General features: G+C 39.1%; 4 protein-coding genes across 8 annotated transcripts in view; 2 read left to right on the forward strand and 2 right to left on the reverse strand.

Annotated features, from left to right (window-relative positions):
* Positions 1-19,149: 19,149 nt before the first annotated feature.
* On the reverse strand, positions 19,150-22,086 carry uncx (UNC homeobox). The gene is made up of 3 exons (XM_026359446.1): positions 21,828-22,086; positions 21,037-21,212; positions 19,150-20,202 (listed from the first exon to the last, which is right to left on the reverse strand). The coding sequence occupies exons 1-3, from the start codon at positions 22,084-22,086 to the stop codon at positions 19,150-19,152; spliced, it is 1,488 nt and encodes a 495-aa protein (XP_026215231.1).
* Positions 22,087-30,390: 8,304 nt separating this feature from the next.
* On the forward strand, positions 30,391-33,987 carry zfand2a (zinc finger, AN1-type domain 2A). The gene is made up of 10 exons (XM_026359432.1): positions 30,391-30,577; positions 31,328-31,408; positions 31,502-31,596; positions 31,998-32,129; positions 32,234-32,385; positions 32,581-32,709; positions 32,797-32,872; positions 32,966-33,039; positions 33,574-33,658; positions 33,847-33,987. The coding sequence occupies exons 2-10, from the start codon at positions 31,354-31,356 to the stop codon at positions 33,883-33,885; spliced, it is 837 nt and encodes a 278-aa protein (XP_026215217.1). The 5' UTR covers positions 30,391-30,577; positions 31,328-31,353; the 3' UTR covers positions 33,886-33,987.
* galr2b (galanin receptor 2b) lies at positions 33,927-53,466 on the forward strand. 3 transcript variants are annotated; one of them, XM_026359411.1, is made up of 4 exons: positions 33,927-33,998; positions 37,728-37,823; positions 46,820-47,202; positions 51,288-53,466. In XM_026359411.1, the coding sequence occupies exons 2-4, from the start codon at positions 37,800-37,802 to the stop codon at positions 52,045-52,047; spliced, it is 1,167 nt and encodes a 388-aa protein (XP_026215196.1). In that variant the 5' UTR covers positions 33,927-33,998; positions 37,728-37,799; the 3' UTR covers positions 52,048-53,466. The 3 variants fall into 3 exon arrangements, with proteins under 3 accessions (XP_026215196.1, XP_026215187.1, XP_026215205.1); XM_026359402.1 differs by lacking the exon at positions 33,927-33,998 and adding an exon at positions 35,606-36,839; XM_026359420.1 differs by lacking the exons at positions 33,927-33,998; positions 37,728-37,823 and adding an exon at positions 43,723-43,833.
* Positions 53,467-58,413: 4,947 nt separating this feature from the next.
* The window catches only part of axin1 (axin 1), a 21,438-nt gene continuing 7,762 nt past the window's right edge, over positions 58,414-72,089 (reverse strand). For 2 of the 3 annotated variants that reach the window (XM_026361023.1, XM_026360980.1), the window contains exons 3-11: positions 70,830-70,970; positions 69,851-69,947; positions 68,710-68,847; positions 63,990-64,534; positions 63,738-63,902; positions 63,335-63,559; positions 63,110-63,217; positions 62,153-62,302; positions 58,414-61,575 (exon numbers count right to left, since the gene is read on the reverse strand). In XM_026361023.1, the coding sequence (XP_026216808.1) occupies positions 61,449-61,575; positions 62,153-62,302; positions 63,110-63,217; positions 63,335-63,559; positions 63,738-63,902; positions 63,990-64,534; positions 68,710-68,847; positions 69,851-69,947; positions 70,830-70,970 (1,696 nt within the window). In that variant the 3' untranslated portion in view covers positions 58,414-61,448. The remainder of the gene's footprint in view (positions 61,576-62,152; positions 62,303-63,109; positions 63,218-63,334; positions 63,560-63,737; positions 63,903-63,989; positions 64,535-68,709; positions 68,848-69,850; positions 69,948-70,829; positions 70,971-72,089) is intronic. The other variant, XM_026361096.1, reaches the window with a different exon arrangement.

The following is a 72,089-nucleotide window of genomic DNA, read 5'->3' on the forward strand; positions in this document are numbered from 1 at the left end:
GTAGACTGTGGCTCCGTCCTTTCAATGCTAAAAAGGGGGGAATACATGCATTAGGGGGCTTGTTAGCTGAGGTGTTCCAGAGGATGGAGTTGCATGTTACTGACTCATACTTCCTGCTAAATATTGCACCACTAGGATAGAAATCTATTCAGATTTAAAATTTTATATCTGCTAATCGTCTTGGAAAAATGATCTTCCATCAAGTGACATATTTGAACAAACTCTGGTGCAACTCAAGGTGATTTATCTTTGAATCCTTGTTGACAGTGTATTATTTAGTCGAAGTTTTCCTTGTTGTATTTCACTGACTTTTATTTATAGGACTGTTACTGCCGGAAACGTATTGAGATTGCTGCTACAGAAATCACGGTTTCCCTATGCAATCTGTTTTGATAAAAAGGACAGACAGATAACTCGTGATTGTACCAAACCTGAGTGTGATATGGGATTTGAGGATATTTTGCTGTCTTTTCTGTTTTTCTTCAATGAAAAAACAACTGAAGCTCTGTTTATTTCAGCAGGAACAAACATAAACAAGCAGATAGATTTGTGTTGAAGCCCCATGGAAAAGAGAAGTTAGAGATGCTATTTTACAGGTTCGCACTGACTATTTTATTTTTCTCCCCTGTCCATCCCCTAGGTGTTTGACTGTGAGACATTTAATCGAGGGACTAGCAGTTTCATATCAGTAACAAAAATCAAATAATGCAAGATGATTTACTCCCCCTAGCAACTAGGGAGCGTACTCTTAGCAACCAGCCAAGCCCCAGGCTTCGGTGTAATCAGCTTGAAAATATTTCAATTATTGTGTTGATTTTAGTGGATTTGAGAGGCGGCTGGTGTGCGCCTTAGTACATTCAGCCCATGACCTGCAGAGGAAGGCATTGATTTAAACAGGTGTCAGAAAGGAAACGTAGAAGCAATTTAAATGGGAATAGGATAGCAAAGTCATTGAGCATTGTTCAGTGCATGTGTGACATCCACCCGATGCTGCCAAATCAATGCAGCTCAGCTGAACTAAAAAAATCTACCTGGAGGAATCATCTATCTGCCACAAACCACTGGAGCAAAAGGATTGCTTTTCTTTTTTCGTATAACCTTGTCTCTTCTATTGTTTGTTAAAAGTAAAATGAGACTCTTTAGTGCATTAAACTGATCAACTAATTGATTGTGTCACCGAAACAGTGCCAATGGCACTGAGGCTGACCTCAGTTGTTTCAGTGTAAAGTATTTTTGATGGTAAAAGTACCATGTAGAGTTAGAATTTATTATGTAGGAAAGCAAATGTTGCAAATCGTACCTTGGAATAAATAATTAAAAGTATTATTAAATAAGATTACCGTTAGGCTATATGATAAAACCAACCAATCAGTTAAATGTGTTTCATGACAGTACAGCATTTATTATTATGTGACATATGATTTCCATTGTGCTGCTGAGGTGATGACTACACTGGAGGGAACGAATGCATTTGAAATTTGAAAAGTTTCACCACTTTGGCAGAGACTAAATACAACAGTTGTCAGCCAGATTTCCTGTTACTACCAGGGAGGGTGAGGCTAATAATGTGTTTCAAAAAGTGATTTTTCTCATATTGCCAAGTGAAGAATTGCCTGTTTTGTATTTATTTCAAGTGTCAAAGTTGAACTTCATAAACTACTATTATATCAAGAACTTCATGTCCCTTTTGTTCTCTGCTGCCGTTATATTTTCATCTTTGAGGGGGCTTTATTTAGATGACAGAAATTGTTCTGGTTTCTTATAGTGACACCATACCATACCGCAATTAAATGTGTTGCACTTGTTTTGCGCTGCCACTGAATTACTTGGATTTACTGCTTAAATCATGTCTCATGTTCATAACAAAGCACCCACTGTTGTAATGTGGGCATAATGTGTAGGTGTTATGTGTTATGTGAGCGTGTGTGCTTTTGTGTGTTCTTAAGTGCTGAAATGTGATTTCTGCTCATTTGGAAACTTATTTACTACTGGATTACTATTACAACTCAAAGTTTATCTTTTGGATTACTATTGGAACAACCTATCGTTAGTAGGGTAAAACTAACATGTCTCACGGCGGTCTAACTATTAGTTTGTGAACAATTCGACACTTGGTGAATCATGCTTCACAATGAAAATGCTGCTTAATGATAATTAAGCATACTTGATTATATATTTAAAATCATTTCTTGCTGACTCAGATTGTTGCTTACTTTGGATAAAAGCAGCTGACTGGTGACTAAATGTAAATGAATGAATAAAATAAAAACTTTGCTTCAGTACTATTTAAACTTATATATGCATTCAATTGTCTGGTCTTTAGTTTTCTTGAAGGTAAAAGGACAAACACATAGTAAATGTTTAAATGTATCTGCAATGTTTGAAACCATTTAAGAATAAAAGGAAATTAATACATTTTGCCACATGGAGTTTGGTTTGACTACAGCTTCAAGACCTTGTAGGTGATGACTTGATTGACATCTTCTTCATACCTGAAGTGTCCTAGAGCAGGTTAACGTACAACTTTATCACTACATCTTTCCCCTAGATGGAGGATGGTAGGAAGATGTGACAGAGCATTCTCTGCCAAAGGTCGCAACTCTGGGGAGGAAATCCAACGCATCAAATTTTATCTTTCTGCTAAAAACACACTCGTTCAAGTATTTTGAGTGTTACTTTGAAAGTGTTAAGAATATACAACAGCTGTCAGGTTCAATCCTTATATAGACATTGTGCCTGCATCATGACTATTGTCTGTTATTTGTCTTTGTTATTTAATTTAACCAGTTGATTATTTCTCTGTAATGAAAGGACTTGGTAACTACTATACTGAAAAAAATATATAAAGGTTTATATATATCATTATTATTGTTGTTGTTGTGGTTGTTGTTATTATTTAAGTAGTTTCCTAATGCTAGTGTCTTTGCTAATTTCTAGTTGTAGCACTGCATCTCCAACTTCTCAAACACCTGCCATGCTGTGTAGTTCACCTTATACACCTAATATCGTACACCTAATGTGATTTTATGACTAAGTTACAGACATTAACATCTTGGCAAGATGAAAACAAATAAAAACATGAAAATAGGCCTAGAAATTTTCAGCTGAACTTCAACTGGCACCTAACAAGGCTCAGCAGGTGTAGCCAACTGGCAATCTATTAGCAAGTGCAATGTCGTTACTTATTATATATTGGATTGGTTACACATTAAATATCTACATGGTATATACATGGTCACAACTCCCCTCCTTCAGCGCCTTCAACCTCTCGGCGGGGAGGTGCTGCTCTATGCAGCTATTTTCATTGGTGTTGAAAGTCTCTTAATTTGGGGCACTGGTAGCATGTCTCAGGAAAATGTGCTTAATAGAACACCAAGGTGGGGGTTGCAATCGAGGTGATACTGTTCTATAACAGGGTGGGGGTGTCCGGGGTGACATCTTGTCAAAGGAGGCAGAAATTCTACCAACACCTCTGTTTGTAAAACCTCGTAAGCTTCTTCGACTGCACCTATAAGTAAAAAATAATTACCAGCCAAAGCATGTTGCCTTTATTTTACTAACCAAAGCATGTGGCCTTTGGCTGGTAAGAAAAAAAAAAGAAAGAAAAACAATACAGCGATTTATTGTGTGCACCGTAATAAAAGAATTTTGATCCATTAGACAAATATTAAATATATATATATATATATTTTTTTTTTTTGGGGTGTTTTTGTCTCACCAAAAAATCTTTACATATTCAATTTAAAAGACCCCTTCTTTTGATCTCTGTGGTGTCGTAAACATCTTGTGCTAACCATAAAGCTAGTTTACATTATGATTTCAAACTGCTTTTGCAGCTTTACTTCCTACATGCTGGGATATTTCCTCTGAAAAAGACCAGCCAAACTTAAATAGTAAAAACAGAGAGTTTGAAACTGACAAAAGCATCAAAACACTGCACAATGTGAAATTCTCAAATTAAATTATTTTCATTTGAAAATGTTATTCCAGCAATTCAAAATCGTTCTCGTGGAAAGCTTTTCTGTAAGAGCTACTTTTAGTTGGTCTGAAAACACAGTGGGTGCACAGCGGAAACAGAAAGACAAGGTTGTTTCTGCCTGTCAGCAATTGGCTACCTGCTGAGGGTATACTCTTGTACTGAGACAACGACTTAATAGATGGAGACATATCAACACAGTGTAGGTTTTAGCCATTTTTAAGCTTCAACTATGCACAGTTTCTATAGAGATCTGTGCTGAGGTCTTTCAGAAGAGCAGGGAGAAAAAAAAAAGCATCAAAAAATGTCAAGTTAGAAAGGTGCTAATGTGTGTGATCACATTAATCGTCTGACAAGATCTCACTTTCAGCGGTTAGTCCATTATGATTCACACTGATGTGAGGTCTAGGTGTCAGGTGTCATAATTTAATTGTGTTGTTTTCTATTTCTCAGGGATAGTTGAGGAACCACGAAGCACAGTAATGCAGCTGAGTCTGTCTCGGCTCGCTCCCATTCCCTCTCTTTTTTCTTTCCCTCTCTCTTCTTAATTGGAGACACTGGGGGTTCACATCACTTTTCACTTTAATCTTGACCTTAGAAGATAAACCACTGATAAAGATGAGAATCATTATCTGCCCAGAGAATTCAAGGAATAATTTCCTCAGCCGCTGCTCTATTCATTAATGGGAAAGCACTTTTGTAGGGGAGGATATCTTGGATTTGCAGACATGCTATAATATTGATGACAGATTGGGTTTTTTGTCACAAACTGTGTGTTGTCTAGTCAATTATTTTAAAAAGACAGCTTTTAACCATATCTGGAAATTACATTTACCAAGTGATTCAACTTCTAAATACTGAGAATGGGCTCAGCAGGTAGGATCTCTAGACTAACACATTATCGAAAGTCTGGCGATAGCTTCAAACATACAAGACCCTTCTGAGAAGTCAATCTGCTGAATCTCTGAGAAACACTTCCATTAATTACTCAACAGAATAAAAATGATTATTTCCCAGAAAGTGTACAAAGAGCCTGACTGACTTCTCAACATTTCATAACTCTAGCTAGGTCAAGCATGCAGTTTCATAACTATCCCAGTAGATTTTATCACCTGCACCCAGCTAGCTTATTAAAAAATAATGCACTCGATGGCTAAATAGGGATATTGTGCTAAAAGATGATAATTCATGTCTAAACTAATTACTTTCTATTAATGCTACTGTATTTTTAAAGGTTGTGACAAGAGCTGTGTTTGGAAAATGTAGCACCCTGATGAATATTGGTAGCTGGTACTGTTGAAGTATGACGTTTCACTAACAGGTCACAGACTACTTGTGCATGCCCTGAAAAGGTAGCAGGACAATAAAGTGGATGCGATAGTGGTGAACTGAGCTTGTTTAATGTAAACTGTCGAGTCAAACCTACTTATGCAGGTAGCTGAGTCATGGCAACTGGACTTGTGAATCTTGTTAACAGGAAGAAAGACGTCCAATTGTCACTTTCAGATGACCTCACCTGGATGAGTGAGAATCAAGAAATGGTAAGAAAATATACAGATTATCACTCTAACTGCAGCTCCATCACCTCCAATGTTTGACAGACTGCGTGTTAGACTGTTGATAACCTATGATTGGACAATTACTACTCACGGTCAGAGTTGAACTAATGGTCCATAAATGTGGTTTTCCAGGTATGAATAAAACACTTTAAAATGTACATGCACATTACAAACGATGACTTCAATTTCTCCCAACCTTATGTGCTGGGTCTTGGCATGTGTGCGTGCGTCTGCTTGAAGGAAAAAACTTGTGTTGTGCTGGAGAGGCCACTGACTGCCTTCCTTCAAGGACAAAGTCACCTTCCTCTGGAGGAGAAGCGAGTCCTCTGAGACACACAGTGGCTTGTGAGTCTACTGAACTAGGTCATCTCACCTCTTTGCTGGAAGTTATACTATTATTTCCTTAATGTTGTCTCCCTCCCAGTGTGTGACTTTCCATGTGATTGACTTGTTTGGCGTATTCTCCAGCCACTGCTGCCAATGAAACCACCAACAAACATTTGTGGCACAGAACAGTGATTTCAGCAGCCACAGGTGCTGTGACACCAACAGACAGATTAAACCACACGTTTGTTTTTACACTCAAGGTCTGTTCATAAAATTTGATGTCTTTATTGTTTTGTAATGTGATGAATGTATTTAATTTATGCATGTGGATTAGGCTATCTCACTTTTCTTCAGTACAGAAATGGAAAATGATGAGACAGAAATATAGAAATCTGCAAAATCTTACAAACCTTTGTTTGATTTCATCTTGTGTGTCTCAGCAGTATACACTTGTTTTTGAAGCTCTGCAAAAAACTGTCTTTTTGCAAAACATTGACTGTTCACAGCTAAAGAACTGCAGTTTCTAGACATTTTGAACTATCAACATAAAACGATGAACATTGTAAATTACAGTAGAGATGAGACAGATCAGACTTATTCTCCCTCCATTGAGGAATAAAAGTCTGCTGACAATGAAGAACATTTACCCACCCAATTCATTTCAATACACTGTACATCTTATGGCTCATCTCCTTATATTAATGTAACACTGGAACGGATGGTGTTGAGGGATGTTTTATTAGCATGACTTATTAATTCTATAAACTGGTCAAACATAACATTTTATCATTGCAATTGTGGTTATTAGTAGGTATCACTGTCACTACAGAGCTAGTTTAGGTTTGAATCAGGAAAACAACACATCGTGAATCCTTTTTTTTTTTTTTTACTATCATGTTGGAAATAAATACATTTAAAGAAAGAGTTAAACCAGCAAACGTTGGTCTAAATTGTTGTGTTTTGAGAGAAGACAGAGTAAAGACGATATGCCTTTAAAGAATGAGAGATGGTGAAGGTACAGCCATGTTCAGCTTAAGAGGCTGTAGATTGTGTTTTATTTATTTCTCCTTTCTTAATCACCTGTTTTGAAAACCCTGTCTGCTCGTCGATAGGAGAGAAGTGAATGTTATGTCTTAAAATGTTCTTTCCTCAGGTCCTTCTCAAACTGTCAATAACAAGTTGGGAAGGAGGGATCCTCGGCCATCCTCAGCGCTGCTGATGGATATGCTTACACCTCCAAGAGGTAAACAGCATTGATTCTGTCCCACTACCACCTCTAATTTGCTTCCAGCCTCTGCACAATAAGCTCCTTTTACGACTAATCACACCCATTTACAGGACTGATACAAGGCATTTTTATTTTCAGAAGTGTGCCTGAAGCTCTCAGGCACACTGTGCCAGTATTGAAATGTTTCTGGGCTGTCACATCTTGCCACTTCCTTATCCCTAATGTGATCGATTGGGACAGCTACAGAGCCATAACATGCTCCTCTACAGAGCACTTTTATAGTAACATTTCAGGCCCAGTTGAACCCTACTTCCCCTGGGCCATTAAATGAAAAACTGGACCTCAAGTGGGTCTCTGAGTCTGGTCCATCCCTGAGCTTACAGGCACGTTAATGACAGAAATTGTACATGTCAGTACTACCAGGGAGCCCAAGGATTAAATAATGTGCATGTAATAGTGAGATCTGAGGTCTTGGCCTTGATGTGCTAAGAACATTTGCAATATCACTTTAATGACTAAAGGAAAAAGCCGGGTCTGAGACTCTTCCCTTAGAGGACATGTCAGGCCTTTCATGGAAACCATTTTTAATTGCAACAAAAAATGTCTATTAGTGAAGTCTCCCTTAGGCAGATGCTGTATTCATTATAGCAGTCAACTGTTGAAACGTCACTGGAAGGATTTTTTTTTTTTTAATTAGTAAATGTTTACATTATTTTATCAAAACCACTGCTAAGTACAATCAATACGTTTATCTTTGAACTGTATTTTACCCATTACCTATATAGCCAGCATATCTATTAAATGCTATTTTAAAAGGGTGACATTTAGCATTTATTCCTGATCACGCTCAGAAACTGTCTTTGCAAAGCTGCTTAAATCCACTACATAAAGACAGATGGTGTTAGTTTCACCTTTGCATGAAGAATTTCTCAATATATTAAATATTATAAACACTAAACAGTAAAACAAATGTCGGTAAATCCCATGAATTCAATTCAAATTCCAACTTACATCTTGTTATTACACCCATTTATGTGGACTGACTGGAACACACAATCTGGCAATAGCCCCAGCGCTGGTAGCAGATGGCCCATGGGGCATGTTTGCCAGATTTAAGATTCATAAAGAACTGACACACACAAATAAATTTGGACAGTGTTGCTTTAACATCTGAGAACACTATTTAACTCATCCCATCTCAGGAAGTTTTCACACTTCACACTTCATTAACCTCTGGGGCACAGATTCCCTGGTAAGTCATGGAAGGGAAATGCTTGTCTTTTTCATATAAATCACCACCAAACGGCGAGGCCCCCGATGACAACATTTACATGCACTCAGTATTCCAGATAATAGCTGATATTCCGGTTAAGGTGCGATTCAGTAGATGTTGTTTATATGCACGTTCACGTCTCGATCGCAAATATCCATGCACACATGCATGAATATAATATTCCAAACACCACTGTCAAAAGCAAGCTTGCACTAATCGTAAAAAAAACAACAGTAATTGGGATAAGGCAAAGTTTACTTGTCTCACTATCTCAGATTAAATTCACATACGCCAGCTATCAAAACAAGTGTACCAAGACAGAGTAGTCCAGGGAGCCTGGTTAAATTCACTTTCACTCCTGTTTACTGAAATGCCTGTGTATATGGTCATTATATATAATTTTATGATTTTTTTTTCTATGTACACACAGTTTTCAGATTATAATATCCCAAAGTTAATGAGATTAGACGTTGTTATTGTTTGCAGTCATGAGTTTTCTTTTTACACCTATTGCCAATAATAACTTTTTGTGTGTAAAATTGCTATCATACTGATGACATTCAGTTGGATGTATTGAGTTGCTTTAAAATGTTCAAATTAAATTAGTTGTTACTGAGCATTGATTAAAGCATGTGGTTTTTTTTTTTTGTAATTTCTGTAATGTGGTGGTGAAAATATTTAATTTTTAAAAATGCTTGAAAATAACTATCTATCTAATTGGATCAGTGTTAAAGTATATCTGCTGAACTATGACCCAGTCTTAGTATAATGTATCAACAATTCAGGTTAAAGTGGAGCTTTAAAACACTGACACTAGATGTTCTATGGTAAAAAAATGTTTGGATTAACCCAACCTAGGTCCTGTTCACACGTGATATATGTAGCATTGCTGGGTTCATCAATCTGTTAAAGTGACAGTTTTATGTTGTTATGACATAGGTCACTTTTATGTTAATATTCCCCACGGCTTCATTCAGATACACCCACAACCATGACGGAGAGGGAAATGGTATGAGTGTGACATTCGATGGTAAGTGACGTGTCAAGTATGATGTCTGAGGCAAGATTTTTCTGACTACAACTTGGTGACTGAATATAAGACTGAATTTCTGTGCTCAGGTACCTGCTGGTTGTTCTGTTCTTATCATCCAATTCATCAACTACAATCTGACTTAGCACATTTAACTCCATCAAGACATGCCCACTTGCTGTATACATAAGATGAAAGTACACGCATGGCTGAAGTTTACACATCTTCATGGGGATCAATCTGTGAATACTTACCAGCTTCTGTCTCAAACGTTACCGGCAAACTATGGTCACTATAATGGTCATCACATCTTACTTAAATCATCTACTACATGTCTTGTGCTGTTTTGATAAGTCCACATGGGGCTTCTAGTGTGTCTTTAACTTCATTCTTTGTTCACTGTGAGTTCTTGTCTTGTGATCTTGTTCTTGTCTTGTTATTGAGCAAAATATAGTTTCACTCTCCCACAAGCTGAAGATGTTCCTCCTACTGTGTTCTCCTTCGAAGCTACAGGAGGCCTGGTGGTGATTCACATTGATCCAGGAAGAAAGATTCATAGAAATTATGGGCTTATTGAACTATAAAATCCTATACTAAGACCCCACGAAGGTTACCTGGCTGCACTAATTTGCCCATTTGCTATGAGAAGCATTGCAAGAAGTCAGGACCTTCCTTGTGATTATAGATTTTTTTTTTTTTTTTTGTTTTACCTTCTTGTGAAAAGACCTTTTAGTCGGTTCAGTCAAAAAAAAAAAAAAAAAAAAAACAATGAATCACATTCATGTGTCATGGAGGTGGTCCATGGAGATTGAAAAATATCTTCTTTTAAACCCAGCTATACACTGCAAACCAGTTCCTGTGACTCTTTTTTGCGATATTGTTCCCGTTTTTTGTCAGAAAGATTCATAAAATCATCATAAAATTAAATTGTGTTTGTGTCCCCTATACTTTGTTTCCTGTCCCCTTGAACTGCACTTTCAAGGACCTATAAGCTCCTGCCTCAGTCGGCTATAGCTACTGGTCATCACATATTATACCAAACCTTTTAGAAGCAAGTCCAATTGCTGTTATTGCCTCGAGTTTTTTTGTCACTGTCACACTTCCCTTGGATTAAGAATTGCTTTCACATTCTCCTTAAACTAGAGTCACTCCTAAGTGACAGCCTAACGCTACCTACACCTTGTACTCTGCTTTGGCTTAGCCAGCAGCACATGGAGGATCTGGTGATTAAATGCAGCCCCATGATCTGACAGGTCCTGGATCTCATCGTGGCTTGTTTTTGTGGGATTTATTCACTAGATCTTTCACCAAGCATTCATTATTGGTCCTTTGGTGGCCTTTTCACAGCTATGGGGGTTATTTTCTATAGTCCTGCAGCTCTGTTTCCTACACATTTGATTTAAATGCATCTAATGCAACAACACTATGATAGGGATGTAGAGGTCATAAAGCCAGGTGGAGATGCAAAATGCTGGAGTAAACCCAACAACTGTGCCAAATCCTGGCGTGTAACTACAACCACAATCTTATTCGAACTATAGTGCCAAGCCATATTATAAGTCATGTTTCTGTTTGCCTCACACATGAAAGTCAAATATTAACTCACTTAGTTTTTGGCCTTTAGCACTTCCTGAAGCATTGATACAGGCTTTAGCTGCTACAAGCTTCACCGTGTTCACCCATTGTATCTGTCTGCTTTTTTGGAGCTGAGCAGGTAGTGTGCAATGGGTTTTACGAGAGTTTTCAATGAAAACAGTTGCCTGCTGTGGCTGACAACAACACGATGAGAGCGGTGAGAGTGAACAAACAGTAGGGAGCTGGAGATTCAAATGCTATGCTATTTCTCTGTAGGTTCGTCACTGCAAGCAAATCCATTCCCATAGACATATTGTTTTGTTGTTATCGTTTGATAAAACGTTACTGTATAAATATCAAATTGAGCTACTTTAACAATGTATGAGGCTACTGTGAGCAGCTATTGAAGGGCACAGGAAGGAAAACATTAAAGCGGAATATTTTGATGATGCATTTGTTTAACCACTATGTTAATTATGTATTTTTAATGCTTAACAGTCAGTTTGACGTTAAAATAGTAACTGGATTAATTTAAAATGGAGTTTCTAAAATGGTTCATATTGTCCATACTTATCTTAATGTTAATAAAATGCGCACTGTCTGTGCAAAAATATTATCTGTATAGGCTTACACTGGATCTGAATAGGCTGGTTCTAAAAACATAATCTAGACATAAGCAATAGTCTGCCAATAAGCCCACACATATGGGAAAATGGAGCCAAACAGACACCAAGGATTTCATTGTAAATTGTTTTGACTATTTTCTTTTTTGTAAACAGGACAAGCAGAGTAGGTGATAATTGGTATGTATACTGCACTATATACACAGATAGATGTATGGATATATTGCCATATTGTCTCAAATCATTGGAAAAGAATCAGCCTTTCCATAATCAAACATTAATTTAAAACATTACACACAGAACTATTGCACAATGGTTTTGAAATAATGCAAACTTTTATAGTAATGTCATCTTGTTGTATCAGTCAAAATGGTTTTAATGTAGAGCCTGTAGTATTCATCTGCCACAGCAGGTTGAGGTCTCAGATGTTGCGCCATGATGCCTGAGAAGAGTCTTAGAGCCCAGTCAAATACTGTCTCACTTTGCCACTCAAGATGAGCTGGTTTGAATTGTAGGCCAATAATTCTCTATAGTTTGCCACACAAAGCTTAGCATTACAATTAATTTATTCAATTCACAAGGACAGAAAAAGAACCTGAACTACACCTTTGATATGTAGCCCACACTCAAGCGGTATCCTAACCTTGTCCTATTTTGGACACTGTGGTCAAACATCAGAAGGGGACATTTCTGAACTTGCTTTAACCTTCCTCTCGTGTTAGGGTCGGTACCGACCCATTTTCAGTTTTAAAAGCATAAAAGTACCAAAAAAAAATTGTTTATTGCTTCAAGGCTTTTTGACTTTGTCAGTAACCTTTAACTCAACAAAATAAAAAAATAAAATAAAATCTAACCAAATTATAAAATCTTCCTATTGAAATTATAGCGTTTGTGTTGTTAGGGTCGGTTTTGACCCGCTACTAAAGTGTAAGATTTTAAATCAATAAAAAAGTCAAAACTAATAACTTATAAGTTCAATTTCAGCCCAAACACTAACAGCCAGCTCTTCTTCCAATCATGTGCTGTGTTTACCTGCACAAAAACAAACAAACAAATCTGAAGTTTTTTTTTTTGTTGGCCAACAATGTCACTTCAGATGTTCCAAATGATATCAAGAGTCATCAGATTAGAAAACAGAGATACTACAGCAAGATGTGATCTTGCAGGTGAAGAATAGGGCTTCACTTTGCCTGTACAGACACTACCACTGTTGAAGTATGATACTTATGTCTACTCTTCGCAAAGATGTAGCTGTATCAGCAAGAAGTGACAAAAAAACGGCAATTATTCTTGACTATAACAAAAAAAAAAAAAAGGAGGAGTGGATAACCTGGACAAGCTGACTGCCACCTATACTTGCCAGTGCAGGATTAGGAGATGGCCAACGGTTGTGTTTTACAACCTCCTTGACGTGTCTGCATATAATGCATTTGTATTGTGGACCCATATCCACCAAAGGTGGAATGCAACAAAAAAAAAAAACAAGGGGAGAATGTTTCTTGAGGAGCTGGGAATCTCCCTTGTCAAGTCGCACACTGCGCGAAGGGAAAGGGTCCCCCATGATAGATGCTGCAGCCTAGGTCAGATAGCACTATGTCCACCACATCAGTACCACAAAAAGCACCTTCATCGTCATCCTCAGCTAGCCATGCATCAACACCAACCAGATCAGCCAGAGATACAATTCCACTCAGGCCACCTGATTCTAAAAGAAAAATGTATCAGATCTGCCCAAATAGTAAGGACAAAAAGACAAATGTGCTGTATATAAACTGCAAGAAATATCTTTGCAAAGAACACACTAAGAGTGACACTTTTTGCCACACATGCATCTAAACACAGAGACTAGATTTGTCTGTTTGTTTTTTGTTTGTTTGCTTGCAAATCTATATTTGTTGTTCTGACTTGTTCTGCTTTTCATTTGTATTTATATTTAAGTTTTGTAAGTGATAGAAAAAATTAATTTTTTCTCCTTTTCTTGAAGCTAATGTCTACGGGTCGAAACTGACCCCAACACCATAAGTGCTACGATTGGTAATAATATTAATAAATTAATTAATTAAACAAAATTAAATTTAAAAATAATTAAAGAGATGTGTTGTAATGTCCCCCCAATGATAGTAAAGTAACAATACAACCTTTGATTATTATGTGGATTTTTTGAGGTACATTTTACCTTTTTCAAAATCGAAATTGAGGAGTATACTGAAAAAAAGGGTAAAAAAGCCCAGACAAAAACCATTGAACTTATAATTCATGGACCGAGGAAGCTAACATATACCAAGAGACCAAAAAATGTGTTGAAATGATAAATAATGTTTTTTGTGTATTTTATAGCTGATTTAAGATGCGGGTCAAAACCGACCCGTTAGCATAAGGCATGGTAACAGAAAGCTAACATAAGAGGAAGGTTAAATGTTTTACTCAAACATCTCTGCTACAATAGACTTTTATCACTCTCTTATCCTTGTGCTTCTTTTTTTGTTTTGTTTTTTTTAACACACTGCCATATTTTTCTTTCTGCTTTTGCCTTTGTCCTGTGAATTGTTAGGTTGTGTAATCCAAACACACAATACAGGTCACTGTAGATAATGAGGCGAGACAGATAGCAACAGGTGTGATCATTTTGAAAAAGACTCCAGTCAAATCATCATGCAAGAACGAAAGTGCTCTTATTGTGAAGAGCAGTCTAATATCTAATCCTTCCCTACAGCTATTCCAAGACAATATGGAGCTAGTAAAATACAGAAATGTGCAATATTTAATGAGAAAGATGTTTTAAGAAGGAAGACGGAAATGATGTGTTATTGCGCCAATGTTATTGCATTTAAGAAAGCTAGCTGCACCTTCTCATGTTTCTCTACTGTATACAGGAAAAACGCAGTTGTACTTGTTTGATTTGTAACTGTTAACAGGCGAACACAATTAATTTAGTGGTGTTCCTGAAGTGAGTATACGTGTATAACATAAACACACTAATTGTAGTATTTTCATGCAGTTGTGTATTATAGCCGAAGTTGTTAATATTTTATATTACAGTTTACTTTTTGTCTGGATCCCCTCGGTTACACTGTGTGAGAAACAAAGAAAACGATGTGACTTTAGCAACTACAAATGTGTATCAGCCATCAGTCAGTCTGAAATATAGACATTTGTAAATATTTATCTTTAAACTTCATATGACGTGTTTATCAACTGTTTCCTCATTATTGTTTTGCTTTATATTTATATATAATATTATTTTATTTGAGCTCACATATCTCATTCCACAACATGTAAACGAGATGCTGTGTGTATTTAACAGTTCAGCCTTCACTGTACGCCTGTGAGATGCACTTGTTTGCTAAACGCAGTGATATTTCATTAATTTGAAGAACTTTTTTTTAACAAAGGCTTCTTAACTTATTTATCTGAAAGCTAACATTTATGTTTCTATGACAAAATGCAGATTCTGTGTGATACAAAAGTAAAAACAAGCTTTATCCTTATTCTAACAAGGCAGACCAGCAACTCATGATATGTAAATGAAAGGCATGTTTCTCCTATGTGTTTTTTTTTTTCTCTTTGTCATTGTGTGCCATGTACATTTCAAATATCCAGTCATGATTGTCTTGGAGTTTTGCTCAGTACACTGCTGTGCAAAGTGGGTGATAACTCTGTGTCAAGGAAAGTATATGCTTTTAGAGTATTTTGCAACTTGTTAAAAAACTTCCATCAAAAAATAACTTTTTCTTCCCAATAAATGGAATTAGACAAAGTTAAAGTGCAGATGGTTAAGTGGGAGGTAAGGTCAATATAGTTTTTTTTTTCTGAAATGTTCAAGTATTAACAAAATTTTGATTAGAGGGATTTTTTTTTTTTTTGCGAAATACTGGGAGATAATTAAAATTATTTTAAGGATCGTCCAGAAATCAATGCAGATGGTAATTTCAGACTTATCCCAGGTATGCACAGGAAAGATAAGAATGATTAAATCCACAGGCTCATTAATAAGCGTGAGATGTAAAATAATCCTAAAAGGCATGGCAGAGATGCTGCAGCAGAAGCCAAATGTCAAGTGGCATTTTATTTTATGGAGGATCCCTTTTAAAGGGGCACGGTTCTCCCCTGTCTAAACTGAGCTCTCAGAGCCTCCAAGATCTCTTACAGCAACACAAAGCGCACAAGAGCAGCCTGGATTTGAGGCGAGAGCACAGGTTTGTCCATCTGGGTTGATTTGAGCGTAAAACATGCAAAATCCATCCCCAGTCACAGATTTTTAAATTCAATTTAGCAATAGTAATGGGACGATAAGTGAAACTGAAACCTGACAATGGAAGACAAAACATGGTTTGGTTTGTTGTGTAACGTGTTGTGTGATTAAAAGATTAGAGCCCGTTTTTTCCAAAACTAAATTCCCAGCGCACAAGAAAAACCCGCTTCTGTAGGAAAGCAAAGTAAATGGCGCACATTTAAATCAGCCATCCGGCGCAGTAAATGAAATCAGTATGTCTAATCAGACTTAGTTTACTCGTCTTCATCATATGGAAAATAAACCGACATAATGTCTGTGATGGAAGCTGGTGTAAAAAAAACATTTGGTTAGTCATTTGGCTTGGAAACGAGAGGCTTATTTCTGAAGGCTCTGATTTAGGCTGCAGCTCGCAATCTGCAAATGAGACTCTTAATATCATGGCCATAATTAATTGCGCAAATTTGTTTCTATTAAATAAAACTAACACATACTGAGAAAACTCTATTAGCCGTAATTAAGCTTGATATCCTAATTTAGGAAATGTGTGGCTGAAAACAAGCCGTTTTGGTAGATTTTTTTCTCTGTCTTTCTCCGATAGTGAAAAAGCCTACCAGCTTTCTGCCTTTGGGCTGCTTTTCCTCCTTTGAGAGTTGGAAATGAGAAATGGAAATGGAAATACCAGGAGGTGCTAAATTAGCTGCCTGATCTGCACTTATTGCCACATACAGGCCCCTATTACTTTGCCAATCTGTGCCTCTCTTTTAGCATTCCGAGCATGGAGAAGCTTCGAGATAGCAGATTTATCAAATGGGAAAATGAATGCATGATGATCAGTTAAATTGAAAATCAGCGTCTGCATGACAGCCCGACCTGACATCTCCGTAATTAGAAAGAAAAATGATGGCGTCCGATGCATAATAGAGCAAAAACAATTTACACTCTCCCATAATGATCCCGCGTTCAAATTGAAAATTTCTCCGGGTATAAATTGAATTCATAAAGTATGATTCATGGACGACACATCTCCTGGAGGCTGCCTGGGCATATCGATTGATAGTTTGTCTTGAATCATGCAGCGTGCAGCTCTCAGGCAAGAAAAGCTTAACTACTTAAGCAAATCGCTAATTTCACCTTAAGGCCACCAATGTGCAGCCAGCGATACTCCTATTCAGTGTGCTAATGAATTATGGATGAACTGGGCATACGTCCCAAATAGCCTAAGAGTAACATTAAAAAAAAATAAAATACACACCGAAGAATCTTAGGGGTTATTTGGAAATTGGCACTTCGGAAAAATAAACCTAGTATCTCTGAATTTCTAAAGAATTGACATATGAATTTAGCTATTTGCATATTGAACAGTGTGAAAATGTTCCCAACGAGAGAAATAATATTTGTGGTTTTTGTAAATAAGCATAGGCAATGCTTCAATCCTTTTTTTTTTTTTTTAAAGCGTAATAGAAGATTAAAACGCATAATAAGCCTGTAAACTAACTGGTGATTACACAGATAGAGAGGATGATGGGAAACAAATTAGTGAACACCACAAGCACAGAGTGCAATAAGGGGCTATATAATCTCAGCAGCAGAAGCACCACGCAGACACACACACACACACACACAGGGTTGCACCTTTAACCCCGCAGCCCGTGCAGGCCTAATCTAGTGGCGTGTTCCCCGTGTGTGTGTGTGTGTGTGTGTGTGTGTGTGTGTTTGTGCCATGTTGGCTGCGTCTCTCCCTGCCCCCCCCCCACCCCCAACACCCCACCAACCTAATAAGACGTTGCTTCCTAGAGCAAACAGCTGCATGGGTTGAAATTTATGTAAATATTTTGAAAGGGACACTGGCTCAGAAATTCATTTGCGCTGGCTCAGACATAAAGCTCACCCCTCTGATTATTTTCAATTTATTTGCAAATCAAGACCCAAAGAGAACACTAAAGGGCTCGTGGATTTTTTTTTTTTTAACAAGGGTATGAAAAGCTCTGCACATAACTGGACTGGATGTCTTTTATTTTGGTTTTGTTTTAAGATGTATTATTATCGTCATTATTATTATTTTTAATGTTATTACGCGCCACACTGCAGCCTCGACAGTTCTTCCCTGGGTCGACTTGATATTGTGGTCAACCCTGCTAATATTGCAAAAGGGAGCAGATGTCCCAGATCCTGCATGGCTTCCCTGGGGACCACCAACCCTATTAGAACAAATGTGTTCTGCTATTGTAAATAGGCACGTTTGCCTCAGCCCGTCCTATTACAGCCGACGCATGATCAATAGGCTGATAACACAGAAACATCAATGTAAAGCGACAGAACAATGAGGGATATCATCGAACATCTATCTTAATATAGCCCTGCTACAAGGGGCCCCGACAAAGTGGAGAGAGAGGGAGAAGAAGAAGAAGAAGAAGGAGAAGGGGGGGGGGGGGAGAAAAAAGCTCATGAAAATGCCTCCCCACGAATCCCCATCTCCTATCCAATATGCACAAACACACACTCCCAGCTGCCGGGGCTATTATTTTCCTATTTCAATTTGACACCCAGGCCTTTTCATGCTAATTCTATTATTCTTGGAAGTTTATGTGATTTCATATCACTAGAAATCGGTAATGTATTATAACCCCCTTTGAGCTAAAATAAACTGAATCCCCCTGCAGTAGCCACCGGGAAAATAATTACTTTCATATCAAAACTCTGCAGGAGTCGAGCGGGTCCTTTTCGCCTCAGGCTCGTAACCTCATTTCAGTGGGGGCTTATAGATGAATAAATTTGTTAAGGCAATATACAAAGTACAACATAAGATTTCTTAAGAAAGCCCCTTCCTACTGTACTGTGGTCCTGCACTGTATGTGCTGCTATTTAAGGTCTCACGCGGTTTGAGGTGCTTGTATACAATAGATTTATTTAAGAAAAACCTTACATATATAAATAGTATAATACCTTTTTTACAGCTCTTGAGGATTTTTGTTGGTCTCGTGGTCTTGTTTTCTTGACAAGTTATCACACATTAAAGGATATCTAGAGACTCCTGACTCTCTCTCTCACACACACACACACACACACACTCAAACACACACTCGCATAGAGAGATAGAGAGATGAGAGGGAGAGAGAGGGAGAGAGAGAGAGAGAGAGAGAGAGAGCACACCATCGTCAAAACATCAGCAGAGTGGAGAAAACCTAGAGATTAGATGCAAAGATGTCGTTTCTGGTGAAGCTTTGGCCTAATGATCGGTGTCCTATCGAGGCGAAATCAGTGTTTCTGCTGTTTTGCTTTGTTGTTGTTTGTTTGTTTGTTTGTTTGTTTTTACCCCCAGTGTTTTTATTCCATGTCGACATCTTCTTTCGAGTCTGTCTTTGTGTCTGCTGGACTGTCACCGAGCACACACTCGGCGTGGTCGGCGTGGCCCTTGCTCTCTAAATGCTCTTTTCTGTCTGCATCGACAGGTTTAAGGAGTTGTGGACTGTGTTCGTGCGCCAAAGTTGCATCGCTGCAAATGACAGAGGTGTGAGTACTTTTGCCAGAGGAAAACGGGGCCCTGGACGGGCTGCTGTGAGGCGAGCCTGTCTTTTCCTCTGGTCCCACCTGTCCCTTTTGTGTGGCGTCAGCAGAGTCCGGTGAGCTGCTCCTACATCCTGCAGAGACGCTGCAGCGCGCACTGGGCTGGCTCCTCTCCGCCGGGTTGTCAGAGTCAGAGTTTACTGCTGATGCTGATGCTGCTGCTGTTGTTGTTGTCTTCAGAGCAGTTTGAGGAACAATGAATCCAAGCGGCTGTGTGATGGGATAGAGTAGGAAGTGTCCTTTCCCTATCAAAGGCCGTGAGGAGGGTAAGGCCGCGGGGTTGCGTCTCGGTCTGGAGTCCGAAAGGAGGCTTTCGACGCTAAAAGGGTTGAGTTTCTGGAGGTTGGAGGCTCTGTTGTTGGCGGAGCATATGCTGGACCGGTGGCTGGCGTCCGGAGAGTCCAGCTCGGATCCGCCAGCGTCCAGGTCCAAGTGTCTTTGGTTCTGGTTTTGGGTGTGGAGAGGGTGAGGTGTTTGGTCGCAGCTCGATGTCGTTTGGTTTCCCCCCACAGAGTCATAAGGGGGACCTGTGTTGTGGTCGCTGTCGGTCACATGCGACACCCCGCTGTCGCTGTCTGATCCCGGGGTGTGAAATAAATCCCCAGAAATCCCCTTGTTCTGGGACTTGAGCAGCCGGCGCTCCTGCTTTCGTTTCTTCTTCTCCAGCCTGTCCAGCTCTCTCCTGGCGATCTCCTCGGGGTCCATGGGCTCCCCGCTGCAGGTGGTGGGGTGGGCGTTGTGAGCGGGTCGACCCGGACCTTTCTTTGTGTTCTCCTTTTTCCTCCACTTGGCTCTGCGATTCTGAAACCATACCTGCAAAAGGAGAAAAAAAAAAAACACAGTGAAACCGTGTGTAACTTCACTTCTGTCACTGCAAAAAGGAGGAGGGGGGTTAATTAGACCAGAAGTGTGCCTGTGTCTTAACAATATGGTAATTAAACAAACAGTGATGATACATCTTGCTCTGGTTCTTCTCCATGCAGGCCTTTAATTAGGCCTTTCATTAAAATCAAAACAACTAAAAAAGTTGGGATGACACCAAATAAAAGAAGCTTCGGTTTGAGATGATGACTGAAGTACAGGTCACTTTTCAAAGTCTCCATAATAAAAAAGGCTCTGATTCAACAGCTCTTATTAACATAACATTTTCTTATAATCAATTAAATAAAACAGGTTGATATATTCATTTATTAAACCATATGATGGACGGTGTGCACTAAATAGTCCTGCTCCAGGATTGTCAGTAAATTAAAACTAAAATATTACATCTCAAGTTTATTTTGGGAAAATTACTTGTTTAAATAAGTAAATAAAATAAAATACAAAAACTACATTTATAAAAAAAAAATTAAAAAGTGTGATTCAAATGGATTTATTTTACTGACACGCTGTGAAAGGTCAGGCTAGTAGACATCCATGGGGTCACTCCCTTTAATTAGTCATTTTAAAAATTATTATGAGAAATATATTACGACCCAAAATTGACCTATGAGACTATAAATATTTAAATTAGAGTTTTAAACAGTTTTGAGCTTAATAATAAATAAACACTGAGCCTACATAAGATATAATAAAGCACTAAAGATACACACACACAAAATCACAATAATATTTACACATGAAGGAACAAAAAATGTTTTCTTTTACCTGAACTCTTGATTCTATCAAATCCAATCGAAGAGCCAGAGCCTCCCTCATGAACACGTCTGGATAGTGACTCTCGTTAAAAGCCTTTTCTAATTCCTCCAGCTGCCAACCAGTAAAATTTGTGCGAGTTCTCCGTCTCTTGCAACCGGGGCTATCTTTGTCTGGGTCCCCCGAGTCTGACAGCAGAATGAGAATAAAGATGAGCAAAGGACACTTTTCTCTTTGTTGTTGTTTTTTTTTTTAAATGCCACATTTCAGCATCATTTGCATCAGACTGCTTTCACATGTTAGCGTTTGCATTTCGCTTCCAAACTTTGCAGCTGAAAACGGGCGATTGCATTTGGATTATTTTTTTTGTTTGTTTTGTTTTGCAGCCTGCTGCACACATGCAGCTTTTTTTTTTTTTTTTTTTTTTTTTTTTTTTTTTTTTGCGGCTTCTGTCACATTTGTCGCCTTTTGCGTAAAGAGGCAAAGCTTCAACATGTCAGCACAAGCGTTTCCTTGCTCTAGTATTTACTGGCTGACAGGAACATTGTTTTTGCTTGGGTGCATCTTCGGCTTTCCCTGATGGAAATGAAGTGGGAGGCGAATAATACTCCTCTGCATGCGTGTGTGTGTGTGTGTGTGTGTGTGTGTATGTGTGTCTGCTTTGGCTTGCCCTTTAAACACACCACCAAGACGATAACTTGTATCGCAATATCCCGTCTTTGTTTCTTTCTGTGTTTGTCTCTGTGCAACCAACCAACCTTGAGGAGAGCTCTGCGCATTGTGCAGCACATAATGTGGCTTACCTGTCAGTTTGTACTGCTGATTATCTCCATTCAGCCCGCAGCCCGAAGACAAGAGGGGGTTGGAACTACCCACTGAAGCCGTGCAGGAGCCATTAAGTAATCCGTCTATTGAGAAGGGAACCGCGGACGCAGATTGAAGTTGATGCCCGGCTAATTCGTAAACGTGATGGTGGCTCAGATGGTACGGGAAGCCCACCATCCCGCCGAGAGAGCCTCCGAACTGGGCGTGAGGTGGATCCAGTATCCTGCTGTCCATCATCCCGCAGGCAAAAGGAAACGACGTCTGGAGGCCGGTGATGGGAATTTAAAAAGCATGCAGCGAGTGTGGCCAACGAGTAGGGGACATGATGTGAAGGGAGGGATGAGCTGTACTTTATCCACATGAACCTCCCAATAATTAGCCCAGGCTCTGGGAATATGAGACCCAATGAGAAGCGGTAATGGACTCTGACGTCAGAGACGCGCTCTGCAAACGCTCCCCGTATCGATTGCTAATTAAAGCTGACATCCACCTCAATAAACAATATCAGAGCTGTCACAACAAGACAGGAGGGCTTTGATAAGAACTACATCGCAACTACACGGGGGACCCGCCGGGAGAAAGGGCTCACTGAATCCCAGAAAGAAAGGCTGCAGGCGGAGAGGTGGAGGGCTGCCGGACTTTTTGTTCACTGGCTCATCTGCAAATAGATGAACATTAGATGAGGGGACAACAAAACGCATCATGTTTTATCCGAGTGAACGCCTTAGCTGTTATTATTTATATATTTATATATAATATTATCATACCTTTCTGTTTTTTCTTAGTGTCGTGCACATCTCCAGGAGGAGAGGACAGAAAGCTGATAAAAATATTACCTGGCAACACATTATTGAATTAAAATAGAAATCTCATGCACAGATGCAACCTCCAGCGGACTGAGAGACCTTAGCTCGTCCTTGAGTCCCACTTTGGGACCCACCGAAGTTAGTTATGGATCATCATTTAAATACATTTAGAGTGAGACAGGCCCACGTACAGGACGTAAAACAAATAGACTGTTGAAATATGGGCGCATTTAAAAAGGGGAGCTGAGATATTGCTGAAGGCACAAAGCGAGTGGGAAACTATAATGTTTTACTGGGACTGTAAGGCGAAAAGCTTCAGTTACGACCCATGTTGTGTTGTGAACACAAAATATACGAGCAAATAAAGGGACAATTGAGAGACTGACACTAAAAAAAAAAAAAAAAAGCAACATAACAGAAAAAAAAAAACTAAAACATATCATGTGCACATATGATTTCCTGTCAGGGAACCACGTTGCAAAGCTCCTCCACGCTGCACTCACTATGTGACCGGCCCTCAATCCTATCTGCTCATTAGGTTTTCAAATAATTAATTCGACTTTATTTATCCCAAGTCTGGCGCTGTCATAATGTTAATCAGAGTTGAAATTTCGCACCCCACTCATTCCCTGACCCTTGGCACCCGGATTGGCATGTTGTAATAACCTGAATCTCTCAACAGAAGCTGCGATAATTGTTACCCTATTAGCATGCAAATTGTTTAATTAATATTATTATGAGGAAGTATATAATCCGCTCGTCACTTGACCCCCAAGCCCAAATAACAACCCTCTGTATTTCAGCGTGTAGCCCTACATTTTAATGAACTCCTCAGAAATGATCTCGCCCATTTATCCATCTTCCCTCTTAGCAGCAGTGGGCATGTCTTTGAAGCGCCCCTCTCTTTGTTATTTTAACTTTAATTTTAACACACATGGACAAGATCTTATGAATAAATCCTCCCCATTCATTTCGTTTTGAACATCTAAAATTCAATAATTGCTTTTCGTCAACTCCAAGCGTGCGTTTATATATATATATATATATATATATATATATGTGTATGCTGTCCCCCCAACTCGGGCTGCACACAGGAGCTCAATGAAAAGCAGACTTTGACACAGTCTCCAGAGACCTTGCATTTAAATCCGTTTTTCTACAACCGGGTGACATTGTCAGATTCTAGCTTTAATTAACCCGATAATAAGGCGAACAAGGCCAGCATTGAGCGCGCTGCTGCCCTGCCTTGTTACCTTTTTACAACTGGCCTTTTGGCAGCTGTTCAAAGGGAAAATAACAATAATAATAATACAAATGATAATAATAATAATGTATGTTTTCCTCCTGGAGAGACTTGTGAGTGGTTTGTGCAGCAGGACGCAGCGTCTTTATTACCTTTAACCAGCGCTGATCTCAATCAATAAGAGCACAGGACCTATGGACTACCTTTCAACCAGCAGCAAGCGGAGAAACAGCAGGACGGGTAAGTGGTGGAGGCTGACAGCTACATCTCAACACGTTTCAATACTTTTACTATCATGATCTGCTGAAGAAATTCAATATATGGCAAAAAGACCCAACATCAACATGCACCTCAAGCACACATGTGGGATGTGCACACATTAGTTAAAACAACTCAACATTCACATTGCTGCTGTGCATGTGGCTGTTTGTGACCTGGAGGTGGCTGTAACCCTTCACCCCCAAGCACAGATATCTGTGCACTTCAATTCTGAAGGAGCACATTAGAGCACACGCTGCAGCCTGGAGAGAGCACACCCATCGTTAGGTGATGATTTCCTTCCTAAAGTGAACTATTTACCAAAAAAGAAGCTGCGTGTTATTGTTTTCTGCATGCTCCTTTGGTTCTTTGAGTGTTGCTCTAACCACCCATGAGTGTCCTGAAGTTCGCTGCAAGTCACCACAATGAAGCAACACATACACACTCTCTGCATGCACAGATGAAAAGTCCAAACATGCAGCTCATCAATGTTTCTCTGCACTAAAGTTTTCTGATGCAGACAAGCAGCGAGCAGCCACCTGGCGTCGTGTCCCTCCTTCCACAGCTCCCTGTAACTTTTTTTGGGGGGGGGGTTGTTTGTCTCTTTGGATGAGTCTGCTAAGAGGATTTTGTAGCTCGCACACGCACCTGACTCCAGATAAGCAGTTCACTGAAATTCATGTGAGTGCCAACTTAATATAGGTGGTCAATGATACCCCCCCCCCCCTCCCCACCCACCCAAACCTTCCCCAAAAAAGAGACCCAGGCCTTATCAACCCGCCCATCCAACACTTACGCCTACTTTAGCAGCACAGAATCAAATTCATTTTTAATTAGGCAGGCAAATTAATAGGCAGCAGTTTAGGAGTTTAATTACTCAATTAACTTCACGCACGTTAATTTTTAACTATCTAAATTAGGTTGCACATTATTCGATTTGATGATAATTATAGAATTAAATCTAAATTAATTGTTTTGGATGATTTGGATGAACTAGATGCAATTCCAATTAAACAGTAGGAGAGAGAGAGAGAGAGACAGAAAAAAAAAAGCTGGTTGCCATTTTAAGCTCGCAAATCCTTTGATTCGATTTTAAGGAAGAAACTCTGCCTCGAAATTTTCCTCTGATCCTACAAATTCTCTCCCCCTCTAATCCCACAATTAAAAGTTTCCTCCCATCTAATTATCTGTAATTGTGCCGCTGTCAAAGTAGAATGGAGAAGTGAAAGCGATTGATTTGGACTTTTAATTCAGTTCATTTCTGATAGAAGAGAAAGTAATTCCCTTCAAATTACCTCATTCAATCCTGACACCCTAATGCCCTTCAAAATCTTTTTTTTTTCTTCTTCTTACTCCCCAGCATTTATATATTAAAAATGAAGCTAGAACGACTAGTGCCTCCTAATAATAATAACCAAACTTCCATTAGAATAATAATTTCATTTCAATTAAAACTGACTTATCACCTTTGCTAAAACGTGCTTAATATGCCGAAAATTATCAATGCTTGAAGGAGCCCAAACTGGGGAGTCTAATTGTAATCAGCAAATCAGAGGTGCTTGTCGCTGCCGTGCCTTTGCAGAGAGGCAGTCTCGGAAATAGAACTAATTTACTCAACTCCCCCGGGAAATCCGCTCAACAGATTAACATTTTCAAAATATAGTAATGATATAATTTGAGAAATGGTGACGCCAATTTGTGAGGAGCCTTTGTGGAGAATAATTTGCATTTTTTTTTTTTTCCTCCTTCGCCACCGCCTGCATTTTGCCCCCGTTAATTACAGCTCCGCAGATGAAGGGTGTGCTGTTTAACTCAGTGCTTATTATTCAACTTCAATCTAATAATTCAACTCAACGGGAATGTAGAGAGAGAGAAAAGGGGGGGGGGGGGGGGGGGGATAAAAAGTGTAGCCTATCCAAAATTTAAGCCATCCTCTGTATAATCCCAAATGGGTTTGGAAGGGTGAAAAAAAAAGTGGATAGGTGCATGGTCTGCCTGTCACTGTGGGTGTCTGTTATTGCAGCTCATGTACAGTAGCTTCTGTGCATGTTTAGAAGGTTGCAAATGAGAGGGTTTGTTTGATTGTAAGCACCGTGCATTCAAAAAAAAAGGCCCTGGAACAGCATCAGAGTCTCCCCTTTGCCCTTCAGCTCACCTTTATGCAGGTATGTTCAACAGTGTGGTGCATCTGCAGCAAAGAATACCATCACAAGTCTTGCCTACCTAAACTTTGGAGACTAGTCAAAGTACAAGAAAAATAAAAACAGGCATGAAGTTGAGACATGACAAGCGTAGCTATTTATTATCAGTGAATAGTTGCTGGGCTTGTGGAGTTTATTTTGGTTGTAGCCAAATTGGAAGTGGTGGCAGGATGGCCAGCAATCCCTCGCTGCTTTCTTCACATTACAAAGAGAGATAGAGAGAGAGAGAGAGAGCGGTGACTGTGCTCTGCAGCCCGGCCATCTGCTGCTGTACCCAAAAAAAAAAAAAAAAAAAAAAAAGAAAGAAAAAGAAAGAAAGAAAATATTAAATAAATACATGAAACCCCCCAGAGATGTTAACTGTGCAACTACACTGCAGCAAAACAAGACAACACCATCTGACACAAAGAGGCAGATTGAAGCTCGCTGTGAACTTCAGAGATGTGTCCTCCACAAACCTGAGGCTTCTTAACCTGCTGCTGCTGCTGCTGCTGTGTCCCATAGAAAATAAAGTTGCAAACATGTAGATTTTAGACTTCACCTGATGCCAGATTGTGGTTGTCAACCTCCTGAGTTTACTTTCACATACACCAGATGCAAACACGCGCTCCATAGCTACAACAGGACCCTGATGTAGACACCCCACTACCTACAGACCTTTAGGCCTCCTTGACCCTCTGTCAGGGCTGCTTCAAATCAACACCTCCTAAGACCTGCTTCAGTGTGCATAAAAGGACCTGTGGCGCCCTCTAGTGGCTGCTTGTCCTCATCTGTTTCTTCTGTTTAGTGTCCCACAAGCAAGAACGCTGACAGACGCATGAGTGTCATAAATATCTGGAGGGTTTATAACATCAGGCCCAACAACATGCGGCAGGGAGCACGAACAGTGCAGGTTTGTCATAAAGTGATTGTGAGCGAAAGCTGGCCTTTCACCTCTGTCATTGACCTTTGACCTTTTGATTTTCCCCACAGAAATCAATCGTGTTTTATTCTTACTACCATATAACTGTTTTATTTTCTTTATTTTAAACTGTTCAAAGTGCAGACAGAACACACAAAGGTGCAAATTGAGGCAAAGAACAAACAGAGATCTCATTCAAAAGAGAGCAAATAGCTTAAAATGTCAAAGTCGAGCTCAACGTGTAGCAGTCATTGAGTCCATCTGTCCTTACTGAAGTGAAGTTGTCTCCTCTGCTTTAGGAAAAAAAATTATGAGTGTAACACAAGTGAACAGACTTGTCTTATTGGTCAACGGCACTGATGATAGAATTTGTGATTCTCCAATATGACTGATAATTTGATATCACATCACACACAGCGACGTGTGTGTGTGTGTGTGTGTGGAGGGCCAGGTGGTCACAGCTCACGAGGGAGGAGTTGGCGAACAGGGAGAGAAATGGACGTCAGGTAGACAGGATTCTTACCCTCCACTGGTGATCATGTCCTGTTTGTAGTGTGTATAGTGCAGTTGCTAAAAGCTCCTACGTTCCTGCTCACAGCTCAGTAAGCAGTTTGCAGAGGACTCCTGCTGCCATCAACTGGTAAAACCCGCAAAGACACCACTCAGCCTGGAGGCATCCGACTGAGAGGTTCTCTGCTCGGATATAATAACATTTTAAGCCATTAGTTTGCAAGAGATTTAGCCTGATTGCCATCTAAAACAATGTTTGGGTCAATTTCACTCCATTACACTCACTCATCGGAGAGTCCAAACTTCAAATTCAAGAACATAATCTAAGATCTGTTCATGGTAAATTGTCAAAAGATTGGATGATTGGACTTGAGTTTAAATAATTCACGTCAAGTTGAGATATTAGAATTATGAGGCTCTATCTCACTTTTTAATAAAATTGAGTTACGCACATTTTGAAGAATGCAGAATATTACTTTCAAAGACTCTTTTAGGGAGAAATGTTTAAAAAAAGAAAGAAAGCACATAACAATTTTTCTAAGTGGCACGTCAAATATTCAGTGATCACTTTATCAGAGCTGCTGTCGACCCACTAGAAGGAACCTTATATTATAATATTTCAGGCTTAAGAGATTGAATTCATTATGGCTCCTATTTAGTTTAAATCAACTGCAACTTGGTCAAACCTGAAAGAAAGAAATATCAAAGGGATCAGAGTACTAGTTAGTTAGTTTGTTAACTCCAGCATAGCAGAGAAAGGTCAAACAGATGAACACTGAAACACAGTGTCTTTGTAATATCTTCCTATTAATAATAATAGGTGAGAAACTCAACTACAAGCATGAAGTGTCTCCCATGGTGCAAGACTCACAGGTTGTCCAGCATATGATAACAAGAAAGGGAATAATTGCAGGAGTCACTGAGCAAGTTCACCTTCCAAAACACACCGTGAACAAACCAGCAGGAGCTCACAAGCACACTAAAGCAGAGTCCTCCTGCCCGTTCAATGGGAAACTGTTTCCTCTCAGGAAAATGTATTTTTACAAACGGCCCCCTGAGCTTCACGTTCATCCCATAGAAGCACTAGTCACTGACATCACAAAGGTGTCTGAGCGCTCTGTGAAGTACTAATGGTTAACATAAGTCTGAACCACAAACACTACTCAAATCTCTATGTACAGCATGAAATAAATAAATAATTAAGGCCTTAATGTGCTCTGAATGAAGAGTTTGGTAAAAGAAAACATACTGAATCATCTGTGGATGAAGACCTTGTGAAGCAAGTTGTAAAAAAAGGGATACAAATGAAAAGGCAAGCACATGTATGGAAATAAATCCATCTGAGAAGTGACAATAAGGACGCGCCTTAAATCTACAAATTAATTAAGACACAAGTATGTTTAGGGGGCAGTCAGCTGGTGGAGGGGGTATAAAGACTGGAAACACAACAAGTGGACTGGTCTTGATTGAATCTCTAGTCAGAAAAAAAAAGGTTATCTGAATTTTAAATGAAAATGCTGGAAAGATGTTGCTCTACACTCAAGAGAAGCACAGAAGGGAGACATTTATTGTATTCAAACCTCATTCAATCTCGAGATATTTGGAGATAAGTAGTAGTTCCCACAGAACATGGATATATGAGTAATAGCCAGTACACAATACTTGCAAATGTTACCATTAGTAATCACTTAACAAAAAAACTACTGGTAATGACATTTCTAAAACTGAAAAAAATCAAACTAATAGATGACGTGTGTTTAACATTCTTAGTTAATGTTTCTACTAACATCCCCATATTTTTGTACTATTTCACCAAAGTACCTTAGAGTTTGTGCCTCTCAAGTGTTGGCGTGTTCTTCTAAAATATCATAATCATAATATAATATTTCCTGAATGATCCTACCAGTCATCTTCAACCAACCATTAACTGGCTCATTTACCAGCACAAAAACCTAAAAACAACTTCCTGTGGCCACTAGGTGACATTCGACTGTGGGAACGAGTGTCATAGAGACACAATGCACACACACACACACACACACACACACACATATGAGGATTTCCGGTCAATTGTCTTAAAAATTAAATATTAACGGTGACATCAGAGTTTAAAATTTCCTGTCCAACACACAGCACCAAGAATACACATGCAGAGGTAATACTTACTGCAGGGCTGCTTCATGTGACTGCTTTATGTTGGACAGGGGTTTGTACTGTCTCAGCAAGCTCAACTATAAACTATAAAAGCCGTTTCAGCTGTGTTACATGATCACCATCTCACTTAACCATCTGTTACAAAAAAGAAAAAACAAAAGTACAAGAGCAAGAGGTTAATCTGTTTAATGAAGCATCCAGCTGGACGCATCATCTGCTCCAGGGCTTTAGTATAATATATACATAAAAACATAATACATACATAATAATATATTTTGCATGCAAATGTAAATTATAATTTAAAACAAATATTAATTAAATGTATATGTTTAGTATACATTTAATTACAAGTCATCATGACTCATGATGAGTCGAGTTGAGATTTTTCCAGACTTTACTTGAAGGTTACGCAACAACGGTGACGTGTAAACGCCAGACGCCCGTGTACGTCATGACGCAGGAAGGGCGTGCGTGGCAGTGGTGGCACATCAAAACTCGATGACAGCTCAGAGCGACTCGGACTGTGTTTGTCAGGGATCTGTAGTTAAACAACTGCGAAAAAGACTCGATAAAGAACGACTTAGCTTGGAGAATTTATCATAACATCGTTACGCTCTTAGCGTAAAAGAAGATATCGAAAGGGAAACGGTATTTGGTGAGTAAAATTAGACAAAAGCTAAGGCTAGCTGTCCGATTTAACTAGCTAGCTATTTGCTTCTGCTTTGACGCTCGAAAACAAAACCGTGTTTCCTGTGTTTATTCGAGACTTCTAGCTAATTTAATGAGGGAAAAGTGGAGTATTTACCTTCTCCCCACCCAGTGAGCTTGTATATTTGTTTTCAGATGTACATTTATTTTGATAAGCTGCGTTAAAGTTGACATAATGCTTGGTAACACACAAGCTAGCCTTAGCATTGATGCTATGTGGTTAATAGGCAAGGAGCGTTTTTTACGTTCCTGTTGAGGATTTAAGGTAAAGATGATATCAACAAGATTTGGTTACTCAGTGTACAGTCATGTCTGTGCGGTGTCTTATTATGTCTCTGCAATACGATCCTAATCGACGTAAGCTGTAGTTATGTAATGCTCCTAATCGTATGTTAGCCTGGCATAGCTAAATAACGGTAGCAGTTATAAACAACCTCTTACTTCTACACTGTTTTCTAGATTATTGCCACTTCTGACATCAACTGTTAGCATAACTTTTAAACAAAAATCTAAACATGGTGTCTTTTCACGATACTGGTAGAAACTAACTTGACTTGACTTGGGAATGACATAGCTATATTTCAGAGCTATCGTTAGCTAGCATACAGTGAACCCTCCCTCCCCAGTGTTTACAGTGAACACTTCATTTGTGTTTGTGTGTATAGAAAAGTAAACTTTTTTTCCCGTTCATCTTTAGGCTGTTGAGACTATTATTATTCTGCAATGGAGTTTCCAGACTTAGGAGAGCACTGCTCTGAGAAGACCTGCAAACGTTTAGGTGAGTATTGTTTAAAGAAATCTTGCTGCTTGTTTATCCTAATGTATTGTTGATTTGTTTCTGAAACCGAAATTCCCTTGATTGTCTTTACAGATTTTCTTCCAATGCGATGTGATGCCTGCCAAGAGGTTTTCTGCAAGGACCACATCACCTATGCAAATCACAAATGCACATCATCCTACAAAAAGGTAAGTAATGACTTAGCACAACTTCCACACTGTTTTGATGCTGTCTAATTTTGTCTAGTTTTGAAAAGGAATGTATGTATTTATTTATTTTTATTTTTTTCCTATTTGCATAGCAATATGTGCAGTGTATATTGGAATAATTCAGTTTTATTTTGTGTATTTGTGTATTTATTTTGTCAAATTTGTTAACTGGAGATTTGGTGAAACAGCATGTCATCACTGGTTGCTTCTCCATTTTGATATCCTGTTGGAAATGACGTGTGTGGTATTCTCTGTAAAAATGTGGTTTCCAAAATAGAATCAAATGACCACGATGGTGTTTAAACTTTGTGATACTTGAGGTTACATGTGACAGGCAAATGTAATGTTTTATTATATTTAACCCTGATCTGATTTTATAGGATGTGCAGGTCCCAGTATGTCCTTTGTGCAACACCCCCATTCCCATCAAGAGAGGAGAAATGCCTGACATAAAAGTTGGTGAACACATTGATCGGGACTGCAAATCAGACCCTGCACATAGAAAAAGAAAGGTGTGTGTTTAATACTTTAATATAAAATTAATGTGTTGTACCTTTACTATTTGATAGATTCTGAATTCTAACAAAATAAATGAGTATTTTTTTCCTATTTACAGATTTTCACAAATAAATGTTCTAAAGGTGGCTGTAAGCAAAAGGAAATGATGCGAGTGACCTGTGACCAGTGTCATTTAAATTACTGTCTTAAACATCGGAACCCACTAGACCATGATTGCAAGACTAATGGGAAACCTCTGTCCAAATCTGGGTGGGTACATTTACACTACACTTTCAGATAATGCTTGCTGATAAAATTTCACAAATGCAATAGTTTATTGCAAACCATTTGATGCCAGCACAGTAAAGGAAATACGATTTAAACTACTCAATTAAGCTATAGCATATTGATTTTTGATATGACATTAACAACTTAACTTTTTTAAACTTTTATTGTTCATTTTAGACATGCTGCTGTAAGAAGGGCACAAGGTGCTTCCTCTACCTCAGCCTATGCTTCTAGTTCATCTTCTTCAGGCAACTCTAGACCTTTTTCGAATGGTATAGGTGCAAATAACAGAGGCCACAGCAGTGGGTAAGCACTTATACTCAGTATTGATTCTAAAAGGTCATTTTCTTTGCTTTATAATTTATAAACTTTTTTGGTTTCTCTTTTTCCCAGCTCAGCCCAGCGGATCTCTGCTTCTGTTTCACCCCAGAATCTAATTCCACCCTCTGCATCATTTCAAGCTGGCATGGTACAGGATTTGTTTTCATAATATTACCTGATTTTGCAGTTACAGTTGGTAAAATGAAGACATGATTGAGCTGCTCTGCTTGAATCATTTCAGACAGAGGAGCAGGCTTTACAAAGGGTTCTGGAGATGTCTTTGGCTGATTCGAGGCCAGTTCAGCAGGCCCCTAGGTGAGCACCATCAAAACCTATGTCAGAAATAATGGGAGTGAGAGTATTTTTTTGTCATTGAAATCCACCTTTTGGCTCTGTAACCAAGTGTTTTTGAAGTGTGAGTGTGGCCAGTAGGGAAAATGTGGAGTGTACCTAATAATAGATTAATCTGATTAAAGTAATAAACAAATGATAGTGCTCTTCTATCAAGGTTATTGAGATTAATGTAATGTTAGCACTTATCTGAGAATAATAAAAATCTCTTTTACCTGTGGTAGTGAATGACTTGAATTCTGTTCAGACGAAACATTTGGGAACCGCTAGGTTAATGTTTCTCAGTTTCAGAATGGGTTTATTTAACTGTAAGATTGAACAACGGCCAACAGAGAAGTAGTAGTATCTGCCATTTCCAAAATCAAGAATGATTTTCCATAAGAAATAATGGGAAGGCACTGGGTTATTGTTTGCAGTTAAAAGTACTGTGCAAATAGTTTGTACAAAGTGATTAAACTGGACTTTTCACCATGGGTCTCTTTTTTGTATTTGTGTCAGCCCTCAGGAGGAGGAGGATCTGGCTCTCGCTCAGGCTCTGGCTGCCAGCGAAGAAGAGTACCGTCGACAGCAGCAGAGACAACAGGTACCCGGAAAGCTTAGCCGTCAGTAGGTTGCTACTTAAACAGGAACAAGTGTAGGTACACCGTTGTCATGGCAACCTATCATCTTTGAACTTTCTCAAGTGCCAGAAAATGAAAGATTAATTAGCAATTAGGAAGTATGTAGGGGGACACAACTTTCTTCCTAACTGTGCTTTCTCTTTCGTTTTAGGAAAGTGAGTCCAAACAGTCCTACTGCAGCCTTTCTTAATCTCTGAAGATCAACCTTCAAGCTGTGCTACTTGCCTACTAGAAACTGCACATCAGCATCCAGGATCAATGATTGTTACATGAAGACAAAGAGATATTGCCACTTTTTTCAATGTAAGCACATACTTTTCCAGCAGGATCTGTAATTTTTAACAATGATTTGCTCTGTATATATTTTATATGCTGATCATGATTAATGCATTATATTACATTACTACATATATGAATATTAAATACATTATTTCAAACATTCCCCATTTTGATTAGCCCATTTCATAAACTATATATCAAATAATTTATTCTACTTTTATTGGGTAGAGTTTGTTTAGAGATGGCTGTTTACTGTATGCGTTCAGTGCCAGTGCGAAAAAGTGGTAATATTGAACACAATGCAGGTCTTTTGCAATTGGTTTTTGCTATTGTGTATAAACTTCGAGGACTTTCATTCGAACTAGTCCAGGCCGAGGTTTGGCAGCCATGACGAGAAAGTTCAGCTGATTTCACTCCAGCTCCACTTTCTTGCTACTGGAGAAGGAACAGTTCATAAAGTGAGGAGTTGTCTGAGATAAAATAATTTATCAAAAATGTTCATATTAACTGAAATCTGCATTTAAGTTACAACAAACTGAATTAGTTCCTGTTTGTCAAATCTGAATGCTATGTTCTTATAAATGTTTTATTATCATAAACTGCTTATGGGCTGTCCAGGGTGTAGCCTGCCTCTCAACCCAATAACAGCTAGGGGTGTTTCAGTAACCCTGCGACCCTTAACAGGAAAAGGTTTATGTTGAGTCTATTTGTAAAAACAAAAACTAAACAAAAAAAAACAGAGATAGATAAAATACATGACTGATGAATTAATACCCCTAGTTGTACAAGTCATTCAGGGTTTGTACAGCAGAGGGCAACAAAAAACCACAGATGTTATTTCATAGCAGGCTGAACGTTTACTTCAGAATGGCTTGTTGGAAAAGATCTCAGCTATTTTGCTATGTCTTACGTGTGCAGGGATTCAGTTTTTATTTTGTACAACATGGTAAATGACCCGATTGTTCTCATGTTTGCATGACGGACAGATAATATAGGAGTTCACTGAGCTGTTTGATGTGACCAACAGAACTAGCTGTTCAAACGCTGCTTGTTGTGACAGTAGCTGACCAAAACCATTTACATAATAATATGTAATAAGTAGAGCTGAAGGGCATGCAGCTACCGGGCAAGGTCTCCTCAACCTGCAGCAATTAGTATGTGTCACAAAATACATAATTAGCCTAATCAGATGCTTGTGATGTATAGTTAATTATTTCACACTTTGTCAGCATGTATCAAGTATTCATCACTGCCATTGTGTAGTGACAAATCCTAGGCCTGGTTTTATGTATTGTGATCTTCTCCTCACATCTCATCTACCATAGAACATGAATGCGAAATATTTTATAGTGGCAAGAAAAAGTATGTGAACCATTTGCGGTTTTCTGGATTAATTTCTAATGAAATGTGATCTAATCTTTATCTACGTCTATAGTATTAACAAATATAATGTAGGTCATTATCTTGTATGTTGTTAAATTTGTATATTGGTTAATCTTTACTAAGTGCAGTCAGTCATGAGAAGACATTGTCAAACATCTGTTACTTTCTCTTATGAGAAAGTGCCTTGTGACAAAAGCTTTCATTATTATCAAAAGGAGGAAATGTGCCACCTAAAGTGGTACAAATAGTTAATGTTAATAATTTAATTAGATTGTTAAAATGATATCTGATATTTCATGCAGTGCTCTCACGTTAGCCCCAGTGCTAACAGCACACTTTGAAGCATTTGTTAAAAAACAGGTCAGTGAGTAAAAGTCGGTGTAAAAAAGGGTTTTATGAGGACAGGGGATCGAAGTAGAAAGCCACATTTAAAAAAAGAGGAATTCCCACCGCGATTGGTGAAAAGGTCGTTTCTCTGGGCGTTGAAAACATTCAGCCTCTGGCATTTTTGAGACACCGGCTTTTCACCTCTGTCTCTATGGATTTTAGTCCAGGTAGTGATGAGGCTTGTTGAGGCACGAGGTTTCATGCACCTGGTCCCCGTGACAGACATCAGACACTTGCCACAAACCACTAGCTTTTTAATCTTAGCAATGTATGGGGACGTGACCCTCACTGAATTAGTTTGAGGCTTTTTGACAGACGCCCACCTGGTGAATTGAGGAGAAATAGTTTCTGAGTAAGCTACATTGATTCTCTATGTCGGGACAAAATGATTCAGTCCTCCTGGCTTTGAAGTGTAGCCGTGAATCCGCTGAATGTCTTCACAGTTGTTTGACCCTGTAGTGACAGTGTCTTGTTAGTGCTGAAATTCTTCCTCACATCTGTCATCAAATAACATCACGGATGTTCATCTCAAAATTCTTACTTTAAAACAACAGATTTTCAAATTGCCATATCACCAAAATACCTCTAAGTGGATACATGATAATGTTAGTTTATAAGAGACAGGGTTATTTCTAAATACATACATAAATAGTTAGTCAAAGAGTCCAAATGATTACATGTGAGGTTTAATTGTTTACTGTTGAAGGATGGTATATATACAACTGGTGTCAGTGGACACGTGTTTCAGAGCTGGAGATTTGTGACCTTGAGGCTGGTGAGGACGACATGGTGCTCTAACACAGCTCCAATTTCCTAGCATCATAAGTGTCATTTTGCGGCACAGCAGGCAAACAGGAGAGTGGTCCAGAATGTGTCCTCGCCGAGTAGGTGCTAATGCAAAAGTTGTGGACAAGTGGGAGAAACCTTCTGCTTAACATGTTTATTTTCAGAAGTAGTTTTTTGAGGGATTTTCACATAATTGATTGCTATGGTAACACGTACGTACGTGTGTGTGTGTGTGTGTGTGTGTGTGTGTGTGAAGCATTCACTAATGCAGAGTGGTCATCTGAGGATTGCGCTTCAGCGAACCAGATGGTGAGAAAATACAGAGTAACTCACCATCTTGCAAACGTGAATCATCTGTACTTGAGACGCCTGAACTGATTCTCCAGCAGCACCAACACCCAAACTACTACTACTGACACCACCAGACATGATTTAAAATGATTTGCTGCGGCAGGTTGATCATTATTTTCTCACCAGCAGTTGCAAAACATAAAAATCATCTTTATTTGTTAATCATTTTCAATCAGTAACGACAACATTTCTTATGAGCATTCAACACTTAATGCTAATTCTAATGTACATTTAGCTCTGTAAAACAGTGCATGTGGTTTATTTCAAATATTTACTGCTCTTACTCTAAGAAGAATTGTGTCTTTTAAGTCATTAGATATTATTATAAATAAAAACTAGTGGGGAATGACATTAATTATAATCATTTAAACACCCAGCTCGTGATTTAATAAGAGCTCTAAAGCTCGGGAGGGATAATTTTATTCTAGTTATGAAGTGTACTCGATACTCACTGGGGCATCAAAGTGGGACACACTGGGCAGGACTAACTGTGACTGAGTGTTATTTATTCTCATGCTAAAAAAGTAGCCAGTGAAACAAATGAATAGTTTACAGGCTTACAGGAGGTCAGAGTAAAAGCTGATTGCAAGCTCTTGTGTGAAATGTCGATTTGCGATGCAGAGGTCAAGTAAATGGGCCTTGACGTCAATAATGGCTGAGCTGATTGAATATATCCTTTTCACAAAGCGAGTACAAGTGTACAGATGAATGAAGGGTGCTGAGATTTACATCATCCTCACCTGTCTGTTTTAATGCAGTGAAGATTTTTCTGCACATACTACAAACAGAATAACTGCAGCTTTGATCTATTTACTGAAAATAATTTGCTCCCCTAAATCTCAACAGAATAAAGACATAGGCAAGAATCATGATTCAACAGTCTCAGCAAAGGGGGAGCATCGTCTCCGACACACCACCATGATCAATACGGAGCCAGCTCAGGTCAGTCAAGCTCAGTCATGGGTGAGACTCCTCTCTGTCTGGGGCCCAATCAAATTAGTATGACAGGGTAGATTATTTTCAGCAGCTCATGCACATCCCTCACCGAGAAATGGCTAAAGAATAATAGAAAGCAGCTTTTGCAAAGAAATGGCTTTTTTACATACGATGGCATATCCTATCTGTTTGTCATCGCCATCGTCATTTGTCCTCTGACCTCTGTCCATCTTCGGCAAGCATTTCATCTAATTGACTGTAAACACAAAGCGCAGCTGCAGCTGACTGAATGTCATTCGTTTTTTTGTGTTTGCTTACGAGGAACGGGCTGAATTAAATCTCGACAGGTTGATGGCGCTATAGCTGAAAAGTGAAAGGTTCGTCAAACTGATTACAGCTCACGGTGAGGAGGACATGGGTGCCCGAACCAAATGGAAATCCAGACAGTGGAGGGGAGACACACCCCTTTCTGGTGACTGTGAATTCAAACAAACAACAAAACATTTAGCATCATGAACCCAGTTACCTTGTTTTCTTCCATCTGATTGTATTGACAGACTAAAGTGGTTCAGAGAGTCAACTCTATTCACAATGTGGAAAATGACTCTGAACTGACCGAGTGTGACTTTTTTACCTTGAAAGATTGTGAAAAGAAAGTAGATAAGCTGTAACATAATAACAGTTTGTTACTGTCACATCGTGGTCTCCTCTGTGATGACACACATGGCTTTGAATCCGAACTAAGTGTGACCCTCCATCTACACCCTGTCTACACTTTCTATGACTATTTTTCCTCCAGTGCGAACATTGCACAGAAGCAGTCATTTGTTTGTGTCACTGTGAGCAGAGTCCATCTGTTTGTTTGAAGCGGTGTTTCTGAGGGTAATCAATGCTTTCTCTTGAGCCGTTATGGGCTTTGCTGAAGGATTCTCCACGGATCCCGACGTGCTTCATTCATTCGGGGTCACAATAAACTAATTCGGGCAGAAGGCATGTCCAACCGCTGCTGTCTGTTTCCTAATAATAGCCTCTTGAATAGCTGTTATTGCTTTAATTCATATAATCATGAATTTGGTTTTATTGCACTGAATCACATAAAAGTGGCCTTGAATGTCAGGCTGGATGCTGTAGCCAACAACGGAAATTGTGTTTTACAGGCTGAATAAAATAGCTTGTAGGGGAAATGGTGAAAAATTATGTTTTACAGCAGCGAGGGGACAAAAGTACTGCATGATGCAGTTGATATACTGACCAAAAAACTCACTGTGTAATCCTAGCGGTCATTGTTGCCCTGCGATCAGGTCGATGGTGGCCTTTCTCCCACTTACACTGCTCAGTCAGACCACCACAGAGTGAGCACAATGCGGGTTATTATTTTCTGGCACCTCTGAACTGTCGGTTTTCAGCAAAGTGGCACTGCTAAAACTCTGAGTAGCTGAAATACTGTCAACTTAAGGCACCTTCAGAAGCTGCACAAAAGGTAAAAGGAGGTCATGTGAAGGAGACGCCTCCGCTCAGCCTCACATGCGTCTGTTTTTGCATCTAAACAGTGTTGCACAATGACGAACGACCTCAGCAGATGCACACACACACACACAGACCAATTTGTCGTACTCAAAAATAAGTCAGGACACAACATCATATGTACTGGTTTCTATGCCAACCATGGGATAATAGTATAGTTCAACCTGGACTGACCAGTGGTGGTAATTTGTTATACTTCCTCTCTGCAATCAAATCTTTTTATTTATTTTTGCTACTGTAATGAGTCTTCCAGTAAAACTTAATATCTCTCTCAACACTCCTCTCAGTCACAGTCCCAGAGCTCACTGCTACTGAAATAGATTTGAGTGTTTGTTCACCTGAGACATAGAACAGACACTGCCAGCAGGTTTGTTTTTTTTTTTTTTTTAGTCTTCATTATAGTGTTTTATACCAATTTAAGGCTCTTCAAACTGCTGTGGTCGGTTCATTTTAGCATAAAATTATCAAGGTTCCATGTCTCAAAAATGTATTTGATGCTTTTTATTTTAACTGAATGGTCTTTCCCAAGCTTAAAAAAAACAATGTTATAGCATTTTAACTCTGCCAGCGGGGTTGTCAACACCAAAGTACGATTCTGTGGTCTATCCTCAGTGCATGTACTGTTTATTAGTATTATTTCAAAACTCACTTGTGCCTTATTCAGTGCATTCACTCCTGGAAATATCTAAAAGGAATGTTTTGAATCATTTGGTTGTAGTCAGTCATTGGACTTTGGTCTCCCAAAGTCATCTCTTTTCACAGATAAGTGCTTCAAGTACTTCAGTAAATATACATCACATACGGCACACAACACCAGGATCTTTCTATTTGTCATAGCTCGTAACTCCTCTCTTCTTTGTGACATAAAATACTTGCAGGACGGGTGATTCATGATTCAATCACTGCAAGCAGCTCTGAAGGCTTCCCACACAGTTTGAGTAAATGTGTGTGAATGTAGTTACAATAGTTCGTCAACTGCACAACTTCCCTGTTATATGTGTACATGTCATTGAAAGTGGTGCTTTTTTTTTCACAACAAAGGATTAAATAGTTTTCTGTCAGGTTTCTGGCTCATAATGGTTCAGTTTGAGAGAAGTGAAGTGCTTTTAAAACGAACTCCACCTCGGCTACAACAGTATAGTTATTTCCACACAGCCTAAATAATCTCATCGGTGCCTTTCTTCTATAGAATATTACCTTTAGTTATTCAGCTGGTGGTAATGACCTGTTCTTAGCCAATTGATCCGTCAGCACAATCTAGACAAGTCTTTTATTTCCCAGTCTGCTCACAGCAGGTTCCTGCTGAAGTAAACATAAGCCAAAGTGAACATGTGGGTTTAACACTTAACCTACACCTCTCATTTCCTCTGAGGCTTTTGTCATAAATAATCTCCTGCACACTGAGTGGGAACCAATAAAGGGGGATCAATGAAGCGGGCAGCGTTCACTCCCAATGCCACTGATTTCTGCTGTTAAACATACAGCATTGAACACCTGTTTTTACACCTCAGAAGAAGACTAATTAAATAAATCAGTCCTTAGCTGATTGATTTGTCTTTTTTGGCATCTTCAGATGAGTGAAGTAAGTTATGTTAAGTCAAAATAAAAAAAGCATGGCTTATCTCAAATAAGCAAACACATTTCACTGATTATAAATACACAATATATATTTTTTTATTAAATACATATACTGTAAAAAATAGTTATCTTGGCTGCATGACACAGTTTCATATCAGTAGAAGGCAGCTTCACTCTGGGAAGATAAGCTCCAAGCGGATGGCGATATCTGGGGAACATGTACTGGTTAACCCAGAAACTTACTGACATAAAATGTGCCCAATACCCAAACACATGCCCACCGTCATTCCTATTACCCGCAAGTCTATGATGAGGGGAAAATTGTCACCAAGGCAACGCTGCACACTGAACTGTTGCCTTGATGCTGCTTTTTTAATAATTCACTAATTCACGGCATTTCTATGTAGACTACTCTGTAAAATGTCATGCTACTCTTTGTGTTCGAGCTGGAAATCAATCCTGTGTTTTCGCCATCCTTTCAAAGTGATCCTTGTGTGGTTGCCATGGAAACATTCACATGAAACAACACCCAGAGGTATTCCTGAATGGTAATTTGCCTGACACCAAGGCCAGAATCAATCATAGTCCAAAGTAGTCTGTTTGTATAAGCCTCTGTTTTCTCATCCAGATGTTCTAAGTGAGGGTGGTCCTGTTACACAAAGAACCAACTGGACTCAACCCAACTTTGCATTGTTCTGTCAATTGTTGAATGCAGCATGTGGATGGAGGTGTATAAAAGTAATGCTAAAAGAGCTGAGCAGTTTCAGAGTCAAAAATGCCGAATTAGGACACAAACATTGAAGAGCGGGTTATGAAAATAGTATTTAACAGCATGACAGCAGTATAAATCAGAGTATTGTAACATAACGGATTTAAAAAAGCACATTTTTGGCTGCTCGGTGTGGACACAATGCTCCATCCTGTCATTTTGTTGGACCGTGTCCCGCTGTTCATTGGCGGATGAGTGTCCGACAACCTGTCAGACTTGTGTTTTCCAAAGAAAGAGATGGAAACATGTCAGATCGAAGACGGCGAGATTGCCTCTGAACGTTTCTTGATTCAAAATTCAGGATCTGGAGCCAACTCGGAGAGAGCAGTCCACACCAGACCCTGGTGTTTCAGCTAAATGTTTTCTACTCGCACTAGAACATACTGGAGAAGACGGCGACACCCAGGAACTCAAATGACTCATCTGAGAATACATTTGAACCGTTAAGTTACACAATTAGGTGGAAAAGCTCTGTCCTTTACTGAACAGCACCACGTTGTTGGGATCTTACCGGTGACAGGTGATGTTTTGTGGATACTTGACAGTTTGGCGAATGGGTGAGGGGCTGGAAATAATGTACAATGACTGGGTTGAAAGAAGCTGTATGTACTGTATTCTCACTACTTGTATTCGAATACACAGGTTCATCTGCAAATGCATCAGGAGGCAGTCAAAAAACACTGTAATCATTCCGCTAACAAACATTTTAAAACCAATATTGATATAGAAACCCACCGTTTCATGCATTTGTGTCATAGACCTACAAAATTGCCATTAAAGGGCTTTTTTAACAAATGTATTGGTCATGACTTGATGAATCACAGCTCTGAATAACATGATTGATGGCATTAGTCCTGCCGACTAATTCTCTGTGCTCATTTGCGTCGCCTTTATGCTCTTAAATTGTTTGAATGACAAAAAATCTATTTAACAGTTAACCACTCTCTGACCCTTCATTCATCTCTGACATATTGTGATGCTAATCCCATTTACTGTTTGTTTGTTTTGTCTGTTTGTTAGCGTCCCTGTTTCGCAGAAGCCATCCTATACCTGCAGGGTGCATGTAAAAAGATGCACAGCGGCACTACAATTCAACACAACTTACATCCCTCATAATCACAAACACTGAAAGAAAGAAGTCAGCTGTTTTTCTTTGGATTGAATTTGTCCCAGCTTTGGGGAATATAAACTGCTTTTCTGCAGCATATCTGGTAAAATGCTAATGTTTTCTGATGCTACAACTGATACGTTTTTCATCAAGCCAGTACATATATGTACAACTGAGTCTCTGAGCCCCAAGAAGCAGATTTGGTGCCCAAACAGCAGTGTGATGCTGAAATCTAGTGGGTTAATATGAAGTGTGTTAATACATGAACTTATTATTTGTTCTGAAACATTAGTTAAATAAGAAATAGGAAGAAAACATGATTTAATGTGCCGGTTGTTAAATGAACAGTAATTGTGTCTAAACAGCTGTTTGATTAAAATCCAGATTTCCTGTCACCCTGGGGTTTTTATAGAGTAATATTTGTTTTACACTCCACCCGATGTATTTTTGAGCACTGGCACTAACTAACTAACATAACTGATTAATTAGAGCTCTAATCATCTGCACACAGAGTGTATTATTTATACTCCTGAAATAACCAGCTCAACTGAATCATGCTGCCTCTCAGCAGACAATAGTTTCACTCATTACGAAACAACACGTTGAGGATGAATGCACATGTGAAGGCCACTGCCACATTTGAAGACAGGCTGATTTGGGTGCACGCGTGCAGACTCTTTATAGGGACCTGACAATGTTGCTATAATTTGGAAGCAAACCTCCTGCTCATTGTGCACAGATCACCGTGTGCTGCAGCCGCCATCCATACCTTCGCTCCACAATCCTCTTCTGCAGTGAAGTGTGAACATTAAAGTGAATGTGGAGGAGGAGTCCTCACTAGGAGGAGAGGGGTGGGGGCTGAGGAGGAGAAAGAGTAAGATACCAGCAACACAGCCAGATACCAATGTACACTGGAAGAACAGAGGCTTCGGGGTAGAGACTATGAATATCTTAATAGAGCAGGTCTGTGGGGAGTGTCGTACCTAATCTGAGCACAGTGCTGAAGCTTTGGATTCTGTCCAGCCATCATCCACCCGGTACGTTTATCGCACTGCATCTGCCTGATCTGCATGCTGATTCTGCTGTTTGTGCAGGATACAAGTAGGATATGGATCTATAGGATTTTTGCAATTTAAATTTAGCACTTTCTTTGGAATCGTTTCATTATACCTTCCAGAAATGTCATTGCTGCTTAGCTGACATCTTGGCTGAAGTTTGGCTCTTAATCTTAGCCCCACCTTGGGTAGATTTCAGATCATGTATGATTCATCCATAAGCTGTGCTGCTTATTGATAAAGATGCAAACTCTGCTGGTGCAGTGTGTTGGCTCTTCTGTGCCGGCTGATCAGTTTGAATGCTGAGGCTTCTCCTGTCCAACTGTGGATTGTATGTGTGCTACATCCTCATCACCCTTACCCTCCTTTCTGCCTTTGCTGTTTTTATCACTCGTTGTTTTGTCTCCAGAAATTGTAATTATATCATAACCTCCCTCACACCGAGCTCAGCCAAAGTCTGTAAATTGCACAGCCTGTCAGGTCTGACATGCTCTATTACCAGCTCATACAGCCCTTGTATCCTTGTTTTCTCTCGATCCCCCCATGAGACTTTTGCACAATTTCTCCACCGGCTGGAGTTTTAGCCCAGTATTTCACTGCAGCAGGATATTTAATATCAGTTTAGATGATCTTTCCGAGCCAAAGTGCCTGATGAATTAGCGCATGGACACAGAACTGAGAAGTAAATTCCCCTTGAGCATGAAACCAGCTGCCTCTTTATAAGGTTAATAAAAATACATTGCCACCTTTATTATCTCTATTGCAGAGTGTCATTTATTCATCATTGTCATTGACTGTAATCAGCATATCCTCTTTATTTTACTCTCAGTCACGATTCTAATTATGCAGATAGACTGGAAGCAGAGTTTATGCTCAAGATCTTCAAAGTTTAATAATGTTTAATAATTAATTTTGAGATGGTTATTACTGAGATTTGAGGGACAGAATTAAGTTTAAGAGTGTCCCACATAAAGTAATGATATCTCACAGTTTATCATCTACATTTTTATTCCATGTGATCTAGCTTTCCTGTCTTTAAAAGACGACATCTCAGTGATAGATTTCTTCATCATATCTGCAGGGACAGCTGCTTAAAGAAAATCGAATCAGCGCATTTACACGGATCCGCAATCTGTTTTGCCTAAAAATGCAGTCATGGTTTTAGATGAGGTTTACATGTGTGTGTTGTTATCAAAGATGTGGGCTGTTTCCTTTTTATTGTCACTTCCATGGCTGGAAATTGCAAATGCAACATTAATTCAGTGGTGGTAATTAAGATGATAACAGGTACAGATGTAAACGTCTGTTTTAGATGATAGCTTTTCTCCTTGATTTGGATTTTGTTTCCACACAGAATGGCTGTGACAAAGATACTTTAAAGATTTGGATTTCTTTAGATACAAGAGGTAATGTTACACTAGATGGTCGGTGAACAAGTCTTCCTCTGCATTTCATTTTAATCCAGATTTAGCATAAAAGATTTATTCAAATTCTTTTTGAGGAACCACACTGCATCTACTTCACTTTTTTTTTTTTATCCAGCTGACCTGTGACCTGACACTGTAATTTAATATGCAACGGAGTCTGCTGTTCTCAGATCCAAGAAATGACTAGTTCCATATGAATATTTCCTAAATTCTTATCTTCAAATTCAATCATATTTATTAGTTTTATAGAAATCAACATGTTGACAGCTCAAACCTTTGCTACCACACAGGCTATATTTCATATAAATTGTACTTGTTTATTTACCGGCCTTGCCATCGGACACACTGAAACCCTGTTGCTAAGCCTTTAGCCTCCATTTCGACTATTAGCAGGATTTTGCTTGATCATCATCAAGTTATATTTTAAATACCTTATTCCAAAGTCTCTGACAGGATGTTTTGGTAAGAAACCTACGCAGATAATTTTGTTGCTAGATAATTTCACTATGACCTCATTATATGGCTCTGATAAATAGCTTGTTTGAAATTGCAGCACCTGCCCCCAAAAGACCCTCTGTACGTCAATTAAAACAGCCAAACAAATATGCTTTACAGACATAATTCAACAATTTTATCCGGAATTGAACTCTTCAGTGGGATTAATTGAAATGTTTGGCTGAAGAGACGCACGCTGTGTGTGTCTCTTCACTGTGACTCATTAACCTCAGCATCAAGAGCAGCTCTTTACTTTCAAACCCCAATTTTCCATCACTCACCATCCAGCAACATGATAATCTTACATGAAAAAATGCCCAGGAGTGCACAGTGACGTCAATGATGACTTTATGAACCTGCAATGCGTCATAAGCTCTAGTATGACATTGTTACCGTTGTCATAAATTGACAAAAAATAAATCATGGTACCCATCAATAGATGATTACTTATTATTACTTATTATAAAGTGTTTCTGGCTAAAAGCAAAAGGTTCCCAGTAAAGATGGACTTTTTTTTTCATTTTCACTCCATGCACTGAGCAAGATGAGAGCACTCAGACGGCTCTGGGTTTAAGACACAATTTCATAGATTGCAGAGTAGAGGAGCTGACTTGGTTGCAGTAGATGGACTGGTCCTGAAGAGAATCCTCTGAGTAGATCCACTGCACTGCAACCAAACTTGTTAGACTGAAAATATTCCCAGTACACAGCTGACAAAATGTTGCGAGCCAATTAAAAAACCTCCCCTTAGTACTGTCTAATTAATATGTGTGACATGACTAGACTGGGGATTAATTGGATAAAGAAATCTTGTGATGCATGCAGGCTTGTCAACTTTACCGTGTCATTAAGCCCCGTCTGAGTGAGCTCCTTTGTCATTGTGTCAATAATGTCTACCGGTGCATAAGCCCAAAGAGAACACGAGGAACACTGGTTTGAAAAATGGTATTCTCTGGTGAGGTGAAGACTTCCGGCTCAAACAGCCAAAGTTCAATGATAGTGAAAATAATTTGTTTACACTTCTATCTTCTGTTGTCACATTTCAGACCTGCAAAATGTCCGACTTTGAGGATTTCAGCAAGCCCGGAGGGATGGCAAATGTTTCTGAAAGCTACCAGCTGAACCCCACCAGTGTGATTGTGTCTGTGGTCTTCTCCCTCATCTTCCTGCTGGGCACCGTCGGCAACAGCCTGGTGCTCGCCGTGCTGCTGAGGAGCGGACAGGTTGCGTACAACACGACCAACCTGTTTATACTCAACCTGAGCGTGGCCGACTTCTTCTTCATCATTTTCTGCGTTCCTTTCCAAGCCACCATCTACTCTTTGGAAGGCTGGGTGTTTGGCTCCTTCATGTGTAAAGTGGTCCACTTCTTCATCAACCTCACCATGTACGCCAGCAGCTTCACGCTCGCTGCTGTTTCTGTTGACAGGTAATTACTAATTATCCATTCCAAAACAAAAAAATATTTGATTATCCACAGCAAACAAAATATAATTTCCACTCAACAGGTGACATTTGAAAAAGTGGTTTTAAATTAAGCATGGTTGGGGGATGCTTTTCAAAAGCAGTTCTTTATGCTGCAGCTAAGGGCTATTTAAATCATTAGTTTATTTGCCCGTTATTTTTGCACTTATTGAGTTGATTATTTATTCCATTAAAGTGTCACCTGTTTTCAAAGCCTAAAATGATATCTTCAACTCAAACTTCCAATGATGTGTTTAAACTGATTTCCAAAATCCAATTTGATTTGCAATGAAATAGAACAAGAAGACAAGCAGCATACTGAGGAGCTGCAACCAGAGAACGTTTGGCATTTGTTGCTGACACTGTAAACGACATAAACACCTAATAATGAATTATTAATTAGTCATCAGAAAAGCTGCTGATTAATATTGTGTGGATCCATTCCTGTTGCGCTTCTTATAAATGAGTAATTTTTGCACTGATATACCAATGTTGATGAATTATTTCAGTAATTCCTTTTCACGTCTTAATTAATTTCTTCCCTTCAATTCATATTTATGGAAATGAATTACTAACTGTGCCCTCATATTATTCAATTAATTCTTTCAGTCTAACAGCTGTAGTCAGCAGGTACTCCATTTGTCTTCTCCACTTGTGCAGCCAGTTGGTTTTAGAAGTCATGCAAAGTGGAGATCACCTCAGTGCAGCTTTTAACTGATTGCAGTATGTAACTACATGTATCTTGAGGGTCCAATCATCTAGACCATGAAGACAAAACATAATTCTGAGCTTGTATTAAATCAGAGGGCACGTAGGTGACTCTGACCTCAACTGGATTGTCTGATGAGACCAAACTTGAGCTTCTGGGATGTCAGACTAGATGTAATGATAAACACATCATGACAAATACACCAACCCAATATGATTAGTCAAAGCTACACATGCATGTACAGTATATAGTTATTGTTCCATAGTGACTGAGTCAGAGCCCAGACTTCAATTAAACTGAGAATGCGTTGCCAGACAATCCCTATGAAACCTGACAGAGCTTGAACATTCAGATATTACTTTTTATATATTTTGTCACTTTGACATTAAAGAGTCTTTTTTCTGTTCAGTATAGTATATGTTAGTATAAACAAACCCAAATCAAATTAACCATGATTCAATGTTGTACAAACATGAAAGGTGAACACTTCCAGTGGGCATTGCACATGGTTGTATGTTAGACTGTGGCTGTTAAACACAATATTGAATTGCCTCTGACATCTAAAACATATTTATAGATTGAACAGCATGTTTATAAAAACAAGGTTTACTTTAAAATTCATTGAACATTATGTAATTCTAGGGCAGAAATTATTAATTAAGGGGAACAAATTTAGAACGTTGAGTATGAGCCACTAAAAGGAGAAAATATATAGTTTTTTCACTGTACACATTTGAGGGAGAAGTTTAACTTATTTGTGGACACATTAAATTATTTTTAAGGGTATAAACAAATATTTAAGACACTTAAATAATGCATGACTTAAGGTGATTATTGACTCATCATGAATGAAAGATGTTTAATACAGGATAATTCCTGTTATTCACAACTGACAAATAATCATGTCAATGTTCCACCAAATGTACTGAATGCCTCTCTGAAAGAAGATGCACCTAGTCCCACATAATATTAAGCAATTATATTTAATCACACACTCTCAGATCCAAACCTGATGCCGCATGATCCAGTGTTTTAGGTGGCATTGCAATGTGAGGTTCTCATCAAAAACCAAAAAACAACTTCTAACACTGAAAGAAACAGCAGAGACATGTTAAGGTGTCGAGTTCAAGCTTTTTTCTAAGATAAGATAAGATAAGATAAGATAAGATAAGATAAGATAAGATAAGATAAGATAAGATAAGATAAGATAAGATAGTCACAACATAATACACATATGCATCAGCATTAATTAACAATTGCTTGAGGCAATAAAGGAGTTTTTATTAGGTCACACTTTTGTATGTTCATGCTTTTATTAATTTTGTTTACTGTGTTGTTAAATTGTTTCATGATAAAATTGCATTTGATTCATCACAAATGTTTTTTTCTCATCTCAAGATAAAACAGCACCATGAACACCAAGACCCCAGAGGAACACATTAGTCAAAGGCCCATAAGACCTTAGAACGACTCTGAATCTCTAATGGAATATCTTATGAGAAAGCCATGCATGATCCCTGGCTGAAAATTATATCCCTCACAGAGTAAGCTCTAAGCCATCATTAGAATTGTTGGGCAACATTATCACCTCCGTCAATACAGACCGAGTCGATTTGCAGCTGCCCTCTGCAGCAGACACCCTCTGTTCACGCTGGCTGTGTTTACACTTTAAAAGATTCAACGTGCTCACCAGCCAGACATTTCCTCCCGTCTGGAAAAGAGCAGGTACATCTCAGTCGAGAGGTTAATACATTTCTGCTGTTCTCCTCCTCAGTTCCTGAAAAAAACGATTACACCAGGAGTTCCCAACAGTACTTTTCAATCACAGCTCAGCCTGAGTAGACAGCAGGACACACACTCGCTCATTTGTTGCTGCAATGTGCGGAGGCAGATTATACAATTACTGTGGTTTAATGTTGGAAAAATGTCCACAGTGAAGATCATTTTACATAAAGCGTAACTATTTGGTTTTATTGCATTGTGTCTGGGAGTTAAATTGCACCACCACGTTGAAAACAAATGTACATGTGACTAAGCAACAACAATAAAAAATCCAATCATAGACTGTTTACTAGTTAAACCTGCAGTCTTAAAAATTGAGAAGAAATCTTTGGAGATTTTTTGCCTCTATTTTTTTATGTGTATGTGTTGAGGCTGCAGCTACGTGTAATGTATCAAACAATCAGGAACAATCCAGTATGATCAGCCTCCAAACTAAAACAAGGTATCAGCTTTAATTCCCCTTTCATGTTGAACATAAGTGTCCCTGGACCAATTTCAGTCATGTTTCAAAGACCTGAGAGGCTGTTTTGCTCTTATTCTGGAGAGCTGGCTGAAGAGTCCAGTAAACATGGACAGGGGGAGGACATGAATTCGATTTGCAGCTTTACCCTAAATCCCTGCTTTAGGCAAATGCAGCTGCAGTACCTCGAATACTGTTTCTCTCCGTGAGCATTAGTTCATAAAGCACCATGTTGAATCTTGCAAATAGTGTTCAACAATGAAGACACTTGGCGTGATGCTGAGGCAATAACTTTGGTAATAATAAAGGAAAACAGTATGGTATCATATTATTGGAAGAGACTGGTGCAATAAAAAAATCATCATAATAACACCTGGGGCACGTTGGGATTTGTGCCTCAGCAACATCAAAAGCAATGCACAAGACACGGTCATGTTCTCTGCTATTGTCAGGGTTTAACCAAGAGAAGCATGCAAGATCAGATCCTATTGAAAAGCCTGGAACAAACCTATCTGTGATTACTGCAGCCAGGTTGACATATCTCCCTGAGGATTGTTTTTATTCAATAAAACTCGCATATGGCTGTGGTGTGAATTATACTATTACAGAACCTTCAGCGTGGGCAATGATGGTCATAACAATGGGTGTGGAGGTGGCTGCAACCTTGGTGGATATTCCCATGACATAAAGATTTACTCTCAGTGATGTTTCCAAAATTCATTATCATGTCCTCTTCAGTCCTGCTATAGTCCCGCTAGACTGATGTCTGAAACAAGCCATGGAGCAAAAAGGATGTCAGACGTATAATTTGTACACAACTGAAAATGTGTGGTGTGATGATTTATAGCAGAATTAATTTCAAAATGTAGTTACAAATTCACAGATTTCAAATTAAATGAGTTCTTTGAGTAGGCATCTTGCATCTTTCAGCCAATCACAATTTTTAAAAATGGACAAAAATGTATAAAATGGGTTTTGGCATAGCAGCTGGTAGAGTAATGACGGTATTTATCATATACTACCACACCGGCTCAGTGTTTCCATTAACGATAATAACATGTGAGTATTATTATTATTATTATTATGTTTGTAATTGTAGATATCTGGCCATTCGCTACCCACTGCGCTCAAGAGAGCTGCGAACCCCTTGTAATGCAGTGGTTGCCATGGTGATCATCTGGGGTCTTTCCCTGGTCTTTGCGGGTCCATATCTCAGCTACTACGACCTGATTGACTGGGCCAACAGCACTGTGTGCATCCCCGGCTGGGAGGAGCAGAGCCGCAAGGTACTGGACACATGCACCTTCCTGTTTGGCTACGTCATCCCCGTGCTGATCGTCAGCCTGTCCTACACTCGAACCATCAAGTACCTGTGGACGGCCGTCGACCCTCTGGACGGCATGTCCGAATCCAAGAGGGCCAAACGCAAAGTCACCAAAATGATCATCATCGTCACTGTGCTTTTCTGCATCTGCTGGTTGCCGTACCACGTGGTGATCTTGTGCTACCTGTATGGAGACTTCCCTTTCAATCAGACCACGTATGCCTTCAGGCTTCTCTCCCACTGCATGGCCTACGCCAACTCGTGCGTCAACCCCATCGTGTACGCCCTGGTGTCCAAGCACTTTCGCAAGGGCTTCAAGAAAGTGTTCAGCTGCATCCTGAGTAAAAATGGGAGGAATAAGGTTCACGTGGTTCACGTAGCCAACACTGTTCCTGGGTTTGAAGCGGGCTCGACGGAAGTGTCGCAGATGAACGAGGAGAACTTAAGACAAAATGAATGTGAAATGATTAACAGGCTGATTGAGCCAAGAGAAGCCACAGTGACTCTCAATTTGCCCTCGCAGCGACAGACTTGACAAGCGATTCAACCTTACTGAGAGGTCTTGCCTTATGTAAATGACATTGCAGCTAACATTTAGATAAAAAAGATCCATGCATTGAAGTCCACTACCAAAAAAAGTGTTAGTTTCATCCCTCATAATATCCACTAACAGCTTCGGATGAAAGGGTTTTACTCAAAGTGAACATTTCTCAGTGTTGCCTGTGTCCACCTTTTGCCTTAACTGTGGTTTGCACTTTGGTATTTTTATTTATTTATTATTCTTTTCACCATTAGAGGATCCACATTATCCCAGCACTTTTTAAGAACAGCACAGAATGTCTCTCATGCATCTCTCACCTTTCCCCTTTCCAATTAGTCCCAAAGATTTTCAGCCATCGTCATCTCTAGGGAGAAGTGAGTTCTGTATGTCAGCGCCATTGGTTATTCATTTGACTTTAAACAGGATTTAATGCAGGTTTTGCAGTCGTGGTGCAGCTCATGCACATAAGTCAGAAGGAATCGCAATCCTCTGTAACGCGCTTCTCTGTGAAGTCCATCCTGTGCTGGTAATGGACAGGCCAGTCGGCGACACACCCCGGTATTTCCACAGCATGCTCGACGGTATGTCCTGTGATCGTCTGGTGTTTCATTTTGTGTGGTCTTTTTTTCCCCACATGAGCTCAGCTGCATTTGCAGTAATTGAAGTGAATAAACCTTTTTTGACTAGTTTTGAATCTGCTAGTCTATTTTCAAGGTTGCTGTTTTTCTAAGTGGAGCAGTATGTTCTTGGGTCTGCTTGTTTTGTATCTTGCATGCAGATGCTGTTCTGTTCTGTCAAGATATTATATTTAAACTATCTACATTATAATGTAAACCACTTCAAGAAAATAGTTTCTAATTCAAGACTCTGACATTAGAGAAAAAACCTGTTTTTTGTTGTAGGCTTTTTTGGACCCCACCTACATGTTTTCTTGCTTTACTCGTATTTTGATTGTGTTCATGGCATGTTTCTCTTTGGTGTGATATACTGTATATTTCAATTATTATGTGAATCAGTGAGTCAGGAGCATTTGAGAGATGTGTATTTTTAAAAATGTGTATTTTATGTATTTAAAAATTTACAAGCTGTGAAATGATTATTGTCTTTTGCCTGGTTCATTTAGTTTCTCTCTCTCTCTAAATAGAAGCGGATCTTGAATCTCTCCCTCTCTCTCTTTCTCTCTCTCTTTAACTGTAAACTCGTGTCCTACCTCAGAGCTGTAAAATGGAAAGAAAAAAAAAATCTTGCCTCTTACCTGTGTTCTCTTCAGATAGTGTGAGATGCAATTTTCCTCTGGAGAGACTAATTTCTAAACGTTCTCCCTTGCACTGAACACTTCCCCTGTGATTTTGCTCTTTGCATTCAGTATTTACTCATGTCTCTTTGTTCTGTTTTCATCATGTATGTAACACTCCATACATTCTAAGAATATATATATCTATGTATATAGATATATGTATATAGATAGATAAATAGATAGATATTAATCAGAATGTTTTAGCTCACAGTGTAATACATATTTTAATGACCAAATAAAATATTTTCTGCTGTGATATCTTAGTGGAGGTTGTATTTCATTCACACCATGCAAAGTGTGAATCAATTATTTATTATCAAACTTCTGTTCTTAAAGTAACATTAAAGGGGTCATATTATGCTTTTCGCTTTCTGAAGTTAACGCTCATGCCTTTGTGGATTTGGGCGCCCTGTGTTACAGTCAGAGGTCCAGAGTTTGAACAGAGGAAGCATGCTGGTGGGTAAATCCACTTTGTTCTCAAGGGTTTTATTCTAAATGCTAAAGTGTGGAAGGGCATAACTGGACTTATATTTGTGTGATGTTATGACTGCCACAGGTTATTGAGAAAGCATTAGATAGCGACAATGTCAATGACAGCTGTTTTGGCATAGTTAAGCCTACAGGAAGACTTCCACGAGCTGGCCAACCAAACTGTTGCATAAAGAGACATTATAACTTGTATTTGATTTTTTTTTATCTTGAAAATCTTATGATGTTTTTCCGGTGAATCCCCTGGTTAAAATATACAGCCTGAATTAAGCATAAAAAGGTTACTCATGTACAAAAAAGTAGTTTATGCTACACAAGCTCCATTCCCTAAAGTGTTTCATTAATTGATTGCTTAGCTTGAGTGCCGCACAAAAACAGGGCACACAAATGAAAACGGTATCACATAGTTAAACATAAAACCTGTAAGCTCACTGAAAATGTATAACTCACAGCCCAAAATCTTTATCTTATATATTATTTCTTTTATTGACTTTCATAGGAAACAGCCCAGTCTTATTGATACTGCACACAAACTTGCTGCTGTATTTTGTTGCTGTTTTCTGCTGCAGCAGCAAGAGATGATATTAATGAGCATATGCACCACAACAGAGCAGATCCCCATGGGATTCCTCCTTCTGTGGGATATGAAAGGAGAGCCAGAGGCATTAAAGACCAAGCTGCACTTTAAACAAGACACTAATGAATAAATTAAGCTCTTGTTGTCAGAAAAGGAAGCAGGCCCCATTGGCATTATGTAACAGCATTCAAACATAATTGTTCATTTTAAAACTATATTTCTATCTGCACAGCCCTGCAAAACTAAGAGGAAATCAGTCAATGACCTATGATTTTATATAAACAAAGGGCCAATAATTGGATAACTTACATGTCCATGTAAGTAGCCTTAGTGGTGGTAGTGTAGAAAATTGTAATGCATGTTTGTTGAACTTTTCACCTCTTCTCTGTTAAATGTTTTAACATGCTGCATTTCTCCAGTTGCTAACGGCTAACACAAATTATATTTTTTTGAGTACCACAAAAAGGCACCCATCGAGGATCTCAATCTCTCCACATTACAACAGAAACTCACAGGATACTGCTTTTCATCTTCTTCATTTAAGGGCACTTTATCAGGTTTTTCCCACATGTGAGGCTACTTTACAGGATACCAGCACATTTTCTGCAACTGAAAAGTCATCAATGAGAGCACTTTATTTCAAATTACCACTCTTAGAGGCACTCTTTATCCTGATTTTGTATGTTTTCTTCTTTGTGCGAGCGCCTTAGAGGGCATTTTGTCATGATGGATCTTCTGTGGAGGCACCTTAAAGGGCACTTAGTACCTCATTTGTATACATCATAGAGAAAAAGTGAAATTTATTTTGTTGTAAAGACTGAATGCATCTGAAGACATTTGATCCATCGTCTGCACTTGTATATAGAACACTTCACTACATGATTGACGCCCAAAGCAGTTTACAGTAGTGCATCCAGTAATGCATGTGCTTTTAGAGCATGGACTCAAACACACATACACCTGTTTCTCATTCACCCATTCATATACATGCACCAATGACATCAGAGCATGCCCTTCATTTTTCACATGAACGCAGAAGTTATAAACTCTAGTTAGTATTAAGATTTTACATGAAGCGCTCCAGTATCAGTGTAATTCAATTCAATTCAATTCAATTTTATTTTATTTGTATAGCGCGTTTAACAATTGTCATTGTCGCAAAGCAGCTTTACACAACCAAGGAAACTATGGATGTTATTATGAACAGTGAATGTGTATGAATCAGATTGTCCCTGATGAGCAAGCCGAGGGTGGTACAGAACATAAATATGGCTAAAAACAGTCTCATGCAGAGGATTTTGTTGATTTATGTAACATTGTTGTCACCAATTTCGGCCCGGCAGTTGCCCAGCTGTGGATTTTCCCTATTTCTTCCTCTTCCTGGACTTTACTTCCATTTGCTCCACCCTCTAGCCACTTCACTCCTCACTCTCCCAGGCCATGATGACGTATTGGCTCCACCTGTGTTTCCCCCTCCCTATAAAAACTCTCCTCAGTCCTCTCCCCACTGCCAGATCGGTCTGTCTTTTCAGCCCTGCTACCAGCCCTGCTACCAGCCCTGCTACCAGCCCTGCTACCAGCCCTGCTACCAGCCCTGCTACCAGCCTCGGTCCTGCTTTTTGTAGTGTCCGTTGACAAGTATTCCTCTATTATACTTTTTCTAACCTAAATCAAGTATTTTGAGTGTCTGAGTCTAACCATATAAGCATTTAATAATAACCAGAATGAGAAATCTACTGTCTAGTACATTTTATTGCTATGTGCAGTATCCGTAGTTCTGATTTGTCATTCACATTGTTAACATAGGCTCATTATGGTGATAAAAAGTGTCACAAAAAGTATGAGTGACTACTTTTTAGTTGTACATGTACAGGAACATACATTTTAGGAGTTTGAAAAGTATTAGTGTCACAATGCAGGACCAATATTGACTTATTTATAATACTTAATGATTATTCATTCTTAATGGTTTGGTTTCTGTAAAAGACTATATGGCTATAAAGCAGGGGCGAGAATATACGACCTCTAAGGTGCAAAGGGAAACATTTCTTTGTTCCCTTATAATTTGTTGATTCTTCTACCCAATCTGAATCTTTTGTTAGAGAATAAACACATCTGTATTATTCAAGCGCCACCCTACACCGTCCCAAAGAAAAAATGAAACTGATAAGGACAATGGGAGACAACAAAGACCAGTCTCAGTGTACAGCAAACCACAAAGCTGAGTTACAGGTTGAGTTGCAACATCCCCATGTCTCATTGAGCCTAACTAATTCAGTCTACATGCCTCTTTCTCCTCTAATTTATGTTGATATTTGGAAATTGTGTTGGCTCAGGCACTCGCTGACCATAAGCAAGCATGAGCACACTTCTCCGCACTCAGTAAAAATCAATTCTTGTCTCAATATCTCCACAATGTAGAAACCAGCATGTTCACAGCAGACCAGAGAGCACACATTTCCTTAATCCTATGCTGCTGACTCATGGATGGCAGTTAAAAAAAAAAAAACACATGCCCCTCAAACTGTGACCCCAAAGAAAGGAGCGAGTGAAACAAACGGTTTGTTTACAGGAAGGGCAGCATGCCACGGGGAATAACATAAAGAAACAACAGGTACAAGGATGAAGTCATACTGTGTGCTCCAGAGGTGTGACATGATTGCGTCAAAACACATGCGGTGCTGCTGTGGGGATGTGTTTACGACACAGTGCTGCTGTAATGACTTGAGTACACAAAGATTTTAATTAAGCTTAAAAAAACAGTACGCAATCACCCCGTTAGTGATTATTTCCTTTCATTTGCCTTCACTCCTGGCTCTAGGACGAACATTGACTAACCACTGTGTTGGTAGAACCCAAAGACTTTTTGTTTTTAATTATTATCTTTATTTCTCTAGTGTGGAGATAAATCATGAGTCTATTGAGGCTGTGGGTTGAAATTGGTGTGAATATGAGGGAGCACAACTGGCACTATATGCCAGGAGCAGCTGTGTTGCCTTATTTCCTCTAAACATCCATAAAAGCAGCACAATTGCTGATAACCTCTGCAGGAAATTGATTATTATTATTTATTCCGAATAAATACACAAACACCCACAGAAAAAGAGCCAGAGAGCAGGTTTTTTAGTGGTCCTATTTCCCTCAGACAAGTTTGTTAAGGATGATTTTATCACGGTGAAACTATTCAATGGCAAAAGCCTGTTGATTTATTTGTACTATTGTTGTGCTTTATATATATAATGTTGTGCCAATGCCTCTGGCAGCCCCAACAGAAGCACCATCATGTTTGACTGACTTGACTTTGCTGTATGCTTGGGGTCATTTCTTGCTGTCTGCACTTTTTATCTTTTTTAAAAGTATCTCTGACCCTGCAGATCTTTGTCTTGATCCATTTCTTCAAGTTTAAAAAAAAAAATTAAGTTTTGCAAACTTCAACCCAGCTGCTCTTTTTCTTTTTTTTTTCTTTTTTTTTACCATTGATTTGCATCTTGGGGTGAATCCTCTGAAGTTAGGGTCATGACATCTATGTTTCCCTGTCATCAAACACTTTTGAGTGGTTATAAAAAACTGCACATCTAATCATCCACAAGATCTTTATCTATACACAGAGTCTGGGTACATCTGGTTTGGATTGAATTTCTGTTCCGTAACACATTAGTCCACAGTTAAGCCTGATAATTGTGATGAGCACAGACTTTGGTAAATCTATAATTACAGTGAACTGACAGTGCCATCTTCAGTTTGTAGCAAACTACTGCAGTTATGCTTATGAAAATGTGTAGCTCACATGGATTTGTTTTCTGCACCCTTTAAATTATGATTGGCACAGATAACAAAAACCACTCATTATCCACTTTTTCAATACTCCTGGAGAACAAGTATACTTCTATGGGTCCTTTAAATTATGTTCACAGGCAGTAAATGATAATGAAAGCTGATAAAATTGCACACAGTTCGCAAGCACTGGTTTATTGCATGTATTAATTTTATTGTCCAGGCACCTTTTGAAGCAGTAACCATGCTAGTTAGTTAAACAGAAACAGGTCCAGGGTACTGAATGTGCTGACTCTTGCTGGTAGACATCAGTTTAAGTACATATTTACACTGAAAATGGAAAATTGACAACGAAAAAAAAAAAAACTTTACAAAAAACAAACAAAATAAAAGGTAGCCTCTGGCATTTATGTCCCCACATCTGTCTGAAAGTCACTGTATCATTAGCATGGTTATAGTAAAGGCACAAAGGCTTCTTATATACATATTATTGATATTAAATATGAAAGTTCACTTTTCACAGTAAACCTCAACCAAGATTTGTGATTTATTAAAAAAAATAAACAACGGAAATATAACAAAGTATTTCACATTGTGTATTAAAAACAAACACAAAAGAACTCTGCAGGCAAATGCACTAAATATATTAAAATTATTTAAGTTAGGGATTTGAAAAAAGAGGGCAGCATCAAAAAACATCATCACAAAATAAAATAATGAAAATACTCGCACTGGATTTCTATGCAACAAATACAATACAGCACTCTGGATTCAAGGTCCACTCATGTCCCTGTCTATTATTCCATAACAAAAAAAAAAGCTTTTATTGTAGTACCTTTCTCACTATGGACTCCAGCACAATAATGTGTTGCAAAAAAAAAAGAAAGAAAGAAAATAAATACACTGGCCCCCACAATCTTAACATAATGTAGCTTCCCCATTGATTCCCATTACTCTTAGTACTATTCCAGTGCAAAAGCATCATCCCTATTGCCAAATAGAGGGGACAGCAAATATAATTTAGCTGCGACAGCTCCTTCATTATTGCAGTAACAACAAATTCTAACTGTCCTGTGAGTCGATGTTTTTCAAGTTGATGGATCAGAACTACTATCAAAGCTACAGTCATGTACACACCACCAGTTGCAAAACATCAGAGCATTTTAGGCAAGAGCGTCAATGTGTTTAACAGAAATGTGTATAACAAGGATACAAAATAATACAAATGAGGAGGAATATTAATGTCAGTGAGGAATTCAAGACGGTACCTACCATCTACTTTTTGTTTTATCTTTGGTGTAACGTGATCTATGAAAAAGTAGATAATTTGCACTAAATTCATTCCTGCCAGGCACAAGATGTAGCTATGATAAACTATGCTACAGGAAGGAGATTAGCTTTTATTGTGGCCCACTTCTTTACCGATGAACTCAACTAAGCAGTGATAAAAGGTTTTATATGATGATAAAAGAAACTGAAATAAAATACATACATATATAAGTGAAGATAATTGTTAAATTTTACTGTCTGTTAGCCGTCATCATCTCCCACGGATAAATTATATGTGCTTACAGAACTGAATCCTCCTTTGTGAAATTGCAGAGCACTTATTGCATCTTTAAATCTGTTCTTATGGGATCTTCATTGCACAAGCCTATCAACTTTTTTTTTTTTTTTTAGTATTCTGGTGACATTCACTGGCCTTCTCATTCAAATGGTGGAATATGACCTCTGATTAACATCTACCTCTCTGAACTGCAGGCATGATCTTGATTGTGTCTATGTGTGGGAAAACCTTCAAAACTAACCGTCAGTTAGTTTTGTAACGTTTCACACACTACTCGACTTTAGAAAAGCCACATTTAGTCATTTAGTTTTAAACTTGAAAAAATTCCAACACGTCATAACTGGCCTCCTCCAAATTTGCATCGCTGACTGCTTTTTAAAAAGGTCAGATTACTGATCCACACCTTCAATTAACCAAAAACCAAAGAAAAAAAACCCTGTTGGCTTCAACTAAATAGAAATTTCAGACTGGTAAATTAAATAAAGTATTGCTTATACACCCAAATTATTAGACATTTCTTATAAATATATTTTGTTACTCTGGCAGCTTAGGTGCAGCCTAATTATTCTGGACGTTTTTCTAATACTCGTTATTACTTCTAATGTTACTAATGTTACTTGTAAATGTGACATTTAATAATAATAATATTCCATGAACTTTAAATTTAGAATTAAGGTATAAATTACAAATAACTTGCATAGATATTCAACTTGTGATTTCCAATTAGACATTACATTTACACTATTACTGCATCTGCGGTGCTGTTTCAAGGCCATTTCCTTTTCACTTGTATGTTGGTGGACAACTGTATAGAAATAAACATCATCCGGCAACATATTGATGCTACAGTGGACTGCATTATACTTACCTTTCTCGTATATTAAATCCAGTAAAACTATCACCTTAAAGTGTCCAAAATACCCCAAAGCTTGTTTAAAATTTCTATTTTAAGACACAGCTGTTGCACTGGATTGCATTAGACTTTAGAGCCATTTCTATTTTTTGGGCTACTTGTGTTTGATGCTTAAGAAAATCATGTTGCAGCATTGAAACATAGTCAGTAGTATACAATATAAGAGAATGAAAGTGCAGCCTGACTGAATGCCACAAAACAAAGTACTGCTAAGTAAGGTGCTGAAAGCACTTAAAAGAGCACAAACGTTAGTCTAAATAGCTTTAACAATGAACAAACTAAAGAAAAATCAGCCCTATTTTAAATGTCCTCAACAGGGGCGAAACTCCTGCTTCAATAGGATTCAAAACGAACATTTTAAATACTTAAATAGATATAAAATCTTGTTTTCTTTTAACACAAATTGTACACATCTGGTAGCAATACATATAAAAATTAGGTGGTTACTTAGAAAGGACACCTTCTCATACATCATTATCAAAAATATGTAGCTTTAGTAGCACTTTTTGTTCTTCGTGTATCTAGTAAACTTTACAATGCTACATTACACTCCTACGAAGTGAGCGAGGTTTTTCTTTTTTTTCCTTCTAGTTCGAAATCACTGCAGTGGTGAAGAGCCTCAAAAGTCACAACTCGCTCGCTGTAATCACTGGTTTGCTCCTCAGTTCCACTGCTGTATCGCTTTCTTTTGTGCTCCTCCTCCCTACGACACTTCCTCTTTATCACTCCTCCACCCTCCATGCTTTGCTTTTCAACTTCTTCCACTTCAACGTCCACATCAGTCAATTTTTTCAACTTTCCCAATAATCTTCTCCTCAAAAATGGGCAAGATGGCATCGTCTTCACGTACCTCTTCAAACACTACCCCGCAGTCAAACTCGTCGCTTACCTTCTTGAAATAATACCTAAAAAAAAGAAAAAAAAAAAAAAGACACACAACAAAGTTAACATCTTGAACGACCTGCAGTACTTTATTTAATCAGTTCATCATGCTATTCTCATAATAACTCATTACTCAATTCAAAAGTTTAACCATTGCTGCGTTAACTGTTATACATCAGAGTTAGATATCCTGAAAGTCAGCTGCATCTACTCAAAGCAAATGTGTCAAAAAAAGCTGAGCATATTCAGATTCTGTATTATAATACTAATATTTTATAGTTACAATTGTTTACATTGTTTACAAGGTACCCGACACTTTGATTTCATTAAATTGGGTGTTATTTTCCACATTTTCCTAAACTTAACATAAAAGTTAAAGTTAACATAAAATGTTTACCACTATTTACTATTATATATAGTACTGTACAAAAGTCTTAGGCCACCTTTAATTATGTTGTTTTGGCAAAAGTGTGACCTCTGTTAAGGAAATTACAGAGGTCAAGGACAAAAGTGGATACCTGTTAAAATCTGGTGAGAGGTTTCTCAGACTTGTGCACAGTACTGATTTTTAACTGGGATCATATCCACCACACATGTCACCTGTAATTTCCTTTCTTTGTCAGCAGTTCTTTGAACTGGCCCAGTGTGACGACCCTCCCTTTGACAGACGTCCTGTAGGGTATCTGCTCCTCACAGAAGTAATACGCCACAGTTGTGTTTTCACACGGCTGCTTTTTAGTGACTTTATGTCTGCAAAGAGGAAAGACAGAGCATGATTTGAAACAGTCTCCTTCTCAGTGTTGATAATAACCACACTTCGGTTATGGGCCCACAAAACATCTAATTGAGTGGTTTCCAACTGTAAAAAGACGCTGAGACTGTGGAGAATCCTAATTACAAACACGTCCATATCCCCAAGGAGCCGTACAACTGACGAAACAGACACAGTGATGTCAAATTTCTCAAATTTATAGAGCATGTTACAAATCAAAGGATGAAAAACTAAATAAACAAGTTCACCATCTTTCTAATCAATATGTACAATTAAAAGAAGCAAGTGAAAGACTAATGGTAAGTGGTTAATGGTTAACATGCTTTTCAGGAAGGAACAACACAAAGGGCACCCTATACTGACAAAAACGCAGAATCGGGGATTCATAGCATCTGACTGGCAGGGGCCGTGAAATAAAGATTTTGTAAAGATGCTATTTACATGTACACCTAGTTGTACATTATTGCTTGTTCAGTACCCTCCACTAGCTTAACAGACAATCTGCAGTATAACTACTCCTGCCATATTCAGTTGTTAAGAGAATACCTGTGTATGGATGCTAGTTGAATCTTATCACCACACTAATGACTATAAGAAAAATGCTGTAAGATGTAATGATAAATTGGAAGGCAATACATAATAACACCACACAGAAGAGGGAAAGAGGAGAGAAAGAAATGGCTATATACTACTTTATAAATGTCTTCAGCTCTCTATTCAGCTCTAAAAACACACAGCTCCTGATAACAGTGGGAAAAGTTACTGGTAGGACACAGCGGACATACTCAGGCTCGGACAGCTCGCTGTCAGAAACGGCTGGCACCACACTGAGTGGAGGGAACAGCGCAGGCCTGACTGTGGTGCGGCCCCTCTGGATCACCTCCATCACATACCTGAGGGACCGAACAACACCAGTAGTTAAATATAGAATAGTCTTGCCATTGTGTATCAAGTTAAACTGATTCTGTTGATTAACTCGTCGGCTACCTGTGGTGCATCTGTCCACCTACCTCTGCTTGGGTTGTAATATTCCAGACTTCATCTTCTCCTCCTCAAGCCGCCGGCGAACCTCTTCCAGCTGGATGAGGGGGCTGGGAGCTGGGTTGGGAGGCATGGTGGGATCCTGGATGAACGGGTGAGACGGCTGCACATTGTTCCGCAGTTGAGTAGTGACGGACGGGTGCACAGACCCCGACTGCTCCGCTGTCGTAAGACTTTTAGATCCAGTGGTGCTCCTGAAATGGAAATGCAACATCTGCTATAATTTGCAATAGGGACTTGGAAAAACAAAGTTTTACTGGTGATAAAAGCAGCACAGTTGGGACTGCTGCATGTACACAGGATATTTCTTTTAATTCTAAAGATAAAGACAAGTATACATTATCTGCTCTCATATTAGCTGGCACCACTGACCCGTATGGGCTTCTCTTATGCTGAGCCATTTCTTTCTGTCCCTCCATCAGCCACAGAAGGATCTTCTGGTTTTTCTCAATCTCCTCTGCAGGTCCCGGCATGTCATAAGTCCGCACATCCTCGCCTTTCTTGTATACCCTTTTGCACTGTGTGCCGCCTTTGCTACTGTTCAATGGCAGAAAACAACTGGTATCAAGCAAAGAAAAACAGTATTATGGGTTATATGATGTCAAAAAGAGGTTTTGTGTGTACCTATAACCTGAGTGCTCCATGGGGTTGAACCCTATGCAATCCGTGTAGCTGCGAGACTTCGATCCATAATGACTTGTCTCTGTGCCCCAGGGAAAGCTGCCCTGCACACGCATGGCTGCCTCAGCCTCCACCTGCTCCTTGGGCTTCCCACTGCCTGCATGGTGGATGTGGTGCATGTGTTTGTGGTGGTACAGGTGGCTGGTCTCTCCCTTGAAACCATGCCTAGAGGGATGTTTACCCTGACCTGATGACAATGGCAAAGCAAGTCCCATCCCTCTGCCCCCTGGGAAACCATCTGGCGAGTGTGGCTTGGGAGAATGGCGGCCTGTCCCCGGTGACTGGCAGCCAGGAGTTTTCATGACCCGCTTAACGTGGTCATCCAGGATGCTCTCAGGGTTCTCCTCGTGAGCATCTCTCAGGAAAGGACCACTGCAGGTGATGTCAGCGTAGCGGGAGTAGTAATTCTGCGGATGAGCACCAGGGGGTAACCTGTGACTGGATAATGATGTGACTGTAGACATGATGACTTCATCACCTTCTTCTTCCTTCAGTTCACAAACACATAAACAAGAAACAAAAAAATCCTTTAGATTAAAAAAAAAAAAAAATTGACATTAATAAATAAACAGATGCAGGTACACTGGATGGGGTCTAATAATCTGAGGCTTATATATATTTAATACTTAACAGAAAAACTATATGCAATAGGTCCACATGTATACGTTAACAGCTTATTTCCTCTCCTTTTCTTTTCTTTACACTGACAACACTGAGAATTATTCTCTTAGGGATGTATACTGCAAGTTGTACTGATTCCAACCTGCAGATGGCAGATTTAAACCACATGCTAAGCTGTCTACTTCACACTGCAGAGATGTGTAGACAACAAAATGAGTCAGGTGTGTGTGGTATAGATGCACATACTGTAGCACATTTCTGTTTTCTCATGTAAAGTGTAACCAAGTACACTTTCAGCTCTGAGTGACTGGGAGAAAATCGCAGTCTGACAGAATCTGCTACAGGGGGATTCACAGGGTGGGGTGCTGCAGGCATCCTTAAAAGGTTTTAGAATAGATGACATTAGGCACAAAATCGGCACCTCATCTTCCTCCCTTGCAGAACAGGTTGAGCATTATGTTAGACAGCGGGTAGGTTCAGTTTTAATGGAATCTGAGGCCATATCATACAAATTCTAAGTAGGTGGTGGCTTCAACACCTCCAATTTGAACTCTTGGTTCTCTATCAGCTACACTGTATAAAGATCTCTGGCCAGTGTTGGGACCTATCATGCTAAATATTGTTTACTTATTACTTCGAGCTAGTCTTGTCACCTGTTATAAAGCTGCTGTTGTTAAATCTCTATTGAAGAAACTCCACCTCAATCCAGAGTCACTAAGTAATTATAGACCAGTCAGAGGTTAAAGCTAAACAGCTTCCCCTTTTCTTTCTACATTTCATCGATAGGCCAAATTATACAAAGTCCACTGTTATGCAGATGATATGCAGTTCTATGTCCTGGTGAACGCTGATGGCCCTTCTGAGATTAGTAAAGTAGAGTCCTTGTCAGTCATAAAGCTGGATGTTACTTTTTTTTTCTGCTCCTAAATCCAGGTCCGCCTCCACACTGGCATAACTTTGATCAGTTAACCTTAACTCTTGACAACTGTGTCATGTCTCAGAGCCTGACAGCCAAGACTCTTGAAGGCACATTTGATCCTTGTCTCTCTTTTCAACACCACATTAAAGATATCACAAAGATTTCACCCACGTAACATAGCTAAAATTCGGCCTTCTATGACCACAGGACATTCAGAGACCCTAATCGCACCACTATTAGCTTCTCTCCACTGGCTCCCTTTTGAAGTCCAATCAGATTTGAAGTTGCTTCTGATGACATATAAAATCTTAAATGGAGGTTCTCCTTAATACATGTCTGATCTCCTGAACCCTAAAACTCATGCCCTCCACTCTCTGAATGGAGTGCTCTTGTCTGTCCCCAGTGTTAAAAAGAAGTCCTCATTCTGCAGGGCCTTTTCTTATCGTGCCCCCCTCCTTTGGAATAACCTGTTGACATCAGACAGTCTTACTCTGTAGAGGTTTTTAAACCAAAACTTAAGACACATTTATATACCATAACTTTCAGGTAGTGGCAGGGATTCATACGTGTTACCAGTACTGGGTTGGTGGGTGGGTTTTAGTCTCAATAAATAATAAACTTAATATTTCAGTGTAGGTCATATTGTCCTGACGAGGAGATCATAGCATTAATTCTGACAATAACTGCGTTTATCAAACCCTCTATTTCTTCTCTCCCAAGCACATGAGCCTATATGCTGTGTGCCTCCCTCTCTCTCTCTTCTCTCTCTCTCTCCCTTGTGCCTTTGTCTTTCTTCCAGGTCCTCATGAGCAGAGGAGGCTAAATGTTCCAGGTCCCACTGGCTGGTTGCACCTGGAAGCTGCTGGCATTCTTCGAGTCCTATCTGTTGCTTGTTATCATCTACTATCCTCTTTTTTTCTCTACTCTCCACACATGCTAACCGGTCAAGGCAGATGGCCGCCCACCCTGAACCTGCTTCTGTTGGAGGTTTCTTCCGTTAAAGGAAGTTTTTCCTCTCCACTGTTGCCCAGTTCTTGCTCAAGGGGGATTGCTGAGCCCTTTTAATAAATTTATAAGGTCCTAACCTTATTATGTCAGGTGCCCTGTAATAAAATAAAGATCTGAGAGAGTCATGTGGTACAAGTATCTCTCACCACTATTACTGCAGAAATTAAATATTCACTGTTAAAACCATATTTCTAAATAACAGGAAAAACATTCTGCAAGTACAGACTGCAGGATATTCAACTGCATTATCCATCAAGACCTGAACCATAAAAAAAAATATTTTTAATGCAGCTAGAGCAGTGAGCGCCATACAGCAGAGCTTTTATCTGTACTGCATCCTGTGTAAAGTTAAATACACTTTGGCAGAGAGAGATCAAACAGACAACAGTAGGTAGGGGTTTCACGTTCACTTTAACAGCCCATGCTCAAACTCAGTTATGTTAATAATTAAATAAAACTTCACCTGTGAACATGCCAAAGACTGCTTTTGTTATGTCAATGTCGAAATTCCCTGTGCCCACTGTTTCTTTACTAATAGATGATAAGCACATTTTTCCCTTGCCCCCCTTTTGGGAACAATAACAGATATTTGATATACTACCCATTTACCCATTTACTCATGACAATCCAGCTCATTTATACAATACCATGACTCAGCTTGTGAGAACTAATAGTGTGCATGGTTGCTTGCTCTGTTGTTGTGTTAACGCCAAATAAAAATCCAATTCAGACAAGCGATGACCATCCTGCTCACGGGAGTCATTTAGCCACTAATTTACTTTGGTGAATAACATGCTGCTGCTCTTGTGTGTGTGAATTAGCCGGTGCATAGCAAGACCACAAGGCCCATTGTATCAAAACAATTACATCAGGTGCCCATAATTTTGTTCCTAGCAAACAGTGTGAGTGTGTGTGTGTGTGTGTGTGTGACAGAGCTGTGGCAATAGAAGTTACCTGTTTCCTCACAGCAGTAAAATATACTATTGATTTTAACCAGTGTGAATTTTTAAATTCAAAGAATTTTAATAGATGAAAAAACACTTCCTTTAACAGATGCACCGAGAATCACTCGATAGAAGCATCATTTCACGCTTGCCTCTGTGTTTCATAAAGCAAACCTTGAGCTGTGCGATGGCAACTTCATTCCTTTCAGCGCGAAACCACAGAAATGGTCTGCCTTGAGTCTTAATACTTGGCTCCGTGTACTGAGGGAGATTTCCTTTGTGGTGGCAGCAAGCATTTCATCACCGTTCAAGTGACATCAAACAGGCGGCACGCTGTTCCAGGCTTACAAGTGGCCGAGTGTCCAGGTGCTCCATCTGACTGATCGACAAAGCCAGATCGCTGACAGGCCAAGGACAGAATTCTCCAAATGATTCATAATGTGTTTTTATTCCCCATTCAAATAGTTGGCCTCATTAATTTCATTAAGGCCAGACGGATTTAAGTCTCCTTTGTTAGTGAAAACTTTAAGCCCGGCGGCCAGGCACACATCTCGCTTCTTGGCTCAGACACAGGCTACTGTGTTGTCTACTGATTCTCCTCAACCAACAGTCTGCTTTTCAATACACTATCTAATTTATTAATTTATTTAATCATTGTTTTATTGAATTAAATTCAAGTTAAGTAAAAAAAAAAAAAAACTGTCCTCTGATATTAATATCTGAAGAGTCGGGATTCCTAATGAGATCTGTATAACAGTTTAACCAGAAGCAGGAGTTTATTATTCAACTGATTGTTCAATTTAACAGGAAATTAAAAAAACACTTATGATCGCCATTTCATTTTTTAAAGCAGCTGTTGCCAGACATAACATGGAGACAGCAACTCTGAACTGCTCATGTTGCCTCCCTGTGACTTGAACGTTCAACTTTACTGAGTAAAGGATAATGGCACTGTGAGAAAAGCTGAGAGCAGAAACATGCTCCTTCTGTTGCCTGCACTTTCTTGATTACATTATGTTGGAGGTCACAGACAGTGCTCTCCACTGTGAATCCCTGCTTCACCTCCTGAAAGATGCTTCTTATTCACAAGTGCTGAACATAATTACCAAAACAGTGGACCCGGTTGTGCTTTAAACAGTAGACGGCTTTCGGAAAAGTAGAGTCAACATACCAATCGTACTCTCTTCAGTCGCTCCTCTAGTTTCTGTTGAGCCTCTCTCTCCCTCAGTACACCCTCCAGTCTGCTGATCAGCTCTGTTGCAAACCTTTCTGGCTCCACATGTATGTCCTTTGGAATCCGGTTTGTGCGCTGGGGAAAGAAATGGCATGCCATAAGTGCTTCTTAAGAGCCAAAGCATCACTGTCAACAGCACAGGGGAAGTTTTAGCACCAATATGAATAAAAATATTAAATTAGATCGTGTTAAGTGTTAATTTTACTTCCACAGATGCCGTACATTTAAATTTGAAAACATAAAAATTTGAAAACATACATTAATAGCATAATTATATATGGAATATTTTAAAAAGGTTTAGAGAAATCCACGTAGATTTGACACCAGCCCTTCTGTTTACATTCTAAATTATTTTAGGAACATAAACTAAGGAGGATAATAAATGTAGCATCATTTTAAAAACACATTCTTAATCCTCTAAAGGGGAACATGAGTGACATTTATTTCTATTTATTTCTATTCTATTTATTCTCTAGCTGGCACCAGTTATTGTACAGAAATCACCGCAACTCAAAGCTCCTGATTTGGACCCTTGTCAAAAGAGAAGGTTGAAAAACAAAGTGGCATTAAAAAATATTGCCTATAAGCCCCATCAATCTCCTTATTGCCAATGAAGTGAAGCTGCGATTCCTTTTTGTTGGGGGCAGGGCAACAGCTGCATTATGCTGTGGGGATTTGTGCTCCACTATACAGTCAATTCATGCATCCTAATAGGGTGCTAGGTGTGGAGTTTTAATTTGACTCTTTACTCTGAGGTCTAATTAGGGCCGGGGGTTTTCCTACCAAAAGACAGCCTAAGCTGCAGAGGGATGCTTCAGGCTGTCACAGGGGAGGGTTCGTGTCTGCTAGGCTTCAGCGCGCACAGCTTAGCAAAGCATCAAGCTGCATTTAGACAGCCTTCTCTTTCACCATCAGCTATTCTTATACTCCATCACAGGCTCTGTGACACAGCAGTGCTTAAATATGCACATCTCCAATGGTGGAAACATAGAAAAATACAGCAGAGACAGACAGTTCAAGACAGAGAGGTGCAGAGGCAGAAAGTGAGCAGGAAGGAAATAACCCATGAATAACTCACTGGGATATGAGGTAGTGGCACTCGCCCATTTGCTTTGGCACTTTCATGCATCTCCCGGCGATGCTGTTTGCGGTATCTGTAGGGTGGAACTCCATCTCTGGAATTAACAACAAAGACATTTTTCTAAAACACCCTCATGAATAAACAACACAGGCAGCTTTGAAGTCGGAAGCTTTTCACTGCATTTCTGCCTTAAACGAACACCAAGTAAGTCTTGATGAATCAGTGCAGCAGGATAGGTATTCTCACATGCTTATTGTGTCCCGCCTGCACCACAAGTGGTCTGGCAGATTACAGTTGCATGTTAACACATCCATGAGTCTAATTCCATGTGGTAATGGTCATGCTGGGTTTTTACGCTCTCTTGTGCTGGAAGCTCTGCACCAATTAGCTGATAACAGCCTCTAATCCATTCGGATTCAAACACATTTTTGGTCCAGTTGTGCAAGCTTTTGAAATTTCTTTTGGCTTAATTCCCCCGGTGCCATCTCTACACCTAGAAAACATTATTTTTCAAATCTTCTTTCAACAGCATAATCCTGGTTTCATGCTCAGTTTAAAATGTTGTCCTTACTTTAAGTGATGCCAAATGGTGCAACACACTGTCTTGGATCTTGTATGTGAACTAACAAAATTTCTGTGAAAAAACAACTTGCAGTTAAAAACTGCAACTATAAAGCTTGCTTTGGAAACCTTTCAAAAATTTTATTTCAAAGATAGTTTAACATTTAAAGTGTGAGTAGCTGAGACTTGCTCATGTTGTTAGGTTTCATCGTGGGACAAAATGGAAAGAAGTGCAACTTTAAAGGCACTTTATTTATGCTTTCCAGCAATGCCAATTTTTATGTATCAGACGTATCAGTTTTTAAAATAATGCTTAAGAACTCTACATTTGATGTTGCAGCCTGACATTATGAGCGAGTATTACAACATTATTGCAATGTATGTGTATGTGTAAGGTGAAAAAAAAAATACATACAAGCTGCTGTCGGTTAGGGAAATGGTGTCTGCGTCGCTGGACATACTCTGCTGCTCGCTATCATTGGCACTGGTGGCTGGTGCCACAGCATAACCAGTGTTGACATAGTACGGGTTGATCGGCTCCCGACATGGTGCGTGCCTGGAAACAGGAGGAAACAGAGGAAATGCTAAAAAGTTCAACTCATTCATGGAAATAGACCGTGAATTGAGTAAATATATACTCATTTAAAGTGCACAGCACACGACTCGCTGGTATAACCCTAAATTAGGAAGAGAAAGCATTGTTTTGTTATGAATGGTTAAATATTGTGATAGAAAATCTCAGCAGTTGCACAGTGTTTGTTTTTTCACAGTTATAATTCTATAAAGAACACAAAAGTTCAGGCTTCCTCCATTTCTGCTCTTTTGGTTTGAGATAGATGACACTCCAAGTTGGATTTGAAGCAGCACACATTAAAGTCATGTCCTATACGTACGTAACCGTTATAATTAGTAAGAAACGTGACATAAATGAGTACTACAAACCACCAATAGTCTTTGAGGGCACTAATAAATCAGCTGGTAGTGTAGTTTTCTTCAAATATATCTGAAGATGGTACATTCACATAAGTACTTTGATTCACAGGTAAAATGAAATATGCCATACACAGTTAAAAACACATTAGTTACTTGTGCTGAACGCTTCCCATTCAATAGGACAGTGTTGAAAAGGAAGTAGAGCACCAGTCTTATCCTGGTGCACATCCTTTAGAAAACATCTGTAGATTGACAGGGAGGCTTCATTTGACACCATTTACATTCTTCGTCATTGACTTTGCCAAACACATTTCTTACACGGCTCTGTACACATGAATAATAGATGTTAGCCATTATCTTTTTATTCAAATTGGGATTCCCTGAAGCATTTATCCCCAGCTTCCTCTCCATACCCAGAGTTCAAAATGAAACCTTTGTGGCCAACTGATTTTCATTAGCATATACATTCAACAACAATGAATAATTACAGTGGAGGGTTGGGAAATAAAGTCCTGTCTAACCAAAATGACTTTTCAAGTTGTGATTATACTTCTGAATATATTTCTAATAAGAAACAAAAGGAAATAAGAAGAGAGAGCAGGCTTTCTATTGTCACGTTTCTAATGAAATCTGTTACTTGATGCAAGACAGAGAAGAAATAGTGTCCTGATAAAACACTTTTCATAACCACAAATTAATAGTAATAACTTTGCAGAACACAGCTGCCTTTTAATACACTTTC

Source organism: Anabas testudineus, chromosome 8, assembly GCF_900324465.2.
Source record: "Anabas testudineus chromosome 8, fAnaTes1.2, whole genome shotgun sequence".
NCBI classification, from domain to species: Eukaryota; Metazoa; Chordata; class Actinopteri; order Anabantiformes; family Anabantidae; genus Anabas; species Anabas testudineus.

Coding starts and splice junctions, on each gene's coding strand:
- zfand2a (XM_026359432.1), top strand. CDS start 31,354: ATGGAGTTTCCAGACTTAGGAGAGCACTGCTCTGAGAAGACCTGCAAA. Junction 31,409..31,501: donor GAAGACCTGCAAACGTTTAG/GTGAGTATTGTT, acceptor TTGTCTTTACAG/ATTTTCTTCCAATGCGATGT. Junction 32,710..32,796: donor AACAGAGGCCACAGCAGTGG/GTAAGCACTTAT, acceptor TCTTTTTCCCAG/CTCAGCCCAGCGGATCTCTG.
- uncx (XM_026359446.1), bottom strand. CDS start 22,086: ATGATGGACAGCAGGATACTGGATCCACCTCACGCCCAGTTCGGAGGC. Junction 21,213..21,827: donor TCAGCAGTACAAACTGACAG/GTAAGCCACATT, acceptor TTCTGCTGTCAG/ACTCGGGGGACCCAGACAAA. Junction 20,203..21,036: donor TGATAGAATCAAGAGTTCAG/GTAAAAGAAAAC, acceptor CTCCTTTTGCAG/GTATGGTTTCAGAATCGCAG.
- galr2b (XM_026359402.1), top strand. CDS start 36,639: ATGCAAAAGTTGTGGACAAGTGGGAGAAACCTTCTGCTTAACATGTTT. Junction 36,840..37,727: donor GCGCTTCAGCGAACCAGATG/GTGAGAAAATAC, acceptor AAATCTCAACAG/AATAAAGACATAGGCAAGAA. Junction 37,824..46,819: donor TCAATACGGAGCCAGCTCAG/GTCAGTCAAGCT, acceptor GTCACATTTCAG/ACCTGCAAAATGTCCGACTT.